We start from the raw sequence: 72,089 nt of genomic DNA, 5'->3' as shown, positions 1-72,089 counted from the left end.
AAAGGACTCCTTGAACTGAGCCTAAGTTACAACAGTGTTGGTATCACGGACTAGCATCCACCACCTTCTCGCCTCTTCTTGCAAGGTGAAGGTAGCTAGCAATACTTTATGTGCTTCAGAGCACGAGAACACGTCAAATAACTTTTTCTGTTTCAAGAACCCAGGCTTCAGCTTTTAAGGGTTGAAGGCCTCCCTGAAAGGATGGCGGTTTCATCTTACTAAATTTCTGTGTCAAAGCTATGATATCATCATTAACAGGTGGCTCTGGTTGTGCTGGAGGAGGTGGGGGCTGTTGGTTCTGTTGTTGTTCTAGTCTTGCTGTTAGTGGTTCCACCATTCTTTTCAACCTTGCCATTCTTGCCTCAAAGGATTCAGTTTCATTAGCAGTGCTTGCATTATCTATTTCACTACATGCAACATTATAATAATAAACATAGAAAGTTGCATACTTTAAACATTTAAACATAAGCAGTTATATGTTTCAACACATTAACACATATTCATGTCATGTCCACACACACTTTTTATGCTCATGTGATGCCCTAATTGCTTTTCTAGGACACCCTATAGCTCATTTGGACACGTGTGTACGGTACAACTCGTGGTTAAGTATCGCTCTGATACCACTCTGTCACGACCCAAACCCGCCCCCTATGGGTTTAGCACCGTAACCGGTCAGTAATCCGAGATTACAGAAGGCCTGCTTAACAGTAATACAGTAATACAGAGTACAGGGGCATGGCGGAAGCCAAAATAGTAAGTAAACAGTGTCCAATGAGCTATGACGGTCTGTATGCAAAAAGACTTTTCATACATATATATAATCAGTGCAAAACAATTTGTACAACATTTACAATCATCCAGGTCAGGGACTTAATCCCTATTAAGACAGTACAGTACAGTGCTATCAGTTTATACAACATTACAAAAACCAATACAGAGACAAACGGGGGAAATTAAAACACCCCTAAGCCATAGCTTGGCAAGCTCAGAACCTCGCAGTGAGGCACAGAGGTTGGCTTGACAAAATTGGAGCTTATCCCGACGCTTCTAGCAGCAGTCTGGTGCCTGCACACCTACATATATATATATATATATGAGCAGTGAGCTAAAGCCCAGTGAATAACATAACGCGTAAAGAGGTTAAGAATGAATGCCTTTTCGGTATTGAAAACAGTCAATTGATTCAGTATATCAGTCATTCAGTCATAACAGTCATATGTGGTACATCCAGTAGCAAAACAGTACAGTAGGTCTTATCAGACCGAACAGTCAGTTGATGGCCATCATATCAGTAAACAGCAGTGGTTCCAACCTGGGAACCAATAGAGATCTCTGTAACAGTAATAGTAACAGTAACAATAACAGTAATTGCTAAGGATGCCACAATACAGTTCACAATTAGGACATCATTCATTCAGTAACAGTATCATTTCAGAAAACAGTACGGTTCAATTATTCAGAAGATAATCATATTTGAACATATCTTTACACAGTTGTTACTCACAGAGTTCTGGGCTACAATTAAGCTAGAGCGCATCCTCAGATGCCAACCCTACACAGTTACAGAGTGAACACACACTAAGTTCACAGTTGGGAATAAAATAACTTAATCCCTATCTTGACTCGGTGTGGTTCTACATCTATACCCTCATTAAGATGCCTTAAACTAGGCCTAAGAATGCCTAGGATGAAATGAGGATACAAAGATGCACTTTAAAAGCATTTTTAGAATTTTCAGAAAACAGGGGTCCCACTCGAGCGTAGGTTACTCCGCTCGAGCGGACATGTAGACAAAGCGTAGAATTACCCGTTCGGGCGTACTGCAAAACAGTCAAAAGTGCTGGATGTGTGAAAATTCTGCTCGATTGGACGCTCAACATCCGCTCGAGTGTAAGACACAATGTCCCGCTCGAGCGTAAATTACCCTGCTCGAGCTCACTTAAAAATAGAACAAAATGCTGGAAGCACGATTCCCACGCTTGAGCGCCAATCACCCCGCTCGAGCGTGAGTTCAAAATTTGGAATTCCTAGATTTGAACCTCAAGCTCAAATTCAATTCCTTTGGGCCCATTTCCTGGAAAACACTTCAAAACTCATAGTCTAACATGATTCAAAGCTCAATTGTAAAAATCAAAGCCCAAAGGTAGTTCAAATAAATCCAATTTCAAACCAAAACTCAAGAACATAACTCAAACATGACATGCATGAGTTTAAACCAATTCAAAGCTTCAATTACATGCTCAAATGAGTCAATTCCTTCAAAACCAAGATGAGTTCATGGTCCAGTGCAAACATATGAACATGCAAGTGCCAAATTCCATGTATTCAACCTCAAAATGCTAGGATACAAGCATGCATGCATGGGATGAACTTCAATTTAACAATTTAAAGTTAATTCATGCCCTTAATTTCTAAACTTCCATAAACCATGCAACATATAACTTGATTACATGAACAAGAAGGTACAATCTCTACCTTAAGTCTTGAATCAAAGGCAAGGAGGCTCAATTATGCAATCTCTCTTCACTTCCTTCAATTCTCCAAACTAAAATTGATGAATTCAAGTTGAAAACACTGTTTTCCTCTCACTCTCTCACTCTAGTCGACTATGCTCTCAAAATGGCTGAGGAAGAGTTGCGTAGTGCAAGACTAAGTCTTAGACAAAGTTTGGTGTAGTGGCCCACTCAAATGTCAAAGTTATAATTAAAGCCAAAATATGTAATTTATCAATATTGATCCAATTTAATCGTACCAAATCAGTTTTCAAATTAACACACCCTAAAATCACATAAATTCTAATGATTAGAAAACATCAATCGATTACGGATTCGGCCGCCGATATGGTCTTCAATTCGCAACTTAAACATAGAACATGGACAAATAATTTAACAGTCAAACAGATAGAAATGCATTTAAACTATTACATTCAATCAATCAGTTCAGTATTTCAGTCAATTCAATTACTTATCACAATCAATCTCAGTTTTGCAGTAATCAGTGGTGAGGGTTATTACATTCACAGACAAAGAACTACCGCCAGAAGGCTCAGCACATAACAAACCCTTGTACATATCTGTTGAGTGCAGAGAAAAATGGGTGTCGGTGGTGTTGGTAGACATTGGCTCGGCTATCAACGTCTGTCTGTCTGTCTCGCATAGCTTACGCCATTGGCCTAAAACTGTTAGATTTCATACCTACAACCCAAGTGATTCAGGCATATGATAACACCAGTAGGAAAGTGATGGGTACAGTACAAATTCGAGTTCGGGTTGGCCCAGCTCAACAGGACGTCAAGTTTCATGTCCTAGATGTCCCGGCCACTTTCAACTTACTGCTTGGAAGACCCTGGCTACACCTTGTGAAGGCAGTCTTTTTTACTCTCCACCAGATGCTAAAATACCCTTATGGGAAGGGGGTAGCAATCGTTTTCGAGAATTCATCCAACCATCCGCTACCAGAAGCAACCACACCAGTGTTGGAAATTGACTATGGCGAGGAAGATGTCTTTCTATCTGGGTTTAGTTTGGCTGAGGTTTGGGCAGTGCAAACCATCTTAGCAGCAGATGAGGGTATGTATGTCAGAGCGTAGTCGGTATACCTCATGAACAAGCTTCAGCATATGCCCAGAATGGGATTAGGAAGAAGTGGCCGGAAGGGCATCACTGAATTGGCCGAAGTGCCGTACAACCCCCATACCTTTGGTTTAGGTTATACACATACCAAGGAAGATTGGGTGAGAAAGGAAAAAGAAATGGCCAGAAGAGCCAAAGCAAGACAGATTGGGAAGCACTACGAGCTGGTGCACGGACCTATCCAAGGAACCCTAAACGGACGCTTCGTCCGGGAGCGGGAATATTTCTTATTTTGTGGCTTTCCTGAGACATGGCTGAATTCAGAGAAGTGGCGCTTGCCCGGCTTCTAGATCTTCTTCGACCTTCAGTTATCAGGGAATGAAGTTACCGAAGAGCAGACTAACATAATGGCTGAGGCTGAACATTGCAAAGAGGATGAATCCGATAGCATAGAACTTGAGATGGGGGTAGCGTTGGCTTGTCTCCTCTCAGATCCTCAGATCACACCAGAGTGCGCGGGGGACGACTTCTCTGTCTCCATGATTGGGGATCAACTGGCTATGGGCCCTTCTTCTGGTATTCTGGACGCATCCATCACACTCTTCCTCGTTTGGCAGTATGAGGAGGGCTTTTTGACTAGCAGTTCTGGATCAAGTGGTGAACTGGAATCTGATTCCACAGAGTCTGTGGAGTCAGAATCAAATTCTAGTTCTTCTGAGTCTGAGTCCGGTATTCCTGGGGTTGGTAACCTGGATGTTGTTGTTCTGTCTAGGTCGTCTTTTTCATTTTCCTTTGAGTCTGTTGTAACCGAAGGATCAGACGAACTGGATGTTGTTAATGAGAATCGAACCGTGGTTTCTGAGTACTTTTTTGTGCCGCTCGTTTATTGCATTAATCAAGACTTTCAAAACTTTGATGAAAACGATGAGGAAGGAATTCCTCTGGTTTTAAAGTATTTGATCGATCGAGAGCAGAAGAGGTTTGTAAAACCTTTGGTTGATGAAATCACTACAATTAATGCGGGTACTAAGAAGGATCCGCGGTTGGTCCAGATCGAGTTCACGTTGTCTTCTGAGGAACGCGAGCGCTTAGTCGCTTTATTAAAAGATTTCAAAGATGTATCCGCATGGTCCTACGAAGACATGCCTGGAATCGATCCTGAGATTGTACAGCACTGGATCCTTCTTGACCTAGAGGCCTGACTTGTTAAGCTGAAGCTCTGAAGGATCCGCCCAGATTGCGCTTTAAAAATCAAGGATGAGGTCACCAAGCAGATTGATGTAGGGTTCCTGTTAGTATCTAAGTATCTTACTTGGTTGGCCAACATAGTTTTGGTGCCAAAGAAAGATTGCAGAATTCGGGTTTGTGTGGACTTTAGGGATTTGAACAAAGCCAGTCCAAAGGACGACTTTCCTCTGCCACATATCGACGAATTAGTAGACTTCACAGCAGGGCATGCGTTGTTCTCCTTCATGAATGGGTTTTTCGGGTGCAACCAGATCCTGATTGCACCCGAAGATAGGAAGAAGACTACTTTCACCAACCTATGGGGAACTTACTATTATAGGGTGATGCCGTTTGGACTTAAGAATGCTGGGGCCACTTATCAACGGGCTGCGACCACGATTCTGCATGACTTGATCCACAAAGAGGTTGAGGTGTATGTGGATGACATGATTGTCAAGTCCAAGGATAGATAGGGCCACTACACTGCCTTGAAGAAATTTTTCCAATAGATCAGAGAGTATCGGTTGCGACTGAATCCTTAGAAATGTACTTTTGGTGTCACAGCAGGTAGAGCTGCAAACGAATCGAATTGGGCCGAGCCGAGCTTTGCTGACCTTGAGCTCAACTCGTTTACTTATCGAGCTCGTTTACTGACCTGCTTGGCTCGATAAGGAACTAGGCTCGAGCTCAGCTCGGCTCGGCTCGATAATTTTTTTTAATATTATTTATATTATTTAAATATAAATATTTAAATAAAAAATATTGTTTATATTATTTAATATATAAAAAATGTATTTATATTATTATTTTTATATATATTTATATATTATTTAATATATTTATTATATAATTTAAATAAAGATAAACGAGCCAAGCTTAACGAGTCGAGCTTATGTGAGCTCGAGCTCGGCTTGTTTACTAAATGAGCCTAATATTTGAGCTCGGCTCATTTACTAAATGAGCCAAGCCGAGCCAAGCTGAGCCCTTAACGAGCCAAGCCGAACTTGTTCATGAACAATTCGGTTCGTTTGCAGCCCTAACAGCAGGGAAAATGCTGGGGTTCTTGATCACACAAAGGGGTATCGAAGTCGATTCTTCCAAGATTAAGGCCATCTTAGAAATGCCACCACCAAGGACTGAAAAGGCGGTGCGAGGCTTTCTGGGTAAAGTGTAATTCATAAGACAGTTTATTACAAAATTAGCCTTGACTTGTAAACCACTATTTGGTCTCCTGAAGAAAGGAAAGAAATTCCATTAGGACGACTAATGCCAAGCTGCTTTTGAGCAAATCAAGCAATATTTACAGAACCCACCCGTGTTGTTACCGCCAGAGCCGGGGAAACCGTTGATTCTGTACCTATCAGTAACCGAGACGACAATGGGTTGCATGCTTACGCAGAAATCTGAGGATAAAGTGGAAAAGGCTATCTATTACCTGAGCAAGAAAATGCTGGAATATGAGACCCGTTACACTCCGCTTGAGAAGGCTTGTTTGGCCTTGGTATGGGCTACCAGGAAGTTGAGGCACTACTTATTAGCTCACTCTATAATTCTGGTTTCGAGATTAGATCCTATCAAATCTCTTCGAGAAACCGGCACTTATGGGTAGGCTAGCTCATTGGTTGTTTCTTTTCTCTGAATTTGATCTGAAATACATGACGCGCAAGTCAGTGAAAGAGAGAGGGGTAGCGGAGTTCCTAGTCGATCACCCAATTGAGGGAGATGAAGCAATTGAATATCTGTTCCCAAATGAGGCCATTCTGCATGTCGAAGAAGAAACTTAGACTATGTACTTTGACGGAGCGTCAAACCAGTACGGGTATGGGATAGGGGTGTTGCTGATAGCACCTGACAATTCCCGCATACCCTTAGCTTTCAAACTCCGATTCAAGGTATCCAATAATGAAGCAGAGCATCAGGCATATATTGCTGGACTAGAAGCTGCCCTAGAACTAGGGGCAAAACGGTTGGACGCCATCGGAGACTCGAACCTAGTTGTATCTCAAGCAAAAGGAGATTGGAAGGTTAAAGAAGAAAGGATGAAAATCTATCACCAGGCCTTGGACGTTCTGATTCCTCGGTTTGAGAAGCTGAACTTCGCCCATCTGTTAAGAGAGAACAACAGGTTCGCCGATTCTTTAGCAACTCTATCTTCCATGATAGACATCCCTTTTGGAGTTCGGATGCGTTCGATAATTATTGAATAGAAATTTGTGTCGGCCTACGAGTTGATTGCCGTTGTTGATGAAGTACAAGATCACAACCCCTGGTATTATGATGTTTGGAACTTCTTAGAAAAGGAGGTTTATCCACCAGAGGCAAATGCCAAGGACAAGAGGGCAATATGAAGAATGGCTACTCAGTTTATCATATGCGGGGATAAATTGTACAAACGGGGTCGTCTGGGAATGCATAAACTGTGGGTTGATGCTGAGGCATCGAAGCACCTAATGGAGGCCATCCATGGGTGAGAGTGCGGATTGCACATAAGCGGAGTGATGCTAGCTCGGAAGATTCTTAGACAGGATAACTACTGGTCAACCATGGAGGAGGATTGTATCAGTTTTGTTTGGCGATACCACAAATGTCAGATCTAAGCAAACCGCATGAATATCTCGCCGTCAACGCTGTACAACATGACTTCTCTGTGGCCATTTTCAGTCTGGAAAATTGATGTTATTGGGGCAGTTACTCCGAAGGAGTCGAATGGGCATGAGAACATCTTTGTAGCAATAGACTACTTTACAAAGCGGATCGAGGCCCAATCCTATGCGGTGATAAAAGCATCACACGTAGCTAAGTTTATCAGGAACAACATTATCTATCGCAACAGAGTTCCGAATGAGATCATCTCTGATAACGGTTCCCATTTCAAGAAGGAAGTGATAGGCTTGTTAGAGAAGTACAACGTGGCTTTTCATAAGTCATCCACCTATCGGCTACAAACCAACGGAGCTATTGAGGCCGCCAACAAGAACATCAAACATATTTTGCAGAAGATGGTGGAAACTTACAGAGATTGGCCAGATAAGTTGCCATTTGCTCTTTGGGGCTACCGGACATCAATTCAACTTCTACAGGGGCAACTCTATATTCTTTGGTTTATGGGATGAAGGCTGTTCTACCGATCGAAGTTGAGGTTCTGCCATTACAAGTTATGGCTGAGTGCCAAATAGTAGAAGCAGATTGGCAGTAGAGCAGGTTCGAAGAACTTATGCTGTTTGACGAGAGAAGGCTAAAAGCACTGTATCACGTCCAAGGTTATCAACGAAGGATTGCTAGGGCTTTCAAAAAGAAGGTTATGTCTAGGAATCTGAAAGAAGGGGATTTGGTGCTCAAAGACAACCGAGCTCCCATCCACGACCCTAGGGGCAAGTTTAGACCAAATTGGACTGGTCCTTACATTATCAAGTCAATCTGGTCGGGTGGAGCTGTCGTTCTTATGGACCTGGATGGCCTTGAATTCTCCCAACCGATCAACATGGACAAGTTGAAGAAATATTATCTATGAGTGGCTCGCTAGGCTGAAAACCCGAAAGGGCGACCTAGGCAAAAGTTAGAGCACAAAAATTGGAAATAAAGAAAAACTGAGCTCACAAGGTTGAAAACCCAGAAAAGACGGCATTGGCAAAAGGAGAGTGTTAATACTCAAGTGAACTCAAACTGAACTACGTAAGGCTTGATTCCCATCTTCGGGATACATAGGCAACTTCATTATGAAGTCCAGCCATAAATACTTCCAAACCAACAGTGTCCATGTGATTGTCTTGGTCATCTGTGTCTTCTGTGTACCTGAGAGTTCGGTTGTGATCTTTACTATGAGGACTGATTACAGTGCACTGCGGTGCTATTCAGACAAGGGAAAACTTTCGTTACCGTGCAGTGCCCTTCAGACAAGGGTCAACTTTCCAGTTGCTGGATCCGGGGTTGTACATCTCAGTGATAGATCTTGGGTGTGTCCAGTCATGATCCATATCGAAAATGGTTTTGAAAAGTTTTAATAAAAGTTAATTTTGTTCAAATTAATCTTTTTACAACTTAGACCATTTTTGGACCATGATGGAGAACTTTCAGTACCCACAACCTTCAATTTTATTGATTTCAATACAGAGTTCTCCGACTTTTGATACAAAACTGAAGTTCCTTTTTATTACATTTAAAAAGAAAACTTGAAAGTACAGATTAAAGCAATAAATTTCGGGCATAGTCAAGTTAGGTGTTCTTGCGCCCCCTCCCAGAGCTTGTGGAAGCTTCAGATGTTAAAGTAGGTCCGGTTTGTGCCTCATTATCAAGCCAAGCTATGCACTCGTCAGAAAGGATGCAACTAAAATTGGGAGTGGGGGCTAGAAGCTCTCTTGTTCTCCATGCAGTGATGTGTCGAGCTAGATGTGAGCCTTTAATCAGATATGAAGTCAAGTATTCCACTCCCTCTTCTGGATAAGCCTAGATGTGTCTAAACTGACGCTGGAACTAGAAGGGAAAATAGAAAACATAGTGTGTTAGACCAATCAACTGAATGCCAGGCTGCCGAGCTATGCTGTAGCTCATCTTAGGCAGATCCATCCAAATGCAACGCCAAACGATGTTAACTGTAGATAGGCTGCACATCCATTTGCACCACCATCTCTCATCCGGGGCATCAACTAGTCGTTGCCGGAAGAAATAGCCACGTGCTGAATATGCTGGGTATGAGTCCACTACTTTCAACTTGTCCATCAGCCATATCTGGAGAGGGATGAAAAATAAGAAAGACTAAAGAATAGAGAGGTGTGCGTGGAGAGAAAAGTGAGAAAACGATTTTGAGAGAAAAAAAGTTGAGCCTGAAGGTCAATTGATGTGAGAAATACATATGTGAGAAGGGTGGGAAACATTACCTGTAAGAGCAATGGACTCTCTGTGAGCCTAGTTGTCTCCCGACGGTGGAAAGCATCCAAACCCATCAAGGTTTCGGCTAGTGTCATGCCAATGCAGCTCTTGCCCTCTTTCAAGCCTTGGGCAACCTCGATCAAACAAATCTGGACCCTCTAAAGACAGGGGCAAGCAAGAAATGAGAAACATGCACAAGCAGAGGGCATGTCTCCGAAAACTTTGCCAAAGATGATCGTCGTAGTCACCGGCATCAGAAAATCGATGAATCATGCTAGGGATGTCCAACTCCCCGTCGCAAATCAAAGACCGAACACCATGCAAAGTAAGCCCACACATCCGTCCTAAAGCTTGGATGTGGCCAAAACAGGACCGAGGCAAGATTTCCTCGTCACGCTGAGATTCCATCAAAGCTTGGAAATCTTCAAAAGCGGGACATATCTCTTGTCCGCCAAAGCTAAAAACGTGCGTAATCGGGTTCTAACACCTAGCCGCGGCATGGAGGAATGGAAAACGCAGCGGGGTGCGGCTCAGCGTGAATAGTGCATTTATTCCTAAACCACGGAAATTCAACTTTTTCAAGCCATCTAAAGTTGCGAGCCAATCGGAGAGTTTTTGGGCAAGAAATGCTTCTATTTTGGGCAAAAACTGAGTTAGAATGAGGGGATCACGAAGCTGGAACTTTTATAGAAGATAAGGCATTGAGTGAAGGACATATGGCAGCCATCTAGAGGCCCTAAAAAATTCTGGCCGACCGGCCAGTTCAAGAAGCCGACCAGCCACTTTAGTGGCCAACAGTGAGGAAAAGTGGCTGGCATAATTAAAAAGTGGCTGGCAGTCTATTTTTGTTCCCAACAAAGGGTTTTGGGTCTTCTTGTGTGGTGAAGAAGCTGAAAACCTGTGTTCAGTTCTTTCCTAGATGCGTCTGACTCTTTAGTTTAGTTAAGTTGCTTCAATTCAATTTGTTTACTGAGTTGTTGCCTTTTGCTTATTGAATTGAATTTGTTTCATTCATCAAGTTGTTGTTTTGCTTATCGAGTTGTTGTAATTTGTTTATTGAGTTGCAATTGCTTTGTTTGGCCTGTCGAGGCCTTATGTTGTTTATTGAGTTGTTTTGTTCTTTCAGTAGTTGGTCGGTTCACTACCTGATTAAGACAATGCAATTTGAGCGTGTAATTTTTTTAAAAAAATCAATCTCATTTTCATGCTGCGCGATGTTATGAGATGCTCAGAATATAAAATGTAACACTTTTTCAATCAAAAAGCTATTTTCATTTCATCATGGTTTCTTATTTTTTTTACAAAAGTACAAGTTTTAAAGAAAATAAACTGCCTAAGGCTGTACAATGTGCTAATACAACTAGCAAAAGAAAACTAAGCAAAAAGAATAGAAACCAAAGCAAAAACATCTGGATCAGTGCCACCCATCTCAAGATCGAGAGGCTCTCTTCGTCCTCTTCCTCGGTTGTGCAGTCTCAGAACTATCATCGTCGGCACCGCTGTCTAAATTGGAGCCAGAGCCGGAACTAGAACTGCCTCCACTTCCATCCTTGGAGCCCTTCTTAGGGTCGTCATCATCCTCGTGCATGACGGGTCCCCGATGTCTCCCTTGGCCGCGTGCTGCTGAAGGGGGTCTTGATGGTCCTGCCTCTGGCTCTGATGGTCCCGTCTGAAGAGGTGTGACCTGAAAAGGCAGTTTGAATATATCAGCCATCGTATGTATATCAGATGCAAGTATAATGTGCAAAGCAAGTATATGCAGGGATCAGATACGGTATGTACATATAGTGTGTCGTGTCAAATGTGAATCAGTGCAATGTACTGTTTAGTTTCGGTATATCAGCAGAAATATGATGACCAAAATGCAAGAAAACTGAAGGGTTACCGGAATGCCGTGAGAGTGCAGCATCATCTCTCTCTGGAAGACCATACCCTCAAGTGAGGCCATCGCCTCGAGAAACCCCTCAACGTTCCTATGTTTCTATACCTTTTCGAAACACCAGAATATGTCCCTACGTTTCTCTCTCTCCGAAACACCGGGATACGTCCCTATGTTTTCTCTTCTCATTCTGAAACACCAGGATACGTCCCTATGTTTCTCTCTCTTTCTGAAACACTGGGATACGTCCCTATGATTCTCTACCTCTCTGAAACATCGGGATATGTCCCTATACTTCTCCCTTTTGGTTCAGAGCATTTGGAATACGTTCCAATGCTTATACCTTTTCGAAACACCAGGATATGTCCCTACGTTTCTCTCTCTCCGAAACACCGGGATACATCCCTATGTTTCTCCTTCCTTCCAAAACACCGGGATACGTCCCTATGTTTCTATCCATTTTCGGAAACACCGGGATACGTCCCTATGTTTCTCCTTCGTTTCGAAACACCAGGATATGTCCCTATGTTTCTCCCTCTTTGGTTAAGAGCATTTGGAATACGTTCCAGTGTTTGAACCACTCTGAAACACTAGGATACGTCCCTATGTTTCTCTCTCTTTTCGAAACACTGGGATACGTCCCTATGTTTCTCCTTCGTTTCGAAACACCGGGATACGTCCCTATGTTTCTTGCATGATCATAAGTTATGCTCGGCTTTGTGCATTGTCTTGCATTTTGCCCCTGCCCTCGGGCGCATATCTTTGTCTACTGCTTGTATGCTTTGTCTAAGTCTTTGGCCTTGTCAAAAATGGGTCGTCTCTGGGCTTTGACATTCACTCCTGTCATTGTTATGACTTTCGAGTTCTGTCAAAGAGGGGCAACTGTAGACACCCCATTTTTGACCGTCCTCAAGACTTGGACGTCACCGCTTGAACACTCGGTGATCATTCATGTTTGTGTTCGTCTTGAGTTCCCGGAGGCCTCGGCTACGCGCCTTGCCTCAGAATCTCTCGACTCGACCGTTTTGTGTCTGGTCTTGCACCAAACACTTGTTTTTTTTGCTTTGGAGGGCAGGGAATGGCTTTTGGGATATCCCTACACTCCACCGGCCGTGGCTTGAGGCCACCGACTGTGTCTTGTTGCCATCGGCCAAATGTGATGGCCGGCCGGCCGATTTGACTGCCGGTCGACCACTTTAAGGGCCGGCTGGCCAAATGTGGTTTTCAACAGATATTTCTGTAGACAGCTGGCAGCTGTCATTCCAGGCCATACCCTAGCCCATGCCTGGACGTAGGACTTCTGAGAGAGCTGCAGATTGATATATCTATATCAATCAAGCTCTCTCAAAAGAAAAGAGAGATACAAAAGGAAGAGGAAGAGAGATAGAACTTGGAGCAAAAAATCTTTCTCTCTCTCTCTCTACATTTTCTGCCTCTCTCTCTAAGGTTTAGGGCTTGTTTGTGCTCAAAAGTGCATTTTCTTTGCACTTTTGCACACAAACACCTAGTTCTCTACTCCCTTTATTGAGCTGAGGTCCTTGAAAGTGATTTTTGGGGTAATTTGAAGCCTTTTCTTGGTCCAAAAGTTGCTGATTTGCTGTTGTGCTTCGAGGGTGAGCTTTTATCCCTTTTAAGCCTTGTTTTCATAGCTTGTTTTGCCATATTTGCAACTGTTTTTGAGCTTAACATATAACATAGAAAAGTCTTGTTTTTGAGTGCTCTAAATATTTTGTTAAGGGTGTTTTAAGCTTTGGGGTTGTTTGACCCATCTTAAGGCTTGTTTGGCCTTTGTTTTGTGCCATTTCGGTTGAGCTCCGGGACCATTGTATTTGGGCCTCCTCACCACTGAAATCTTGAGGGATTTCAGTGATGAGGATGGTGCCTTGAGGTCCTAGGAAGGAGAGGGCCACCCCCTCTCCTTGTTGTCCTTGAAAAGGGCCATTTTTGCCTATTGAGGGAGCATCTTGTTTAAGTGTATGTTGGCCATGCTTTAACTGATTTTTGTGCTCATTATGTCATAATATGCCTCTATTTTTAGTTGGTTTGGACACACCTTGCATGCCTTGCATACATGTCTTGTAATGCCACATTTTTGCCTTAACATGCTTTAGGTGTAAGACCCTTGTTCTAGCATGATTTAGGCTTAGCCTTGTGAAGCTTACATGCATATTTTGATGTGCTAAGGGACTATTTTAGGTCATTTGAGTCATTCATGTCTTGCTTTGTATAGCTACCATGCAATCCCTCTTGAATGCCTTAAGCTTTGCCCTCTCTAGCATGCATTACTTGCATTGTTTCAGTGGTTTGGAACCACTTATCATGTTATTTCAGTCCTTATAACATGCTTGTATCCTTGCCTTCAATGTCCTTTGATGCCTCTAAGAGGTGGTGTTGTATGCTCCATGTTTAAGCATTTGTGCATGCCTCCATGTGTAGATCATTTAGATGCCATCTAGGTCGTTTTTAGGACTTTCCTTAACATGATTTGGGACTGTTTTGGTCCACTTTGGTCATTTGCTTCATGTGTCATTTAACCGTAGTTTAAGTTCTTGGGCTTGGTTGCATGCCTTGCTTGCATTGGTAGTTGGATTTGGTATCATCTTAACATAATTTTCAGAGTTTGATGTGCATGCCATTTGTCCATGATTATCCTCTTTTAAGTGTGCTTAAAAGATGTTCTTTAATGCTTAAGCATTGGGCCATTTTTGCATGCATTGTTTGTGTGTGTATTCGCCTCCATTCCATAGCATTTTGGCTTCCTATTTAGACATGGCCGAGGCTTGTCCATATTATCACATTGCTACATGCTTGCATGCTTTGGTTGCATAATGTTTGCATGCTCATTACTTGCATTGTTGACACATGCTTAGCTCTATTGCATTTTGTTGCATGCTTCCCCCATGTTCATATAGCATACTAGTTTGCATGCCTAGGTTGCATGCCATCTAGCATGCATACCTTGTCCCTTGATCTAGTGATAGGGATTGGGCCTTGGTTTGTGTGTGTGCATTGCATTTGAAATCAAAATGCATACTTGGTCCCTTATGCCATCATGCATAGAAATGCGTGATTGGTGGCCCGAGAATCGAGGCCCATCCTCCTTTGAGTCATAAACATAATAAGGAGTGTGGTTGGTGTATACATTTGCTTGAAATACATTGCCATGCCTTGTCTGCCCTCTGCTGTTGTCAAACAGGTTTCAGCAGGAAGAATTGGCCGACCGGCAGTGTTGGGTGCCGACTGGCAAAACAGGTTTGGCCGAGAGCATAATTTTGTGGCCGGTGACCATTCTCCAAGGCCGGTGGAGTTCTCACTCAGCTGGTAGTGTCCCACAACACTCAGAGAAGCAACCTTGGGAGTTGTGCAATTTTCAGAGAAGCAGAACAGCCAAAGCAGAGGCAAACTTGTGCATGGCGTTGGATTTCCGAGCAAACCCGAGCACGCGTGCATTGGATCCTCTTCCCGAGGCCTTTACTGCTTTCTTAGCTTAGTTAATTTGCTTAATTAATTAGGTGGTCTGTAATAATTAATTAGCTTGTAGGTTAATTAATTTGTATTATTCTTTTGGTCCCTCCGAGCGAGGGTGAATTTGTAATAAGTGTGGGTGCGTGTGTGCTTGTCTTCCAACCCTCACTTCTTTCTCCCTTTTACTTACCTGCTTTGATGGTTAGTACTAGGACATGTTTACTTTAGCATACCTTATGCTATGCATGCGTGCATCATTCATTAGTCTTGCATGCACTAGGTTCGGCGTATCATACTAACTGCATAAGTATTTCAAATCTAACTTGAATACGTGCTACTTGTGCATTTTAACATGTCATTTATAGACTAGCCGAGCCTACTCTAGTGACATTCCGTATGCGTTGCATTAGGCATTTAAACATAGACTTGGATCATGCATGATTGCTAACATGTTCTTGTTTTGGCACGGAGTACTAGGTGAGCTCTTTATGCTTTAGCATCTCATATGAGTGTGAACGTTAACATAATAGCATGACTACCATGAGGCTAGATGCTTATGTGATATAAACTGCTTAAATGCCCATGGGTGAAGGTTGGATTGTTTGAGTTGGGATAACTCGTTGAAATCCGTATTTTAGCCTACTTGTGAGTAGCAAATTCCAAAGCGTTTTTCCAAACAAACGGATATGCAATGTTTTGTTCCAATTTAGGCAATTTGGTCTATACTTGTTTACTGCGCGCATACCATAGTAATTCTAGGCTAATAAATGGAATCAGAGCATATAATGTTTTCAAAACAAGATATCATGGTTAGTAGAGGCCGATCTTTGATCGGGCGAGCGGGGGTGCTCATAGCTGACCTTCCCTAATCGTACCCAAGTTCCCAAGCCGAGGTAACTTTGGTGATGACGGACACGTTGCCTTTGGCACCGAGTCAGGGTTTCCTAAATTCTCCCAAAATAAAATATTTAGTTGGCGACGCTGTATCTGGCAAAGCAATCCATGTTTGGCACTTTTTTTCAAAAATCTATTTCTCAAAACGATTTGCCAGATTTGGACTTTTTGGTTCAGATTAAGAACCGTGACAATTGGAGAGTCCTGAACTGCAGTAGACCCGCAAAAACGAACAGAACGGGGGGACTCGTCCTCCCGGGGCGTTCGGGGACGTCTACAAGAGCAAAGATTAGATTTTGTATGTGCAGTGTACAGTATACAGAAATGCAAAGCAGAAAGCATAACAGAAAATGTAAAGCTGAGCAATAAAGCATACCTCCCAAGCTTTCCAGTAGCCACCTACTATGTTCCCACTCCTACGGGAGGTCGAGCTCATATAACAGTTGAGGGTAGCAAGGCCGGTGCCCCTCCAATCATAGTGCCGCACCTGAGACAGGTCCACTAAGTCACTCAGCAAATATAACCCCACTGTGTTCGCTCTATCGACGAACAGGGTAGTGCCGAAGAGGAACATGAGAAAGCCTCGAGCGTACTGCTCTGTCTCCTCGACCGTCGTAGGCTTTCTCTCTCTGAAATGGTCAGCGAACCAGGTATACCGAACCAAACCCGATAATTGGTAGATGGGTAGGTGTGCTCTCAGTAGATGAGCCCAAGCTGTCTCCCACTCACCCATATCAGAGTCATATGGGATTGGCTGGCCTTCTACCTTAAGGCCTGTCAGCATTGCAAAGTCATACGGGGTCATCATCATGTCCCCGGTGGTAAAGAAATGAAAGGAATTGGTGATGTCCCACCATCTCTCTACCAATGAGACTAAGACAGTCCTACTCGCAAAGAGACGTGAGAGCCCTGTGCAGAACAGGCCAAACCCCGCCTTGTCAATAATCTACTGGACGCCATCAGGGAGCTCCAAGTACTACTCCCTTGTCGTAGTGGACCCGTACCCACGGGTGAAACGGGAGTCAACCTGTGTGAATGAGCATAAATACAGTGTGTGAATATGTTCAGAATGAGCAGAAATACAGTGTGTGAATATGTTCAGAATGAGCAAAAATACAGTGTGTGAATATGTTCAGAATGAGCAGGAATACAGTATGTATGTGTGTTCGGAATAAGCAGATAAAATACAGTGCAAAAAGTGCGAGCTATGCAAGAAATGTAAAACACATTGCAAAAAATGTAAAAGTGCAGTATGTACCTCTGGGACATCGTAGGACAAATGAGACCCCAGCTCCCGAAGAAGTAGGTCTGCAGGTGCATGCTGTGCAAAGCTAGTAAAATGATGGACTGTACCAAGTGGCAGTACATGTACCTCGGGATGGTACGTCGCTGGGTCAAATGGCCGAACTTTGGACGGTAGCAGAATGTGCTCGAGCTCCCCCTCCATCCTAGGAGAACCTTCGTTGTGTGGTGCGCCGTCTGCTATTTGGAAAGAAAGTAAAAATAGGTGAAAATGAGCAAAATGGGGCGAAAATGCAAAAATTCAACAAAAAATCAACTCTCAGAAGAAAAAAGTCAAAGAAAGTCAAAGCTCGGGAAAAGGGTGCCAAACTCAAGTCAAAGTTGAGGGAAACAAACCTCAAATGGTGAAAATGGTGGAAAAGGCTTCGAAAACAACTTTTGTTCGGTTCAAAACGAAGAGAATCGAAAGTTTTTCGCGAATCAACTTCGAGGGGGCCGTTGGAAAACGCGTGAAAAGTATAGATCTGAGAGGAAAAAGGGTCTAGGGTTGAAGAACAAGGGATTTTGGCAATGGGTGTGTGAGGAAAAGTGTTTGGGAGTTGGGTTTTTAAAGATCTCTATGTGAAAAGCTGAAACTGCCCCGATTTTCCTCAACTGTCTGACCGGCCAGTTTTTCTGGCTGACCGGCCACTTAACTGGCTGGCACCTTTGGCAAGTGGTCGGCAAGCTTCCAGGGTGGTTGGCAAGTTCCCAGTGTAATCTCTATGTGTTTTCAGACTATTTTGAGTCCTTGGTTCCCAAGAAAGTGCAAGAAGAGCCCACTTTTTAGCTCAAAATGTTTCTACGGAAGTTTCAACTCATATCTTCGATGCGTGACTCATCGTCGGCCGGCATGAACGAGGTGTATCCTTTTAAAGTGCGTTGTAACTCCTCCGAGAGGTAAACCGGAGGTTGCAGCTGAATCGGTCTCTTTCAGATGTGCATTCCTTTATTCGATGTTTCTATACTGCATAGAATATGCATGTTATGTTGTATTGCATTGCGCATGCCCTTACATTTGTATAGAAATTGCCCGTACCTGTTGCATTGTGCATGCTTTCGGTGTTGTCTAGAATATGCTCCATGTTTCATTGCATAAGATATGCTTTTGTTTCGTTCCTCGCATGATGTGCATGAAATATGCCTTGCTAAGCATTGTGTCATACTGTCAATCTCGCATAGAACATGCATTCTTATTGCATTGCATTGTACCTGTGAAGTTTCTTTCTTACGTAGGCACGATATTGTATATATGGTTCATTCAGGGGAATTCCAAGTAAAACTATTCCTCTCTTTCAACTCTTCGCTTGGTTAGAAGTACTTGGGTACGCCTGATGCTTACACCGCTCATGCCATTGGTTAGAGACATTCGGGTACGCCCGATGTCTACACTGGCATCTCGTTGGTTAGAAACAGTCAGGTACGCCTGATGTTTGCACCGACACCCTTCGGTGTTTCCACCACAACCTTTCTCTTCTTGTGTTTGGCACGCATGTGGATTCCTTTTTCCTCTCGCGTTTGGTACGGGTTTGGATGTCTTTCTCCTCTCGCATTTGGCACACGTTTGGATGCCTTTCTCCTCCCACATTTGGCACGTGTTTGGATGTCGCTCTCTTTTCGCGTTTGGCGCGTGTTTGGATGCCCGCGCTTTCTTGCGCACTCTTTCTCTTCTCGTGTGTGGCGCACATTTGGATGCTCGCACAGTTTTGTGCACTGCCCTTTCTTGCGCAGTCCTTCTCCCTTTCGCGTGTGATACTCTACGAGGTGTTTCCTTTCCCTCTCGCGTGTGATACGCTACGAGGTGCTTTTTTTTCCCTCTCGCGTGTGATACGCTAAGAGATGTTTCGTTTGAGACTTCGAGTGTTCCCTGTGGTTGCTCTTTATCCTTCCTACGTGAGCCGTAGTTAAGATTATAATTTTCTTACATCTTTTCCGCATGAGATGTGGTTTTGTTTGTGTTTACTTGCTTATGTACGAGTTTGCTGTAGCATTTCTTTGCATAATGTTTGCAACTAGATGTTTTATTACAACTTTCTTTGCATGATCATAAGTTATGTTTTGCATTCTGCATGCCATTTGCATTTTGCCCTTGCCTACGGGCGCATCTTTTTGTTATCCTGCCTGTTTGTCTAAGTCTTCGGCCTTGTCAAAAATGGGTCGTCTCTGGGCTTTGACATTCAATCCCATCATTTCATGACTTTCGAGTTCTGTCAAAGAGGGGCAACTGTAGACACCCCACTTTTAACCGACTTTAAGACTCAGATATCATCGTTTGTGCGTGCGATGATTGTGCATGTTTGTGCTCATTTTGAGTGCCCGAAGGTCTCGGCCGAGCACCTTGTCTTCGAGTTTCTAAGCTCTCTGTGTTTTGGCCTTGTTTTTGGGCCAAACCTTGGTGCCTCTTGTCTAGAGGGGAGAAGGGCCCTACTGGCCACTTTTGGCATTTGCCGGCCACTTTTTCTCCTTGCCGCCACTTGAAGTGGTCGGTCAGCTAGTTGAAGTGGTCGGCGGCCAATTTTCTCATTTTTTTGATATTTTTAGATCTTTTGAGCCAGTTGTTGAGCATTGAGGCTCATCTTCATACACGTGTGTGGAGGGATTGAGACCAAGCTTTGGCTTGACTCTCTATATAAGGGGAGGTCCTTCCCTCTGTTTTGAGGTTCAGAAATTTTGAAGCAAAATTTTACTCTCTCTCTAGAATTTTCTCTATCTCTCTCTATATTGTGCTCTATTGTGCTTGAAAGTGAGTGTTCTTCACATATTTGAATACAACCCCTTTAGCCAAACATCTTGACCTTTGAGCTGAGATTCCTTAAAACTTGTTTGGACCTCCTAAAGCTAGTTTTGGCTCAGAAGTTGGTTGTTTTGTTGTTGTGCTTCAAAGGTAATCACATACCCTCTTTAAGCTCATTTTTGTATGTTGGTTTGGCCACCCTTGCATGCTGTTTTTGGCCTAGCTTTCAACTACAAAAACCTCTATTTTTAAGTGTTTAAAATGGTGGCTTGAAGTTTCTTTAGAGTTGGGGGTGGTCTACCCTCATTTATTGCTTATTTTCTAAGCTTTTGTACCATTTTTTAAGGCTATTCAAACTATCTCTTTTTGGCCTTTTAGAGGAATTTCAGTGGTAGCAAGTTGGTTTTGAGGGCTAAAATGGGAGGGGGTGGTCCCCCCTCCTCTTGTCTTGTTTGCATGTGTTGATGGCTTAATAGGTGAGCATGATTTTCTCCCTTTCTGGGACTCCATTTGAGCATGTTTTTTAGCTTATTTGAACATGTTATAACTCTATTTTTGGCTGGTTAGAGCACCCTTCATTTGCTTCTTACACTTGTAGTGTAATCCTACTTGTTAGCCTAGCATGACTCATGAGTTAGCCTATTATCCTAACATGTATTGGCTCTACTCCAGCATGTCTTTGGCCATGTTTTAGCATGATTTTACTCTGTTTTGAGTGGTCTTGGTCATATGAGGCTTGCCTTGCATGGTTGTAGTGTAAAGGGCCCTGGCTAGCTTTGAGTTTTGAGACCTTTAACATGTTGTGTATGTGATGTTTGCATGTTTTGGCATTATTTAGCATGTAATTTCAGTGTATATAGTGTAGTCACACTCTCACATGCTTCACTCTTTCATGGCTTTTGAGAGTTGTGCCTTAAGCCTTGTTTATGAGCCAATACATGATCATGATTTTCTTGCATTTCATGCTATCATCTCAGTACATTTTAGCCTTTGTTTTGACATATTTGAGGTCTGTCCAGAGTTGGTTTGGTCCTTTGAGTTTGATATGACATGCCTCTTGTGTAATGCTCTTTACTAGCTTTGAGTTTCAAAGTTCTTAACATGCTTTGCTTGAGTGGTTTGCATGCCGTAGTATCATTTCACACTTGATCTCAGTGCATATAATGTAGTCACTCTCTCACATATTCCACACTTTCATTGCTCTTGAGAGGTGTGCACTGTGCCTTGCTTATGGGCTAACATGTGCGCATGTTCTCTTAGTCTTTTGGGCTTCCATCTTAGCATGTTTAGACCATTATTTTGGCATATTGGAGGTCTATTTAGGGCTGGTTTGGTCCTTTGAGTTTGGTATTGCATGGTTCTAGTGTAAAGCTCTTCGCTAGTTTTGATGCTTAAGTCTCCGATATGTTGTACATGAATTGTTTGCATGTTAGAGTCTTGTTTTTCATGCCACTTCAGCACTGAATTTCTGCCACCTTCCTCTTTTCTTCATTTTTCCATTTGATTTGAGAGTTGGTTGGCCTTGAGATTGTGTTTGAGCTTGGGATTGAGGCTTGTGCTTAAATGACTTTAACCCTCTTTTGGGGGTTCCTCCTAGTCAAAGGCATGGTCACTCCTATGCTTTAAACCATTCTTTTGGTTGACCTCCTCTCCTTAGGGGACTTCCACATTGGACTTAACCGATTAAGAAATGGTTTGGTAATATAAAATGTGTAAACAAAAATTGAGCAAAGTAAAACATGCCAAGATAACATATGTGTGTTGCATTGCATGTGTTTGGATCGGACATTAATCCAAACACGAGAAATATGGGACGTTTCATACTTAGAGTGATGAAACGTGTCACATTTATTGGTCGCCAAAACCCTTGATCATGCATGATGGGGTGGGGGCTCTTTGTGTATTGTTTGTGCATTCATCAACATGGTACAAGCTTGGTCCTTGGCCACCATGCATTGAAAATTCTTGGTTGGTGGCTCGTGAGCTGAGTGCCACACTCCTTTGAGCTTGAAACATGATGAGGAGAGTGGCAGTGCCTACATTTCCTTGCAAATACATTGATGTGCCTCTGTTGTTCTCTGTTGCAGCAAAACCAGAAGCCTGGAGAAGCAACTAGCCGACTGGCCAGTTGCACTAGCTGACCGGCCAGTTAGAGTGGCTGGCAACCCCCTTTTGTGGCTGGCAGTCCACCAAGATGATCCTGTTTTGGAGCAAAAACAGTGTGGAGTTTGGTTCAATGTTCAGAAACCGAGGTGAGTTTAAAGGCAAAGCAATGGGTTTCTGAGCGGACGCCAACCGAGCATGCATGTCTCCCTCGCCTGCGAGGCCATCTTCTCTTTATTGCTTTATTAGTTAGTTGATTCTAATTATTTCAATGTGTTGTAATTAATTAGCTTAGAAAATTAATTAATTTAATTGCTTTAATTAGCTTAGATTAACTAGTTATTCGATCTAATTGATGTTGTAATATTTAATTAGCTAAGTCAGTTAAATTAGTTAATTTGTAATAAGTAGCTTAATTAGCGTAGCTAGTTAACTCATTCGGACCCTTCGTCGAGAGGGCAAATGTTGTAATAAGGGTGAGTGCGTGTGTGCATGTTTTGCAACCCCACGTCTTTCTCCCATTTATTTATCCGCTTTCGGTGATTAGATTAGGGCATATCTCAATTAGCATACCTCATGCTTGCATGTTTGCATCATTCATTTGTCATGCATGCACCGGCTTCGACGCATTATTCAAACTACATCGTATTTCAATACCTATTTGAATACATGTATCAAATTGTTGCATTCATATGCCATCTTAGATAGCCGAGCCTATTTAGTTGCATTATTGCATTTATTGCATTAGGCACTTAACATAGTCAGGATCATGTATATTTCTAACTAGTTTTCTGTTTTGACTTGGAGTACACTGTAAGTGTTTATACTTTAGCATCCTTGCACGAGTGTGAGTGTTGCTATAATAGCATGCTTGCCATTTGGCTATGTGCTTATATGCTAAACTGTATGAATGCCTGTGGATGAAAGTTTTATTACTTGAATTGGAACAATTCATCAAAATGTGAGTTTTAAACCCACTTTGTGAAGTGACAAATCATCATGTTTTAAGCCCACTTGAGGGTGGCAAATCCGCACTTTAACTTATTTGCAAGTAGCACTTTCAAACTATTTTCGAAAACAAACATGAAATGTTTTGTTCCAATTCTTGCGATTTAGTCTATACTTGTATGCTGCGCGTATCACATAGTAAAGATAGATAATAATCGGATAAGAACACATGAGGTTTATAAAACAACATATCATGCTTAGTAGAGGCCGATCCTTTGATCGGGCGATGGAGAGTGCTTATTTCAGGACCTTCCCCTCTCGTACCCAAGTTCTCGAGCCGAGGCAACTTTGGTGATGACGAACACGTGGCTTGTGGTACGAGTCAGGGTTTCTTAAATTTTTCAAAAAAAAATATTTAGGTGGCGACTCTATAATCTGGCAAATCAGTCCATGTTTGGCGCTTTTTGATTAAAATCGATTTTCCAAAACGATTTGCCGGATTTGGACTCTGGTGATTTATTAGTCTTACATTACATTTTGTGAGATTAAATTTAGAACCGTGACAAGAGTTCGAACTGTAGTAGGTAGAACCCATTTCGTGCCCTCTCCGAAAAGGGAGCACGCGGAGGAAGTTCGAGTAGTCCACAGGTTACCGGAAGGACGGTTGTCGACGGTAAAGGGCTGCCAACGGTGGAAACAGTTGCCATAAAAGGGAGAGTTGGGCGTTCAAAGAACAGGAATATAATTGGTATTAAGGTGGAGGTTCTAAGAAAAGATGAAAGGGTTTTAATTATGTGAGTGACGGTTTCAAAGTAAATACGTTAAGATATTAAGCAGCCTTTTTTTAAAAAAAATCTTTCTCATCTGTTCTAAAGTGAACGATTTATTTCTTGCAACCTGGCATGCTTGACTCACAGTAGCAACCATGGACCCCGAGAATATAAGCTTTAAGGACATGCCAATCTATAACTTGATGGGGTTAAAAAAAAATAAATAAATAAAAAACAAAGAAGTCAGGATTTGACAATTGTAACAACATAATAAAAAATTTTAAATTTTAAATTTTGTCAATTTAAATCTTAAACTTTTGATTTATTTTCAATTTGAACCATTAATTTATTTTTATTAAGCAAAATCAACGAGAAAAACATATTTTAGTCTTTAAACTACATGTAGATGTATATAAAATGTTTGAAATATCCTTCTCGTTGAGCTTAATGATTAAAATATTATTTTTTTTGTCTGTTTTACTTAACAGAAACAAGTTAATGGTTTAGATTGAAAACAAATCAAAAGTTTAAAGTTTAAATTGATAAAATTAAAAATTTAAGATTTATTTTATTACAAAAGTCAAATCGTGGAATTTTTTTTTTTAAATTACCCTCAGTTGATTAATTGGAAATGCTGAAATTCTTCGGAAGCTTTAACTGTGAAACAAAACAAATCAGCGTCATGTGTCCTTTAGTAGGATCTTACCAAAAGAGCAGCAAATAACATTTTTTTTGTTTTAATTCGAAGGAACTAGAAGGGGACTAACGCCACGTTGGGGAATAGACTTTTTTTTAATAATTTTTTAATTTTTTATTTATAATATGATATATATAAAAATAAAAAAATAAAAATCAAATATGTTTGAGATAACTTTTTAGTTTTTTATAAAAATATGTGCAAAAAATAAAGAGAAAATGAAATCTTTAACTTTTTGATATAAGTTATTGAGTTTTTAATTTTTTTAATAATTATTTCACTTTTAAACTAAAAATATTAGCAAATAAGACCTAAGCGCTAAGCCCTAACAAAAGTGACCCAGAGAGGTCAACTAACAACAGGCCCCCCCATATGTGAGGGGCTTATCTAGAACAACAGGGCTCATCTTGAACAATTTCTATACTATCTGTCTGCGCATTAATTTCCTTTCTTGCACATATGCTTGATTGATTACAGTTACATCTTCTCCTTAAGGCTCTGCACTCATTCACTGTTTCCTTGAAAAGAAGGAGAGTGGATTGGGCCCTTTCTTGAAGGGCGTAAGCTTTCTCTGAGTCTGTTTTAATCTCTGTTTGGTTGTATCCTTCTTCATGAATGATAGTGAGGCCTCTGCAAATGTCCTAAATTTATGTGCAAGGCTACTGTAAAATCCCTAAATAACATTTTAATAATATATAAACTCTATTATCCTTCACAAAAAACTCAACATGACAAAATAACAAAAACAAAGCCCACATCTCTGTAACCACTATTTTCAGTATCATGCACATCTTTGCACATACTACACCAATTTCCAAGCCACAAAATTTGGATGGACAAAATTATCCATAAAATTTTTCCCAAGCGGCTGTCTAAAAAATAAAAATAAAAACCAAACAGTAGAAGGCGTTTAGAGCTCTAAATCACTTCCCAAGAAAAAGAAACACCTAAGCTATCCTAAACAGTATGCTGCAATGACTTGATTTCAAATATCCTAAACTTAGACCATGTTTGGTAACACAATAAAATAATTAAAAATGAATACATTATGGAGTAATTTTGTGATCAAGTCCATTGTGAATGTTCTTCCAAATATCTCCCATACATCTCCGAATCAAATGAGCCACCCTCCCAATGTCAAACCATGTTAGCAATTACCACCCTTCCATAAGTCTTCCAATTATATAATTGTTTGTGTTTATTTCATTTCAAATTAAAAATCACCATAAAAATTTGTAATTTTAAATATGTTAATGTGGCAGATAAGTGATTTTCTTCACAAAGTGCTCACGAAATAAATATCTATTAAATTTATGTAATAAACAAAAACTAAATCTGGGATTTTTTTTATGTATTAGATATGGAATGAAATTCATATCCATGATTTTGATTTATTTTTTTGTTTAACCAGAATTATGTGTCATTTTGGAAACCAAAATAAAAAGTCACGTTTTTGTCAAAAGGTCAAAAAACGCAAGTGGCAAAAACGCAACAAAATTGGTTTGGGAAGTTATAAAAACGCAAGTGTGAAATTACAAATTGAGACCTATGACAAAAAAAAAAAATAATAATTTTTTTTATGTTAGATAAGGATATTTTGGTCATTTTAATTTGATCTGACACCATAAACAAATATTAAACTAAAAAGCTAAAAGTCAACTTTTTACTAATTTCCCAAATCACTTTCTAAAAAGCTAAAAAACTTAATAAAAAGTCAAAAATAACCTTTTTATCAATTTCTCAAAACACTCCACATGTCAAACGCAAGTATTTTTTACCTTATTCTAGGAACGTAAATCTAAAAAGTGACACCCCTAATTATATAATTCAATTAACGGAATGAACCGATAAAAGTTAAAACTAAATCGACCATATAAGAAACAAACCCATGAACAACTAGGCTACCCGTCATGGTTATACACGGTTGCCCTTCGCCGACAACTGCATACAACAAAATCATGGAAAAGATCAAAGCAAAAACCAAGAAAAAAAACACATACACACACACACAAAGTTGCGTATTATCATCCATCTTACTCTGAAAGTGGTTCAAGATATAGGTGGGTGTACATTACAAAAATACATGTATATGCATTACATTGTGAATTCAAAGTAGGATATATATGTATTACATTGTGAATTCAAAAATACATATATACGTATTACTAGTGTGTATTTATTTGTTTATCCCTTAGCCTCTAGGGGAGATGTGTGCCCGTAGTGGATTCTTCATCACAATAGTGAATTCTTGTTTCTCTGATAAATCCACATCTCTATCATTTCCATCCGCAGCCGTCCATTCAAAATACCAAACCAAATTGGCCACAAAATATTCCAAGTGAAGCAGAGCCAAACCACTCGCCGGACAAATCCTCCTCCCGGCCCCAAATGGCATCATCTTGATCTCCTTGCTCCCTGTTACATCGAACACCACCGTCGCTTCCCCTTCCCCTCCTCCATTGCCACCGCTATTTGTCAAGAACCTCTCAGGCTTGAACTCCATGGGCTCATCCCATACCTTCGGATCCCACCCCATCTCCGCCACCATGAAATTTACCATCGTACCCTTGGGCACTTGATAGCCTTCCAACTCCACATCTTTAGTCACCGTGTGAGGCAGCACTAAGTGCCCCGGTGGATGACGCCTCAACCCTTCTAATACCACAGCTTTTAAGTATGACATCCTATGTAGATCCTCCTCATTTATTACGAGGAGGATTTCCTTTTCTTTTTTCTCTCTTCCTCCGGGCAGGGGCGGTGGCAGGCCCACTACCCCAATAATCTCTTCGTACAACTTGGACTGAACCCGAGGGTACTTTACCAGGTTAGCCATGATCCACTGCAAAACAGTCGATGTAGTATCAGTGCCCGCGTTGAGAAACTCGCTGCATAGGGTCACCATCTCACCATTGTTGAGCTTTCTCTTCTCGTCGGGCAGTTCAAGATCCACCAACGTATCCACATATGCCACCACGCTCGCGTCTTCTTCTTGGTTCCCTTGTCGTCGTTGTTTCACAACGTCGACTCGGGCTTCTATAAGAGGAATCAGCACTTCCTCTTGATCCCGGCGCATCCGCAAGAGCTCATTCCAGTGGTTGCGAAACACAATCTTCCCTAATTTGGGCAAATAGTTGAGTATATTGAAGCGACTAGACCTCAATAGCATCGCGCGCTGCACCGTTTCGATTTGTGTAATTTGCTTCTCATCAAGCCTATCACCAAAACACATGAGTACTAACAAGCAAAACATAGCGTACTGGAAATGATCCACCACCTTCACCGCTTTCGCCGAGGAGTCCTCAGCGGAATTCAGAAGGCGGTGGATCAAAATTCCAAGAACCCATTGGCGGGCATGGGTATACGATTTGACGCGGGAGGGGTGGAGGATCTCGGAGGTGAGGTTGCGGCGGAGGAGGCGCCAGGTGGGGCCGTAGGCGGCGGAGCTGATATTGTGTTGGTTGCTGCTGACAATCCTGTCGGTGCCGATGGCCTTGGGGCGATCTGAGAAGTGGGCACCGTTTTGAATAAGGGCATGGTGGGCGATGGAGTGGCTGCTGACGAAGATGGCGGGACGAGGCCCTATCCGGAGGGTGATGATGGGGCCGTACTTGCCCCGGAGGTCTCGGACAATTTGTTCAATATCCGATAATGACTTGCGAAGCCATAGGAAGTTTCCAATCACCGGCACAGTAGCGGGGCCCGGAGGGAGGTTCTTGTTGGATGAGGAAGAAGATGGGGAGAGGATTAGATTGAAGAGAGATTTGATGAGAGCAGAGATGCATAGGGTAGTTATGATGATGAACCAGATCCCCATCTCTCTTTTTTCCTTTATTTTTTTTCTTCCCCTTTTCCCTGTGTTTGTGTGTGTGTGGAGTGGAGAAGTGAGGTGAATTTATTCAAACCGACAAAAAAAAGAGGGGGTGAATTTGACCTATTTTGCTCTATATTTCTTGCTCGCTATGGTAAGGGGTGTGAATACGAATTAAAAAAATTACCTAATTTATTATTTGGATTACGTAGTTGATTGGTATGGAAGGAAACAATTTCTTTTGACGTTGGCAATTCAAATAGAATAAATGAATATAATTTTGATTTTAGTAAAAATCGAAAAATAAGGAAACATTATAAATAAATGATATTTGGGAAAAGCAATAGCAGGAGGTTTATGAAAAAAATAAAGAATAATGTTTGGGAGCCACAATTTGTGTGGCTCAAATGGCTCAAAACTGCCAAAACGACGTCGTTTTGGCATGTTTTGTGCTCAAAACGACGTCGTTTTGGCAGTTTTGAGCCATTTGAGCCACAAAAATTGTGGCCCTCTACCATTGCCCAAAAATAAATCAGACTGTTCTTTTCGTCAACAAGAGTCTAATGAGGGGTTTTGACTAAATTTTTTTTATACCTAATATTATAATAGGTCATAATCAAAGATCACGACTCAAACATATAAAAAAATTTTAAACAATAAATTGTTTGTCAATTTTATATATGCAAATAAAAGTAAAATATGCATTTTAAAAATTAATTTATTATATTAATTTTTCCGTTAGTTGACTTAACGGTTGATTAACATAAGGATTAAATTGTAATGAAAGTTTAAATCTTAAGGAAGGGATGTAATTTCTAGAATGTGAAGAGGGTAGTTGTATTAAAGACAAATTTCAAGGGGCGCCAATATAATTTACTCACGATATTATTGTAATGACTATAGTTGCGAAAGTTTTAGAATTTTTAATTTATTAGCAAATTACTTGTGTTTGAAGTTGTTTGGGAAGTAGATTAGTTTTTTGACTTTTTAGTTTTTTTGATTATTTTAGCCTGGAGTTAAAAAGTCTGGTTTGGGAAGGACTTTTAGCTTTTTTGACTTTTTTGTGAGAAAAAGAATGTAATGATTATGGGTTAGGTGTAATATTTTGTCTTATTAGACTAAAAAGTTTATTTTGTTTTTTGTGATTAAAATAACTAAAAAAGTCCCAACCAAAGCTTTCCAAATGAAGCCTCATAACACAATTTACAATAATTAAAATCAATTATTCTCATACAATTAACCTATCTCTCCCCTTCCGCTCTTAATTTATACGCAATCACAATCTATTTTAGATGAGTAAAAAAATATATTGTAAAGAAAATCTAACAAGTCAGAAATTAACAAAATCATTATCATATTTTAAAAGAGAAGAAGCCATTTCTCTTAGCAATGAAAGGATAACATACTATCTATCTATATTATATATTAAGTCAAATAGCCTTTTTAATCAAGAGTCTTTGGAGTGCTTTAATCCTTCATAATAAATTTTTGAATTTTTTACAATTAAAAATAAATTTAAGGGTATGTTTGGTTTGTATTTGGGGGATGAGTTTTAGAAAAAAATTTCTAAAAAATTGTTTGGTTTGAGTTTTTCTCAAAAAAATTTCAAAATTACTTTCTCTCTCTTACACATCAATCAATCAATTTTTCTCTCTCATCTCTCATTCTCAATCACTTTTTCTCCCACACACATTTACTCAAATTCTCTCAAAATATCAAATCATCCCAAACTCCAAAAAAAACAACTCTCCCAAAATATACAACCAAACAAACCAAAAAAATTTCTAAACTCTTTCTCTCAATTTTTTTTTCAAAAATAACTCTCCCAAAAACAAAACAAACAAGCCCTAAAAATTCTATTGGCTAACTCATTAAACTAAACATTTTTCAAAATATAAATAATTTCATAATTTATGACTTTCAAGAGGAACGATAAATAAAAGGAGGGGGGAGGAAACTTCTTTTCTAGGGCGAATTATATTAACAGTTCCTATAGTTTAGATCTCGTGTCACTTTGATCCCTGACTTTTCAATTGTGACACATTTGATTATGAATTTTGAATCTTATTCCAAATAAGGACAATTGAAGATACTATCGCTTAATTTCAAGAGTAAAGCAGTTAATTTGATAAATATAAACTAATTTGACAAAAATAAATGTCAAAAAAATATCTTGAATTTTTAAAAATTATTTTTACCCACCAAAGACAAAATTATATAAAATTGATAAATCTTTTATGCATTTATTTATTTTACCAAATTAATTTTTATCATGTGTTTGGATGATGATTATGTAATATGTTGTTGTTAGGCTTTTAATGTGTAATCAATTATTTAGGGTGCGTTCGGTAACATTTACGTTTTCAGTTTATATTTACAAAAATTTTATAAACTAGTTTTTGATTATTTTTTGTTTATTTTTAGAAAAATATAAATTACAAACGCGTTTGATAATTGATAAAATGTTTAAAAAAATTTAAAAATATAAAAAAGAGTAAGAAATGGCAAGTGGCGGCGGAAGACGGCGGTGAAAAGTGGTAACGGTGGGTGGTGGGTAGCTGGTGGTGGTAGGTAGGTGGTAGTGGTGGGTGGGTGGGTGACGGTAGTGGGTGGTAGCGAGTGGGTGGTGGTGGTGGTGGTAGGTGGTGGGTGGTAGTGGCAGGTGGGTGGCGGATGGTGGTGGTGGTGGTGGGTAGGTAGCCGGTAGTGGTGATGGGTGACGGTGGCGGGTGGTAGCGAGTGGGTGGTGGTGGCAGGTGGGTGGCGGATGGCGGATGGCGGGTGGTGGTGGGTGGGTGGCGGGTGAGTGGGTGACGGTGGCGAGTGGTGGGTGGTAGCGAGTGGGTGGTGTGGCGGGTGGTGGCGGCAGGTGGGTGGCAGGTGGTGGTGGTGGTGGGTGAGCGGGTGGCGATGGCTAGTAGTCGGTGGTAGCTAGTGGGTGGTGGTGGTGGTGGTGGTGGTGGGTAGTGGGTGGTGGTGGCATGTGGGTGGCGGGTGGGTGACGGGTGATGGTGATGAGTGGTGTAGCGGGTGGTGGCGGCAGGTGGGTAGCAGGTGGTGGTGGTGGTGGGTGGGTGGGTGACGATGGTTGGTGGTCGGTGGTAGCTAGTGGGTGGTGGTGGTGGTGGTGGTGGTGGGTAGTGGGTGGTGCTGGCAGGTGGGTGGCGAGTGGGTGGGTGGTGGTGGTGGTGGTGTATGGTGGTGGCGGGTGGGTGGCAGGTGGGTGGTAGTGGTGGGTGGCAGGTGATGGATGGTGGTGGTAGGTGGGTGGTAAGTGGTGGTGGCAAGTAAGTGGCGGGTGGTGGATGGTAGCGGGTGGATGGCAGGTGGGTGGTGGTAGTGGGTGGTGGTGGCAGGTGGGTGGTGGGTGGTGGTGGAGGAAGACGGTGATGGAAAATGGTGGCGGGTGGTGGCTAGTGTTGGGTGGTAAAAAAAAAAAAAAAAAACAGAAAACTCAAAATGGAAACACATTTTTTGTGTTTTCAGTTTTTGGCTAAATTTATAAACTGAGACCACTGATTTATAAATTAAAAATTTTACCAAACAAGTTTTTATTTGAGTTTTTAAAATTTTTGTAAATATAAACAGAAAACTAAAAACGTAAGTGTTACCAAACGGCACCTTAATATATGAAATGTTTTTAGTTTTGAATTTTTTGATTTAGTCTTCGTGTAGGAAGAGCAAAAATAGCCTAACTTTTTGATTTTTTTTTGGCTATTTTAGGTTAACTTTTTTAGCCTTGTTTGGTTTTTATTTTTGGCCTTTTTGACTTTTGTGAGAGAAAAAGTGTAATAATTATGGTTTAGATGTAACATTTTATCTTATTGACTTATGTAGCCAATTTTGTCTTTTGTACTTTTTTAGCCAAAAATCCATTGCCAAACATAACTTTAAAGGATTATTTTAACAATGATATAAAAGTTGTCGCCATATTTGAGATTTGGAAAGATAGAAACTAATTTAATGAAAATAAAAATAAGCATTCATTACATGATCATCGTCCAAACACATAATAAAAATTAATTTGGCAACAAATAAATAAATAAATGTGTAAAATATTTATCAATTTTATATAATTTTATCTTTGGTAAGTAGAAATAATTTTAAAAAAATCAAAAATATATTTTTAACATTTATTTTTATCAAATTAGTTTATAGTTTATCAAATTGACGACTTTAACCTTGAAATTAAATAATGGTATCTTTAATTGTCCTTATTTAAAATAAAATTTAAAATTTAAGATTAAATGTATCATAATTAAAAAATCAAAAATCAAAATAACATAAACTCCAAATTATAAGGACGATTAGTGTGATTTGCCCCCTTTTCTAATCTCCATTATCTAACCTCTATTACCAATTTCGAAAACCAAACATTAAATTCATCTTTCCTATTCCATCTCTTTAACATATTCTTTTTCCAAAAAAAACCTTACATCCAGGTCGCTGCAATATTTTACTTACATAAGGTAATTTATAAGATTTGATATATTTTTTTTTAAGAAATTACATTCCAGTGAAGTAATAGAGAAATAATTCTATTTTATTGGTGGTGCAAGTCTCATGTTTGTATATGATGAAAGTCCATTCATATGTTTGGTGTAAGTTGTAGCATAAATATTCTCATATGTAGTACAATTATTTTGTGACTATCCCATCTATTTATAATTTGACAATTCATTTTTAATGTTGAAAGCATACATAGTTTAGGATTAATCTTCTATATCTATACTATATATTAATCAAAATATATTTTTCGTCCGAAAAACTCTACAAGCATTAAAATTAATCTAAATTTTTTATTTTAAAAAATAAATGTTAAGAAATGCACATAGTATAGAAATTTTAGCCCATCTAAATATTTATAATTTAAAATTTAAAAATTTTAATATAAAACGTTAAAAAAAAAAAAAAAAGAAGCGATATCTAGCTTGTTAACCCATATATGATTTGAGATTTAAAAATATTTAAAAGGAAATTTCAAATGTAAAATTAGTCTTATATAACTTCAAAATTTTAAATCATACATTTTTTTTGGTGACAAACGTAATAAATTGAATAAGTTATAATTATTAGATTGACCTAATTTTTTGTGTGAATGAATCATAAGAAATGTCTAACAAAATGAACGGTTTAAATTTTTAAAACAAGATTGTATTGGGCCTCGTAGACCCAAATAATACCTTTCAGTCCAAATTTAGAGTGAAGGGGATCCTCCTCATTCATAAATATACATATTTCTTACCCCATTTCCAAGTACAGAGACAAGGACCTAGACTACCAACAACAAATGAAATTCACCAAAATGTTGTCATCCAATAGCAAGAAACAAGAACTAGACTACCGACAACAAATGAAATTTAGGAAAATGTTGTCATCCAATAGCTATTTTAAAACCAAAATGACAGTTAGATATGCAAAAGAGTGGCATAACGTGAATGAAAAATTCCTTGCTTAATCATTGCTGCAATCTTGATGCAGTTTTAGTTTTAAAACAATGTGGGTTTCTTAGAGAGAGAGAGAGAGAGAGAGAGAGAGAGAGAGAGAGAGAGAATGAGAATGCGTCAAGAACTTAAAAGTCAATCATTTTGTTTGGATATTTTTGTTAAGAAGAGTAAAAATGACATAATTAAATTAATTAACATCTAATGAATTGAACAATTTAAAGATGCTACAGGGAAGAAAAGTCAGCAAAGGCGGGTCTCAAGTGTAATGCTAAAACTGATGAAAACTGGATTTTGATATGCTCAAAACAGAGGAGCCTGTGGTCTGTCTTTGTTCCATCATGGATGGCTTTGCCTTCAACAACACAATCATGGATGAATAGCACTAATATCCCTAATTTTGGTCACGACATCCCTGGTAAGATCACAACACTCATGACCCCAAAATCAAAACTTCCCCTAAAAAAATAAAGAAGGAAAGAAAGAAAATAATCACTGTTATTTTGTTCCTGTTAATTTTCAGCAGCAGCAGAGAGGGACATGAGTTGTTACCTGCCACTCCACATAGCCATACTCCAAGGCCTAGCATTTTTTTTGAAAATGACCCCAATACAGCACTGGCTTTGACTGACTACTTTGGCAATACAGCACTTCATGCAGTTGCTGTGCTTGGCAATATTATTGAAGCCAAGTTGGTTGTGGAGAAAAACCAAGACTTGCCTAACATCTGGAACAATGATGGCTCTCTGCCTCCCCACTTGGCTGCCATTCATGGTCAGAGGAAGATGACTCTGTTCTTGCTGTCTGTCACCAGAGATGACGAGGAATCGAAGCCTTATGAAGGCGAACCAGGAGCCACGGTCATGCGTTCTGCCATAAATGTTGGATTCTATGGTGAGTATTATTAGCAATACTTACCCTTCGTTTGTTTTGCGGAACACATCTAAAAATGTCTCAGAGTATATAGGTTTTGGTTTTATTTTGTTTTATTTTATTTTTCTTCTTCTTCTATCTCTCTCTCCATATATTTGGTTGCGACATTCAAAGTCATGTGTTGGTGATGTGTGGTGGGGGTGAGGCTTGGCTGGGCCTAGGCTTAGAGTTTGAAGCTCGATTTATTGGACCAACACATTGGGCCGCTGGCCAGCCCAATCCATGAGCTCGTTAAAAAAAATACAAAAAATCTAAATAATAGGTCTTAAATCTTAACCCGTTTGGCTAAACTTGCAAAACCAATATCCATTGGCTCGTGATTGGCAGCCTATCAATTTGGTCTGTAAGCCTGTCGGAGCCAAACACATTGGGTTAGACTTAAGCTTAAGGTTTTGACCTGTAGGACAGTTCAGCCTGAGCTAGTAAAAAAGGTCCATTGGGTTTAGTTTACGGGCAGGCTTGGCCATCATTTTCTCCGCTGTGCTCGATCTCATGCCAACCCTTAGTGGTGGTGGTAGTGTGATGGCATTAATAAGACTTTGGGTTGAATTTTTCTTTTACTTCTTAAAAGTAGAAAATATTTTCTCCCAAACAAACAAAAAGGGTAGTTGAATTAAATTGCAACTCACATGAGCTGAGCATGACTTTGTGATTATTGTCTGTGATCTCCATGAAATAGTCATTTGATCAAAAAATTAAGAACATGAAATCAATATTTTGATTAATGTATTATGCTATTTGTTCTGAAACACAATTTGTAAGTATGTCTCTACTACATTTAGAATGAATTGAAATCATATGCAAATTTTATGTTCATAATTATTTGTTTTGTTTCTATACAAGTAGTATTATTATTGATTAATATAGGATTAGTATAATTGATGTGCTATTAGATCTGGCTTTGGATCTTCTTGGCCGCAACCCTAAGCTAGCATGGAAAGCTTTTTCTCCTCTAGAAGTGATGGCTCAAGAGCATTCTGCTTTCCCAAGCGGTACATGCTTCAAAATCTGGAAGTGCTTCAGCTATACTTGTTAGTTTCTTCACCCATCTCTCTCTCTCTCTCTCCCTTCCTTTTTTCTTTAATTTTTATTCATTTATTTTTCTAGTGGGAGGTAGCAATGGTAATTGTTATTGGACAAAATCAGGTTGGATTATTATCCTCCATCACAATGAAAGTTCTCCATCACATAATTCAATGGTTATTTAATTTGGAATAATGATAAATTCGCTTTTGAAATTTATGGTCATTGAATATGTAATGGAGAGAATCAAAGGTTCCAAATCTTCATTAAATTAAGGCTAATTTATTTGATCAAAAAATATTTTCTAGCTATTGATACATTAAGAAACGAGAATCAACAAAAAAACATAACTTATTTGGATTGAAATATTTTCTACTTTTCAAAAGTGAAATATTTTCTCAAACAAAATCTTATCAATACCACTATACTTTGTATACTAACAACACCACTTCATTACCATCCCACACTATAACCAAGACCACCATCTTTACCACTTTACCACCTCGAGCCCAACCTATCACTACCAACACTACCACCATCATCACCGTAACCATGACCTTCAATATCACCCAACCACCACCTTACCACTGCTATTAAGACTATCACCCCATCACTGCCAATGCCACTGCCACCACCACTACGAACATGACTAGGGCCAGCACAAATGCAAAGCCATTGCCTTGGGCCCCAAATAATGGCACCCAACTTGAAGAAGACCCCATTTTTCTTTCACTGACGAGAGGTGGACTTGGAATAGGTGTTGTGCCTTCTGCTATAGTATGGTTGTTGTGAAGCCCATCGAGGCATGTTCTAAATCTATTTTTATGATCCAAATCATTTATATTATAAGGTTCGTCAAGTAAATTATATATATATATATATATATATATAAAGATTAATTCGACATCTGTAACCCCATAACAAGGCCACATTTGTTTTAAACAAAAACAAACAATTGGTATAATTTTGATAATTTTTTAAACATAATTAAGGTTGATCATAGCGTTACATATGTCCAGTTACCCAAAATTTTTTTATGAATAATATGCTTAATAAATCATATAATATGAATAATTCAAATTATCATAAAAAACTCCGGATATACTCTCAACGGGCCTCACAACATGTGTTGTGCCACAAGGCACCACACCAACCCCAATCCCAGCATAAGATTCAATCCATATAATATGTATGTGACATAATTAACTGAAAGGCTCAATCCATATAAAATGCATGTGACATAATTAATTGAAAGGCCTTCCGATCAGCACAGTGTAATTTTTTAAAACTAGAGCTTTGATTCTTCTGATTTTGCTATCAAAATTTTTAATTGCTATATTTGTTCTTAGTCAAGTCAACAATTTTTCTTTTTTATAGTGTCAGTCACTTCTCAAACTACTAATTTCTTCTTTTCTCTCTTTTAATTTTAAAATGTTAAAATTGTTAAACGGTGATAATCTTAAAAAATATTAATCTTGAAGGTCTTTCTTGAAGCATATGGATTTTCAAACATCAACATTTATTCTTTGAATTAAAAATTCTAAGAGAATTTATACAAATAGTAGGTTAGAAAAATACACTAATTGACAATTGAATTATATTATATATACTAGCGTAATCCCTGTGCGATACATAGTTAATGTTGTGCCTAGGACTCAAAAACAAACACAAAACAAGTAACCAAACAAGAACCACACAAGTTTTACGTGGTTTGACAAATAGCCTATGTCCACAAGGGCGAATTTCACTAATTTGAAGAAAACAAACAAATACAACAATGAGAGAGGAAGAGACTCTTAAACCCAACTCACACTCACTCACACTTTTCATCTGGAGCTTCTTTACTTGTTTCCTTTGATATCTGTAAGAGTTTAATCATGCATTGGGTAGGTCATATCAAAAGGATTTGTTTAATTTGTTTTATTCACAAAATTGAAAGATGTTCTTCAGTGGATTCTAGATAATTTGGGTTTGAAACTTTGGTAGATTCCTAAGTGGCTCATCATCGTGGATTCGACATTGGTGTTGTGGATCTAACATTGGGCAAGACAATTCCAAGATGAAGATGGGGCTGGAAGAGGTACATAGGGGTCGATTTGATTCGGGCTTGGATTCGCTAAGTAATTGAGAATACATTTATGTAATTCCTGTAGAGGGTTAGAAATTAAACCCCAAATTAAGTGTGGACCCAAGTGCTGAGGTTGCCCCACCAAGGCGACCAGGAATGACTAAAAGAGTATGGGCTAAAGCCCAAGGAAAATGGGCCAACAGTGGGCCGAAGCAAGTTCGACCAGTCTTGGGTCCAAACAGACTCCATGAAGGAAAATGCTTAAGTGAAGTTGCAGAGGCAACACATGCAGCAGTCAAGTTGCAGAGGCAACACATGCAACGGTCAAGTTGTAGAGGCAACACTTGCGACGGTCAAGGTGTAGAGGCACTTTGCCTCAGCGCTGCCATTCATAATATTGTCGGTTCCGCCGTCATCTGAAGTTGCTGAGGGAAAGAGAAAGCTGACGTAACTGAGTTGTAGAGGCGACATTTGCAGCGCCCAAGTTACGGAGGCACTTTGTCTCAGCGCCGCCATTTCAAGTATTATTGATACTGCCGCCATTCCAAGTATTGTTAGTGTTGTAGCCATCTGGAGTTGCCAAGGGAGGGCGAAAACCGAAGCAACTAAGTTATAGAGGTAGTACTTGCAGCACCCAAGTTGTGGAGGCATTTTGTCGACGCCACCATCTCTAATGTTGTCAGTTCTTCCCTTTAGACTTGCCGCGGGAAATGACTGCAGCAGCAACTATAACCGCTACAACTAACGTACGAAGGGAACATCCTGCCAAGGTGATAGTAGCCTTTGGGAGAAGCTCCCCTTCTGCAAGTTAAGGCTAATGCTTGGTGCTAATAATAGACCTCAAGGCATTGCCAGCCTAGGGCTGATAGGAGGCTCCAAAGTTCATTGACTTGGCGCTGATAGCGGGCCCCATGACTTACTGGTTGTAGGTAATAGTAGGCCTAGAGATACCAATTTACCGTGGCGATCCCGCAAAGATGGAAGCAGGGTAGCCCATGTATAAGGAACTCCCTTTCCATTACCCAGGTCATGGACCTGCCTTAGTCACACAGGCAGGGCTAAGGAAGCTCCCTTGGGCTTGGAACTAAAGCACAACATGGTTGATAGCAGGCTTGGTTGTGGCCTTCGTCCTGGAAAGTTGAGGAGTTTGTGGTTAGGTGGCTAAAGGTGGAGGTTTCGCTAAGGTGAACACGAATATAGCCAATAGTAGGCTAATGGAGTCCTGAGAATGCATGTACTGGCCAAATAGAACTGAGAAGGCAAATGTAGCGGCAAACACGCCCGGCACAACTGCACTTGCTGAGGCTCAAAAGGGGAGTTGCAGCACCAAACACTCCCGTTGCAACTACACTTGCTGAGGCTCAAAAAGCTAGTTGCGGAGGCAAACAGAAAGTACACAATGTGTGCAAGGGGACACGTGGTACCTTTAGCCTGGTGGCTCAAGGCAGAATATTCTGTGTGATCCTTAGGGATACCTGTCTTCTTTCTATTTGGCCACTTGGTGTCCTCTTAATACCAAGGAAAAGCTTATAAATAGAACCCATTTCCTAGCCCAAAGGAGAGGAATTTTGGGAACTTGGGGGAGAAGTTGCCCATTTATGCACTGCCATTCATTTTTGCTTGAGCTGCCTGCTTCACCCTCACCCAGCTACTCACTCTCCAGTCTTTCTACCTTTGTTGGACCATAACATAGTTTTGCCTCTCTAATTATCTTCCTAACCTCGATCCCTACAATTCCTTTATGTCTTCTTAGTGGATTGTTTTGTGGCTTTTACCCGTGATTTTTTTTTAATCACAATTGGAGACGCCCCAATTGTGGTTTTTCCACGTAAAATCATTGTGTCGATTTGCCTTTGATTATTTGATTGGGATTGTTATTGTGGACTCGCCTTTTTCGGCGCCCCACCTTTCGGAAAGCATTTGAAAAGAAGGCCTCACAGTTCGGACTCCCGCAGTTCTGAATCTAATCTCACAAAGTGCAATGTGAAACTGATAATCATCAAAGAGTCCAAATCCGGCAAAAATTGGACTGCTTTCCCAGATACAGAGTCGCCACCTAAATATTTTGTTTTGGAGAAATTTAAGAAACCTTGACTCATGCCAAAGGCCACGTGTCCGTCATCACCAAAGTTGCCTCGACTCAAGAACTTGGGTACAAGAGGGGAAGGTTCTGAAATGAGCACCATCACTCGCCCGATCAAAGATCGGCCTCTACTAATCATGATATGTTCTTTAATAAACATTATGTGATCTTGTTCTGATTATTAAACTAGGTTTACTATGTGATGCGCACAAGCAAGTATAGACTAAATCGCAAGAATTGGAACATTTCAAGTCATGTCTGTTTTGCGAAAATGGTTTGAATCTGCCACCCTCAAGTGTGGTTAAAGATGCGGATTTGCCACCAAACACAGTGGGCTTAAAACATGATTTTGCCACGACAAAGTGGGCTTAAAACACGCATTAATTCATTGAATTATTCCAATTCAAACAACAAGCCTTCATCCACAGGCATTCATGCAGTTTAGCATTTAAGCACATAGCCTTATAGCAAGCATGCTAAACATGGCAACATGGCAATCACACTCATGCAAGTATGCTAAAGCATAAAACTCACCGAGTACTCCAAGCCAAAACAGAAACTAGTTAGAAATATGCATGATCCTAACTATACAAGATGTCTAATGCAACACATGCAATATGCAATTAATAGGCTCAGCTACTAATATGGTGTAGACACCCCATATTAGACCGACCTTAAGACTCAGACGTCACCAACTGAGCGCTCGGTGATGACGCATATTGTGCTCGTTCTGAGGATTCAAAGTCTCGGCTGAGAGCCTTGCCTCCGGGCTTTGGAACCCTTTTGTGCTTTGCCCTGGTTTGCGAACCAGGTCCCGTTTTCTCCGTTTTCTCTTCCCGAAGGGAGGGAGAGGTCTCGTAGACCATCTCTCTGTGGCCGTAGGCCACGTTTCGTGGTCGTAGGCCATTTTTCCCGTTTAGAGACCAGTTTCTAGTTGTTCGGAGTCGTCGGCCGTGTGCCTCGGTTCGGGACCGCTTAACTACCTCCGTTTGCTCCGGTTTTTGGCACACACCTTGTTTCCTCTCCTTAAAGGGACACTGTGGCCTGAGAGACCACCTTCGTGGTCGCACGTCACTTTTCTATCTCCTCCAGCCAGTTTTCTTGTCGGGAAGCTGGTCTCCCTCACTTTTGGACCATAATTTCTGGTCTCCCATACCACCATTGTGTTGTACTCATTTGGGAGGCCACCAATATGGGTAGGCCGACCAGCTTTTCTTTCTGACCCTTTTGAACCTTGCTAGAAAGCTGGTTTTCCTCTTTCTTAGGCCACAATTTTTGGTCTCCCACCATACCACTGTGTTGCATTCACCTGGGAGGCCACCTTTCTGGGTAGGCTGACCAGCTTTTCTTCTTGACCTTTTTGAACCCTGGTCAGTCGACCATCTGCTTTTTGCCCTTCCTGAGTGCAACACAGCTGTGCCAGTTGGGAAGCATTTGACCCATCCTCCGGGATTTAGCCTCTTTGCTTGTCTTCTTAAAGAAGTTTTGGCCCTTTTGGCTTAGCTTCTAGGAGAAGCTTGACCTTTTGTCAAGCTTCTTGAGGAAGCTTGACCCCTTTTGTCAAGCTTCCTCAAGAAGCTTGACCCTTTTGGTTTAGCTTCTTTTAGAAGCTTGGTCCCTTTGCTTGAAGCTTCTCTAAGAAGCCTTGGACCTCTTCCTCTATAAAACAAACTCTCCTCTCCACTTGCAAGGGTGGAAGAGTTTTTGGTCTCAAGATAGATATACTTCTGCTCATATCTCTACATCCCAAGCTCCAAACTCTATTGTTCTTGCACCCATTGCACGACACCTCCAAGCACAACACCTCCACTACCATCCTAAGTGCCTTGGAGCTGTTTTTCAGAGGTTGAGGGCTCACTTTCTTGGTCCAGAGCTTGCTGCATTGCTGTGCTACAAGGGTAAGTCTCTATTTTCCCCATTTTGACATTGTTTTGCTTCATATCTTAGCCCTATTTGCAAGCATTTTTGGGTTTCGACATAAACGGAAAAAAGTTTTATTTTGATCTTATAAACAGGTTTACTTAAGGTCATTTTTTTGTTGGGGGTCATCTACCCCCTTCCATGCTTCATTTCCTTATATTTTGAGCTATGCATTTGAGCATTTGCATTGGCCTTGTGTAGACACCCCATTTTTGACCGTCCTCAAGACTTGGACGTCACCGTTTGAATACTCGGTGATTATCCATGTTTGTGTTCGTTTGGAGTTCCCGGAGGTCTCGGCTCGCGCGCCTTGCCTCAGGATCCCTGAACTCGACCGTTTAGTGTCTGGTTTTGCACCAAACACTTGCATCTTGCCCTTGAGAGGCAGGGTGGGGCTTGTAGACCATCCCCACCCACCACCGGCAGTGGCTAGAGGCCACCGGCTGGTTTTTGTCTCCACCGGCAATATAGTTTGCCGGCCGGCACTTTTTGTTGCATGCTAATTAGCCCATGATTTCAATGCTTATGTTGCATGCTAATTAGCCCATGCTATTCCCTTTTCAAATGTGTTTGAGGGTTGTTCAACTTGTGCCCAAGTGTTGGCCTTTCAACATGTGTATGTGTGCATGTGTATTTGGTCCCTCATTTTAGCATTATGGCTACTGTTTTAGGCTTATTTAGAGTTGCCTAATTCATGTTTAAGTCCATCTTTGTATCCATTTGCATTGCCATATGTATGCTTGTATGCTTGCATAAATGTATCGCCATGCCATGTTGCATCCTTAGCTTGCATGCCTAGGTTGCATTGCATTTTACATGCATGCCTTGTTCCTTGACTTAGTGATAGGAATTGGGCCTTGTTTGGTTTGATTTGGTTTGCATGCATTTGAAATCAAAGTTGCATACTTAGTTCTTTGGGCCATCATGCATGGAAATGCGTGATTGGTGGTCCGAGAATCGGGGCACATCCTCCTTTGAGTCATTAACATGATAAGGAATGTGATAGGTGCATAAATTGCTTGAATTGCATTGCCATGCAAGATTTTGCCCTCTGCTGCTGTGAGTTGCAAGTTCTGCAGGAATTTATTGCCGGCCGGCAGTATTTAGTGCCGACCGGCAGTAAATCGATGGCCGGTGGATCTATTTTGTGCCAGTGACTAAATGCTACTGCCGGTGGAAGTTCTGCTCAGCCGATGATATCCCCCAGTGTCCTGAGAGGCATCCCTGAGACTTTGGCAGTTTTCAGAGGAGCAAAGCAGGGAAAACAGAAGCAAACTATGCATGGCAGTGTGATTCCGAGCCAGTCCCGAGCATGTGTTGCATCTGGCCCTCGCCCCGAGGCGGTTTACTGTTTTTCTTTAGCTTAATTTAATTTGTTAATTAAATTAATTAATTTGTAATTATTAATTAGCTTGTGTAGTTAATTAATTTGTAATATTTATTTGGTCCCTCCGAGCGAGGGCAAATCTGTAATAAGTGTGTGTGGGTGGTGTGTATGTCTTCCAACCTCACTTCTTTCTTCCCTTTTATTTACCTGCTTACGATGGTAGATTAGGGCACGTTTAATTTAGCATGCCTTATGCTATGCATGTGCGCATCCATGCATTTGTATTGCATGCATTAGGCTCGGTACATCACGCCAACTGCATTTGTACTTCAAATTCTAAACTGAATATGTGATAGTTGTGCATTCTCACATGTCATGTTTAGGATAGCCGAGCCTATTCTAGCAACACTTTGTATGCGATGCATTAGGCACTTAACATGGACTTGGATCATGCATGTTTGCTAACGAGTTCTTTGTTTTGGCACGGAGTACGATGTAAGTATTTCCGCTTTAGCATATCGCATGAGTGTGAATGTTGCCATGACAGCATGCTTAACATGTGGCTAGATGCTTATGTGTTATAAACTGCTTAGATTCCTGTGGGTGAAGGTTGGATTGTTTGAGTTGGAAGAACTCATTGAAATCCGTGTTTTAGCCTACTTGCGAGTAGCAAATCCAAAACATTTTCCAAAACAAACGGATATGCAATGCTTACTTCCAAATTAGACAATCTAGTCTATACTTGTTTGCTGCGCGCATAACATAGTAACTCTAGGCTAATGAATGGGATAAGAACACATAAAGTTTTCAAAAACGGATATCACGGTTAGTAGAGGCCGGTCTTCGGACCGGGCGAAAGGGGGTGCTCATAGCTGACCTTCCCCGATCGTACCCAAGCTCCCGAGCCGAGACAACTCTGATGATGACGGACATGTGGCCTTCGGCACCGAGTCAGGGTTTCCTAAATTTCCCCATAAAAAAATATTTAGGTGGCGACTCTGTATCTGGCAAAGCAGTCCATGTTTGGCACTACTTTTTCAAAAATCTGTTTCTCAAAACGATTTGCCAGATTTGGACTCTTTGGTTCAGATTAAGAACCGTGACACAAATCGAGTCCGAACTGTAGCGAGGGCCCCACGCGGGCGCGTCTACAGTTTCTGGTGACTCTGCTGGGGAGTTTAGAGAGCTTGACTCGAACTCATGATATCCTGTTTTGATTACACTTATGTGTTTCTTTGCATTGCATGTGCATTGGTGCGCCTAAGAACATAGTGTTTGCCATCTGCCATTCCTGAACGGTTTGCTGGAGGCTTGTCTTGTCTTGTCAAGACATGTCCGTAAGGCTGACCGGCTATGGGCTCTGACAGCATGGGAACACAAACCCCGGTTTACCGGGGCACCCCTTTTGACCATTCGACCTAGTACATGTTCGGATCCATAGTGACCATCCCAAGAATAGGACAGGTTGCTTACCCGATGTTAGGTTGTTTGAAAACCGCTGTGTGCGTAGTGAAACCCTAGTTCCTGACAAAATAGGACAGGGAAACCCTACCCCAACATAGGGGTGATTGAGCTCTCTTTACTTGCTATGTGCTTTTAGAGTGTTGCTCTACAGGAACGCACATGTCAGTTTGCAAGTTTGAGTATCAAACCTGGGGACACCAGTATCAGTATCAGTTGTGAGAATCAGTTATCCGCGGGTATCGGTTCAGTTTTCGGGAACAGTAATTTCTGGGAACAGTGATCAGCAGTAGGGTACAGTTGTCTGGCTACACCCGTGTTTGATCAGTTTGGGTTGAAATGCTGTCTGTTTTTCCTTTCAGTTCAGAAAGTTGCAGAGTTGATACAGAATAGCCAGTGTCTCCCCTTGCTGAGGCAGGATTTATGGCGGCACAAAATTCAGAAGAAGTTGTGGTTATGACGGCTGTATTAGAGCAGGGGACCGCTCCGCAGAGTGAGGCCAGCATCAGTATGTCACACCCGCCCAGGTCGCCCGTTGTGCATCCGGTTTGGGCTCCCCAGTTATATCAGGCTCGTGAGCCCACCACCTTTGAATTGATGGGAATGATAGGGGACCTCCAGAGGACCGTGGCCGATCTGGCCTATGGAATGTCGGCTTCACCGCCAGCGGCGCCATATGCCGAGAATTTCGTACCACAAGAGCCCCCGCTACTGGGGCGGATCGTGATAGAGCTCAGTCAGCCAGAGGTGGCTTCCAGTTACAGCCACGACATGCCAGCACCGACCCAGACCCTTGATCAGGCTGAGGCCAGAGGAAAAGACAAGGCAAAGGTAGATGCCGATCCTATCGAACAACTGCTGTGGGCAGTCGAGGCTCTGAAAGTCAGAGGGATGAACAAGCAACAAACATCTGCGATAGTGACCAAAGCTGTAGATGATGCTTTCCCCGCTCCAATTAAAGGTAGTTCAAGTCAGGCAGAAAACCGGGATGGGCCCCGTCATGCCCAGACGATTCCTGTCGTTCCCAACCCTGCACCGGGAAAGGGTCAAAAAGCCAAAGCAGCGCCAGCCGACCCCTTCGCCAGCGCATCTGGCAAGAATCCTCAAACCTCAAAGTACCTGCCCCGAGGGCGCAGGGTCTTTCACGACCTCCACATGCCTTTGTCTAGGGCATTGCTAATATTGGCGAAGAATGGGCATCTTAAGCCTTTGGAGCCCCGGCCACCCCCGAAGAATCTCCCCGCCACTCATGATGCTACCTTGTACTGTGCGTACCACCAACAGTCCGGCCACAGTACCGATGGATGTTCTCGCCTTCGTCATGAAGTGCAGGATTTGATCGATAACAAGGTTATCCTACCACCCACCTCAGGCAAGCCCGTCACCACTCAGTTGTTGGATTTCGAGGGCTCAGATACTGCGAGTATGTAAAGTGGACCGCCTGCGGGCGACATTTGGTATATTTTGGATGAAGCGTCTGGCACGCATTTTTGAGCATCGGTGAAACCGAGTTTTGTAAATCCTGGCTTGGATATCGAGTCAGTATTTTGTTTTGAGTCTGTCTCTTTGTCTTGAGTCAGTCTTTTTTGCTTAAGGGTCTGTCTGGTTGTATCGAGTCAGTCCCTGTTGTATATAATACCAGGTGATTCTGGGGTTGTTGCCTCGAACACCGTTTTGTTCTGTAATTACCTGTTTTGGTTTTTGAGTCTGTTCCTGTCGAGGGGCCAGTTGCACCAACAGATCCGGATGAAACAGCTGTTGCTATCTCAACTTCATGCTTGCTTTCAGCATAAGTGCCAGAGAATTTGATTGGGCTGACTGTACATCTCGCCTGCTCTCCTGCGCGCCAAACTCATTGCATTAACCTAAGTTTTCCAAAAAACAAACTTTTTGAACACTGCAGTGATAAAAACGAAGAGGAAGGAATTCCTCGGGTTTTGCAAAATTTTGATCATTTTGAGAGAAAGAGAGGCGTGCTAAGCCTTTTAATGAGTGAAATCATGCTTGTCGGCGTGAGTACTGAGAAGGATCCTGGTTTGATCCAGATTGGTTCCACACTATCTTTGGCGCGAGCGATTTGTCGCTTTCTTAAAAACTTTCAAAAGCAAATATTTTACGCGGCCCTGTGAAGACTTGTGTGGAATCGCTCTTGAGATTGCGCAGCCTAGGATCGCTCTCAGCCTCAAGATTCAACCCGTTTGTTTTCCGACTTTGAACCCGTTCAGAACGTTCAGAAAGTTCAATGGACAAACGCCATGAAAGGTCTGTATGGCCAGTTTCGAGACATCCCTCGAGCAAGAGGCACCAAAGCCAAATCAGAAGGAGTGGATCTCGCCGGAAGAAGCTCGTGGAGCAACCTTGATAGATTCTCCACAAATCATTGCAACAGCCGTTCTCCTAGACACAGAGAGGCTTCAATTTCAAAAACCATTTGGCATGGACTTGCTACACTTTTACCCTTTGAGAGGCTCGCTGGGTCGAAAACCCAGAAGGGCGACCCAAGCAAAAGTTAGAGCAAGAGAAAAATACAGAAAAGCAAAAAATACAAAAAAGACAAAAAAAAAGAAGAAAAGAAAAGAAATGAAAAAAAAGAAGAGAGAAAAAAGGAAGAGCAAAAAAAAAGAATGAAAAAGAAATAGAAAATGAAAAGAAGCTCGCAAGGTCGAAAACCCGCATCGGGCGCCTTGGCAAAAGTGAGAGCCAAACAAAGTGAAGGTTAAAATACCTGAGTGTACCTTAACCGGAACTACGTGAGGCTTGATTCCCATGTTTGCCATACGTAGGCAACTTCATCATGAAGTCCAGCCCCCAACGCTTTCATAGCGTCTCAGTCCATGCAATGGTTTCGATTTCATCCCAAAGTCCAGTCGCCAACGCTTCCAAGGCGACTGTGTCCATATATTTGTTGTGACCGTCTTCGTCATTGCTGTGTCCAAGAGCTCGACCACCGCCAATGAAGACTGTTTACAGATTGCTGCGGCACCATCCCAAACAAGGGGCACCTTTCCGTTGCCACGAGCCGTCGTGAGACGCCATTCAAACCAGGGGCAACTTTCCGTTGCCTCCCACCCCCTTCAAACCAGGGGCAATTTTTCATTGCCTCCGATCCGAGGTTGCGCATCTCGAAGAGTAAGTTCCATGCTTGTTGAGCATCAGCTGTTTGAAAAATAGTTTTTGAAAATTTTTACTGAGGCTGACTATTTTCTCGAAAACTATTTCATTTTCCAAAACCAGACCATTGTCTTGGACCCAAAAAGGAAAATTTTTAGTGCTTACAGCTTGACTTGCACGGTTTTCAAATCAAGCATCGAACAAGTACGTTAATCCGACTCTCATTTTGATCAAGACCGTTTTAGTAGAAAGCAAAAACGAAAAAATGGTTAAAATGATGAACTAGGGGCACAGTTGAGCCAGGCGTTCTGTCTTTCCCCCGTCATCGACGTACTTGCCAGAAGAGCGCTCTACCCGTCAGAAGAAATGGCCGTGAGCTAACGGTGTTGAGCATGAACCCACGCCTTCTTATTCATCCATTAATCACCCCGGGGAGGGACAAAAAATGAGAGAATGAAGAATAGAGAGGTGTAAGTTGAGAGAAAAGTGAGGAAAAGGGTTTTGAGAGAAAATCCGAGCTCGAGAGCCGAGTGATGTGAGAATCACAAACAGAAGGGGGCGGGAAACAAAACCCAGATTGAACTGGCTCCTCGCGATCCGAGGTCCCCATCTTCGCTAACGCGTCTGTATGTCGTGTCTTTGGTTTTGTTTACCTCAACCTTTGTTTTAGGTCTTTTCCGAGCGTGTCTCGTTGTGTTAGGTCGTGTACCTTTATATTTGAGTCCTCCCTGCTGTGTTCAGTTATAGGCTCGACATCCCGGTTTGAAAAACCCTCATTCGATTTCAAAAATCATTTATGCTCAGAATGCTGTGCCATTCTCTACATTTGAACGTGTTTCGACTCCAACCGGTTCCACCTTTGAGGACCGTCCTGTCAGAATGGGCTGTTTGTTTGAGAATTGCCGTGTGCAGAATGAAACGAATGCTGTGTTATGGGCTGTATGCAGATTAATCCCCAACAGAGTAAGGGCCGTGTATCCGGAATCAGGCAGTGGGTTGCTTGGGTTATTTTGCTGTTGGCTGTTTAGTTATCTGGTCATTACAGTGCGAGTGTTCAATTTTCAGATAACCAATCAATTTCATTTACATTGAGGTGTAACATGATGAGATGCGATGCAATGCATGAAATGTGTAAATGTAAACACTTTTTCAGATAAAAAGTCCGTTTCATTTCATTATCTTTTCAAATGTACAAATTTTGGAAACAAAAATCTGCCTGCGGCAGTACAAGGTAATCTATCTACCAACAAAAAAAGCAAAAGTACAAGAAAGAAGAAAAGATAGCAAAAATCCGCATCTGTATCGAGCACTCCAAGGGCCGTCAGTCTGTCCTGGTCCTCTTCCTGGACGAGGGTCCAGGAGCATCATCAGCGTCGTCATCGGAGCCCGAGCTAGAACCGCCTCCGGTCTCCTCCTCCGATGACTCGGACTCCGCCTTGGCCTCCGCCTCTGACTCCTCGTCATCATCATCGTCCGGGACTGGAGCTCGCGAGCTACTCCCGACGTGAGTACGCCCTCCCCTGGTACGGGGAAATATCCTGCCCCCCTCATCTCTCCCTCGAGCAGGGACAGAAGGCCCAGCTGGAGCACCTCCTGCCATGGGAATCTGGAAAGGAGGCTGAAAAAAAGTACACAAAAGGGAAATGCATCAGTATACTGTAGACAGTTTATCAGTGCAGAATGCAATGCAGAGTACAGTATGTGTATGCCGTGAGCAGTTTAACAGTGCAGAAATGCAGTATATGAGTGCAGTATGAGAATGCCGTGAGCAATTTATCAGTACAGAGTACGGTGCAGAATGCAGTGTATGCAGTGTGTCAGATACTGTGAGATCAGTGGATCAGGTGTCATGCCGTGCATCAGATTATGCGAATCAGTGTATAAATGGTTTGAGGCCAGTGTCAGAAGGACATACCGGTATGCTGTAGAGGGCTAGGAGATCAAATGTCCGCTGAAGCATCCCCATCATCGAGGCATTCATCGCCAACGACTGACGGGTGTACTTAGAAGAAGCCTGCAAAAGTATCAGATGCATCAATATTCTGTGGAATATCAAGTAAGCTGAAATGAATAACTGTACAAAAAAATGCAGTAATACATACCGGTGGTAAGTCGGGGACGTCGATGAACTCGTGACCAGCTGGTGGAGGGGCGAAGGGGATCTGATAGGTCGACCCACCCTGCCCCTGGAAAGTCAGTACAGCGGGCAGGGTAGGCCAGCCAACTCCCCATCCTCCCTGCACTCCGCCCCTGCCACGGACCCGGGCCCTCCTCGCAGCCCCTACTCCAACCCCTGCTCCGGCCCCAGCCGCCGATGCCACAGACCTGGCCCCCTCTGCTCGACGACCACTCAGAGGCCGCATCAGGTACGTCTGTACGTACTCCCGGTAGTCTCCGGTGCCTCGGAAGCGGGTCGCCTCCCAACCGATGGAGTAATTATCCAGCTGCTCAGTGGTGAGCCTCTCGGTCTCCCTCATGTCTACAGGAGGGGGAACCGGGACTATCTGCTCAGGTAACCCTAGGGTCTGGCGTAGAAAACGCTCCCCCAGGTACCAAGCCCTACAGACCGGACCCTCAAGAAAAATCCGGAAACGCGAGGTCTCCTCCGCACCAGGGAACCGATCCCGCATCGCCGCCGGCAAGGGAGCCCATGGCCGCCATGTGATCTGAAAGTGACACACAGTTTGTTATCTACTGTTTTGAAATATACAGTGGAAAAGCGAAGCTTAAATGAACTGTAAGTAAAACATACCTCGGCAGGGGTAATGGTGTCGAAGTATCGGCGGAAGAAGCTGAATGTCTCCCGTGGTCGCCGGGTGCATCTCCCGTCGAAGCGACTTGAAAAGGGGACGGCTAGGGGAGTCTCCGCAACTGGCACAGGAGTAAGCCTAGGGAAGTAGGCGTAAACCCACAACTGCAAGATAAATACCAGTGCATTTATCATTTGAAGCAGAATGCAGAATAAAGCAGAAATGGCAGAGCCGTGTATTGTGCAGTGTATTGTGTGCAGTGTACAGTGTGAGCAGTGTACAGTCAGTGTAAAGCAGAATGTATGTGTGTGCCGTGTGTACAGTATACAGCAAGTGTAAAACAGACTACAGTGTGTGCAGTGTACAGAGTACAGAAAGTACGAGACAGAAATGAAAAAAGCGGAGAAGAAATGTACCTCCCAAGCCCGCCAGTAACCTCCGAGTAGCTGGCCGCTGCCGCGCGAAGCCGAGCTCATATATCCATAAAGGGTGGCCAGAGCAGCGCCGCCCCAGTCATAGTGCAGAATGTCCCGGACGTCCACCAGTGCGCTGAGAAGACAGAGAGGCACGGTGTTCGCCCGATCGGCGAAGATGGTAGTCCCAAACAGGAACATGAGGAAGCCGCGAGCATACCTCTCCACGTCCTCCGGGGTCATCTCCGCCTCTTCCTCCAATGCGGGCTGGACCCGAAACTGGACCTCAAACCAGGAATATCGAACGAAACCTGGGCGAGCTAGGGGTGGCGCCTCCCCCAGTAGATGGACCTGAGCTGCGGTCCACTCATCCATCGCGATGTCAAATGGGATCGGATCACCCCCCACCCCGATGCCTGTGAGCATCGAGAAATCATGAGGGGTCATCGTCATATCCCCTGCAGCAGAGAAATGAAAAGAATCGGTGGTGTCCCACCATCTCTCCGCCAGAGCAGCGAGGAGAGGTCTGCATGTGGAGAGCCTAGAGAGTCCTCGGCAGAAGGCGCCGAAACCCGCTCGATCCACGATACGTCGGACCGCGCTAGGGAGCTCATCATACCACTCCCGAGCACCAGTATTCCCATACCCGTGAATGGTATGGGAACCCTCCTGTAAACAGAAAATAGCAATTGCAAGACAACATTCAAAATGCAGTTTTGAAAGAACAGATATAGCATGTATGCAAGTTTGTCAGATTCAGGCAAATGCCGGGTGCCGGTGTGCTTAGAGTGAAATAATATGTGTGATGTGTCAGCATGTTTGGGTGTTTCAGAACAGATATAGCATGCATGCAGGTTTGACAGATTCAGACAAATACTGGGTGCCAGTGTGTATGCAGTGAAAAACAGTGAGTGCAGTGTGTTTGAGTGATTCGGGGCTAGTGCGGTGTGTGTGCATGTGTCAGTCTCAAGCAGATGTCAGTTGTATGTATGATTACAGTCAACTACAGTCTACGATATATCAGATTCAAGCAGTTAAAGGGTACAACTAACTATGACAGTTTTGTATCCTACATTGCGGAAAGTAAAGCGAAAGAAAGAGAGTTACCTCGGAAGTGCCGAATGAAAGGTGGGAGGTAGGCTCGCGCAGTAGTAGCTCAGGAGCCACATGCCTCTCGAAGCTCCGGAACTGACGCAGGCCGTCGGGGGGCAGAACATGGATCGCCGGCCGGTAGGTCGCCGGGTCGAACGGGCGCTCGCTCAGTGGTAAGAGCTCGACCCCGGGATCCATCTCGTGGTCCGGGGGAGTCCTGCCACATGGAATATCGTCCGCCATATCAGAAATGATGAGAAAATGGCCGGAGGAAGGAAAACCGGGCCGGAATACGAAGAGTCAACCGAAAAGTCGACTCCCGAGAGGGTCGGGAATGGCCGGAAAGGCCGGAATGTGAAAAGGCACGGAAATGAAGAGGAAAACAAGGGGAACAAACCCCGAAAAAGCGGGAACGCCAAACGAGGCACCGAAACAAAAATGTGATCGGTTGAAAATGTCCGAAACGCGAAGGAAATCGCGAATCCGACGACGAAACGGGCGTAGAACGCGAAGAAACGGGCGAAAAGGGAGAGAGAAACACTCTAGAGAGAGAGGGCAAGAGATTTCGACGGTAGGGAAGTGAGGAATAGGGTTTTGAAACCCTATTTTAAAACACCCAAGGTGAAAAGTCAAAATTGCCCCGCATCAGCAACTGTTTGCCGGTCGGCAATGTTTTGTGCCGGCCGGCACTTTTTTGTGCCGATGGACTTATTTTGATGCCGGCGGCCAGCCGGTGGCCTCCCCTTTCGGCCGGTGGGGTTCCCACAGCCTTGTTTAGGCCATATGAGAAGTTTTTGGTCTTCATAGCTCAAGAAAGTGCAAGAAAGTGCATTCCTGATGCTCAACCGGCCTCCGTTTTGACTTCGGACTGCATCTGCCGTGCGTAGCACTCCAACCCATGCAGGGTGTATCCTTTTCGTATCCTTTTGACTTTTACAAGGTCCAAAAGTTGCCCCATGTGTATCGCATATCAGTCGCACTGTTTTTTGCATTTCAAATCATCGCACTGTTTTGTGCATTTCAAATCGTCGCACTGTTTTGTGCATTACATTTCAAGCCTCGCGCTGTTCTGCGCATCGCACTGTTTTGTGTATTTCAAGCCTCGCGCTGTTCTGCGCATTGCACTGTTTTGTGCATTTCAAACCTCGCGCTGTTCTGCGCATCGCACTGTTTTGTGCATTTCAAATTTCGCGCTATTTTGCGCATCTCATTGCATTTTGCATGCATTCCATCGCACTGTCCTGTGCACTCGCGTTGCCTAACACATTGCGCTATTTTGCGCATCATACCGTCGTGCAATACCCCGGTCTGGCGAGACCTTAAACACGCACGGTCTGGCGAGACCTTAAACACGCACGGTCTAGGAGACCTTAAATCCTTGGAAGGTGCAAGACCTTTAATGCATTGGTGTGCACACTATTGCTTTGTACATGTCTTAAGCCGCGTGTTGTCGCGCATTCCATGCAACATGCATTTCTTGCATCATGTGCATCCCAAAAAACAAAAAAATCATAGTGCATTGTCATGCATTTGCATTGTAGCCTGCATGCATTCATTGCATCACCTTCCGCCTATGGCTTGCGCCTTTCCAGGTTGAGCTTGGTCTGGTATGTGCCCTTACTTTTCATGTTAAAACACAGTTCTGCATGTGTATCGCGCCGATTCCACGCTGATATGTTGGTTGAGGGTTGCGGCACCTTTTCTGTGTTACACATGGCTTGTATGTGTACATGCCTTTCCTAGGCAAGATTTGGTTTGGCCCGCGTGCCATATTCATGTATTACATTGTAGTGTAATTTTTGCATCCGGCATTAGGATCGTAGTCCTTTCTCCAGCGGGTCGTTTCCCCACTTATGTCAATTCCACCCAATACTTGTTCTTGCGTCTGTCTACAATGCTCATAGTTCAGTTGACCATTCTATGGTAGACAGATTTGTTATCTCCATCAATCTATTTGACATAGGTGTGGTTTCGAACCGCTCGTGATTGGATCACGATTCAAATGCTTTGCATGTAGCTTGCATTGTTTCAATTACGTTGCATCTTCATTTGCATTATTTATACATTGTTTTGTATATATTGCATTTCGTTTTGCATCCACATTTGCATTGTCATGCATGTTGCTAACGATATTGTACCTGTTAAGTTTGTTTTCTTTTCAGGCACGATATTGTATGTACGGTTCATTTGAGGCTGGTGTAACCAGACGAGCCGCACATGTATTGTATCTCCGAGTGAGACGTATTGAGAATTCCATAATTCTCTTACATCCTTTCTGCATTGTAGTGTAGTTTGGTATGCTAGCTTAAAACTGTCGCATGTTTGCTTCATTACAGCTTTATTTGCATGATCATAAGTTATGCTCGGCTTCGTGCATTGTCTTGCATTTTGCCCCTGCCTTCGGGCGCATATCTTGTTTGTCTTGCATGTTTGTCTAAGTCTTCAGCTTTGTCAAAAATGGGTCGTCTCTGGGCTTTGACATTCACTCCCGTCATTGTTATGACTTTCGAGTTCTGTCAAAGAGGGGCAACTGTAGACACCCCATTTTTGACTGTCCTCAAGACTTGGACGTCACCGTTTGAATACTCGGTGATTATCCATGTTTGTGTTCGTTTGGAGTTCCCGGAGGTCTCGGTTCGCGCGCCTTGCCTCAGGATCCCCGAACTCGACCGTTTAGTGTCTGGTTTTGCACCAAACACTTGCATCTTGCCCTTGAGAGGCAGGGTGGGGCTTGTAGACCATCCCCACCCACCACCGGCAGTGGCTAGAGGCCACCGGCTGGTTTTTGTCTCCACCGGCAATATAGTTTGCCGGCCGGCACTTTTTGTTGCCAGTCAGCACTATTTTGTGCCGGTCGGCACTCTTTTTGGCCAAGATGGCATTTTTGGCCGGCCGATTGCTGTTCATCTGCTTTTGCAGATATTTTTAGACAGCTGTCTTGCTTTTGCTCCCCTCCATACACGTGTATGGAGGGATCTCCCTCTTATGAAGCTTGTCTTGTAAGCTTTACAAGACAAGAAGCTTCTATATAGAGGAGGTCTCTCTCTTGTTGCAAGGGTTAGAGATTTTAGACATTGGAGGGAGAGAAAAATACAGACCAAGCTCTGGTTTTAGGGTTAGGATTAGATACACATCCTATCTCTCTCTTTTTCCCTCTTGTGTGTGTAAAATAGTGTTTAGTTCATACTATTGCACACAAACACCTAGTGTTTCACCTTTGTCTAGCAACTGAGGTTCTAAGGGACTGGTTTTGAAGTTTTGGTGTTGGATCCAAGCTAAAGGAGGCCATTGGAGCACCATTTGTGAAGGGATCATCAAGGGTAAGAAACTTACACCTTTATTCCCCATTTTTGCATTGATTTTCTACCTATCTTAGAGCTGTTTTTGTGCTTATTGTATAACGTAAAAAAGTTCTATTTTTAGGCCCTCTTTATTGTTTATTAAGAGTGTTTTGTTGTTTGAGGGTGGTTGACCCCCCTTAGGCCTTGAAAGGCCTCATTTTGGGCCATTTTGTGCTAGGTCCGGGATTTTGGTGTTGGGGTCTCTTCACCACTGAAATCTTGAGGGATTTCAGTGGTGAAGGTGATGCCTTGAAGTCCTAAGAAGGAGAGGGCCACCCCCTCTCCTTGTTGTCCTTGAAAAGGGCACGTTTTGGCCTCTTGAGAGAGCCTATGCTTGAGTGTGTGTTGAGCATGTCTAGGCTATTTTTCATGCTTATATATCCATAATATAACATGATTTTAAGTTGGTTTTGGTACTCCATGCATGCTTAGCATAGTTGCCTTGTAATGCCTTGTTTATGCCTTAACATGTCTTAGGTTGTTAGCCTTTGTTGGAGCATGTTTTAGGCTTAGTCTTGTGAAGATTTTGTGCATGTTTTGCCATGTTCTAGGTCTGTCCTAGGTTGCTTGGGTCGAATTTGGCATGCATCATATAGCTCCTTTGTATTTGGGCTTGTTAGCCTTGAGTATGTGCATGTGTAGCATGACATCCTTGCATTGTTTTGGTGATTTGGGGTCCCCCCACATGTTATTTCAGTCCCATTTCCATGCTTGTTTGATTGCCTTGCATGCCTCGTTGATGCTTTGAAAGCATGTGTTGTATGCTCCATGTTTTGACCATTTGTGCATGCCTTTGTTTTTGGGTCATTTAGATGCCATCTAAGTGGTCCTTAGGCCTTGTATTGATGCCCCAAAACTCTGTTTTTGTCGATAAGCTCATGCCATGTTTGGTCTTGTCAAGTGTAGTTCAATGCTCCTTTGATTTGCTTTGAACACTTAGACTATTTATTGCATGTTTGGTTTGACTTGTTGCTTGATTTGGCATCATTTTATAACATGATTTCAATGCTTATGTTGCATGCTAATTAGCCCATGCTATTCCCTTTTCAAATGTGTTTGAGGGTTGTTTAACTTGTGTCCAAGTGTTGGCCTTTCAACATGTGTATGTGTGCATGTGTATTTGGTCCCTCATTTTAGCATTATGGCTACTGTTTTAGGCTTATTTAGAGTTGCCTAATTCATGTTTAAGTCCATCTTTGTATCCATTTGCATTGCCATGCATAAATGTATCGCCATGCCATGTTGCATCCTTAGCTTGCATGCCTAGGTTGCATTGCATTTTACATGCATGCCTTGTTCCTTGACTTAGTGATAGGAATTGGGCCTTGTTTGGTTTGATTTGGTTTGCATGCATTTGAAATCAAAGTTGCATACTTGGTTCTTTGGGCCATCATGCATGGAAATGCGTGATTGGTGGTCCGAGAATCGGGACACATCCTCCTTTGAGTCATTAACATGATAAGGAATGTGATAGGTGCATAAATTGCTTGAATTGCATTGCCATGCAAGATTTTGCCCTCTGCTGCTGTGAGTTGCAGGTTCTGCAGGAATTTATTGCCGGCCGGCAGTATTTAGTGCCGACCGGCAGTAAATCGATGGCTGGTGGATCTATTTTGTGCCGGTGACTAAATGCTACTGCCGGTGGAAGTTCTGCTCAGCCGATGATATCCCCCAGTGTCCTGAGAGGCATCCCTGAGACTTTGGCAGTTTTCAGAGGAGCAAAGCAGGGAAAACAGAGGCAAACTATGCATGGCAGTGCGATTCCAAGCCAGTCCCGAGCATGTGTTGCATCTGGCCCTCGCCCCGAGGCGGTTTACTGTTTTTCTTTAGCTTAATTTAATTTGTTAATTAAATTAATTAATTTGTAATTATTAATTAGCTTGCGTAGTTAATTAATCTGTAATATTTATTTGGTCCCTCCGAGCGAGGGCAAATCTGTAATAAGTGTGTGTGGGTGGTGTGTATGTCTTCCAACCTCACTTCTTTCTTCCCTTTTATTTACCTGCTTACGATGGTAGATTAGGGCACATTTAATTTAGCATGCCTTATGCTATGCATGTGCGCATCCATGCATTTGTATTGCATGCATTAGGCTCGGTACATCACGCTAACTGCATTTGTACTTCAAATTCTAAACTGAATATGTGATAGTTGTGCATTCTCACATGTCATGTTTAGGATAGCCGAGCCTATTCTAGCAACACTTTGTATGCGATGCATTAGGCACTTAACATGGACTTGGATCATGCATGTTTGCTAACGAGTTCTTTGTTTTGGCACGGAGTACGATGTAAGTATTTCCGCTTTAGCCTATCGCATGAGTGTGAATGTTGCCATGACAGCATGCTTAACATGTGGCTAGATGCTTATGTGTTATAAACTGCTTGGATGCCTGTGGGTGAAGGTTGGATTGTTTGAGTTGGAAGAACTCATTGAAATCCGTGTTTTAGCCTACTTACGAGTAGCAAATCCAAAACATTTTCCAAAACAAACGGATATGCAATGCTTACTTCCAAATTAGACAATCTAGTCTATACTTGTTTGCTGCGCGCATAACATAGTAACTCTAGGCTAATGAATGGGATAAGAACACATAAAGTTTTCAAAAACGGATATCACGGTTAGTAGAGGCCAGTCTTCGGACCGGGCGAAAGGGGGTGCTCATAGCTGACCTTCCCCGATCGTACCCAAGCTCCTGAGCCGAGACAACTCCAGTGATGACGGACATGTGGCCTTCGGCACCGAGTCAGGGTTTCCTAAATTTCCCCATAAAAAAATATTTAGGTGGCGACTCTGTATCTGGCAAAGCAGTCCATGTTTGGCACTACTTTTTCAAAAATTTGTTTCTCAAAACGATTTGCCAGATTTGGACTCTTTGGTTCAGATTAAGAACCGTGACACAAATCGAGTCCGAACTGTAGCGAGGGCCCCACGCGGGCGCGTCTACACCTTGGTTTGGCCTTTTAGCCACTGAAATCCAGTGAATTTTCAGTGGCTAACATGTGTCTTTGAGCTTCAAAATCATAGAGGGGTGACCCTCTCACCCCTTGTTCTCTTTACTAGACCAAACATGGCATGAGCTTCAAAATCATAGAGGGGTGACCCTCTCACCACTGTCTTTGGCCATTCCCCCACTGTTTCAGACCTGCCTAGGGTCTGTTTGGGGTTGGTTTTTCCATTGGTGCATTGCTTTGTGTACCTCTAGTGTAACCCACTTCACTAGTTTCGGTACCTGGGCCATCTAGCTTGCATTGTGTGACATACTTGCATGTTTTGGGACCATATTTTATGCCATTTCAGAGCTATATCATGTGCCATCTTATGCCATATTTCATTCCTTGCCATGCCTTGTTAGAGTCGCATGTTGTGCCTCAGGATCGGTCCTTTGCATTCGTGCATGTTCGCGTGTATTTCGGTTGTCTCATCTTCATCGTATGGCCACTGATTTGGGCACGGCTGAGGCCTCTCCATTTTGGTATAAGTCCATCGTGCATTGTGTATGCCATGTTACAATGTGTTGTGCATGTTATGTTGTTTTAGGCATTGTGTATGCTAGCTCATTTCCTTGTATTGCGTATGCTAGGTTGTTAGTTGCATTATGTATGCCATATGGTTCATAGCATTGTGTATGCTAGTAGCATGTTTGCATCTCATTCTTGCATGTTTGCATGATTAGGTCGCATTGCATTAGGATTGCATGCTAGTTGCGTTTGTGCATGTCATGCCATCCTTATTTGTTGCATTGTGTTTGGAGTAAGATTTAGTCCAAACACGGGAAACGAGGGATGTTTCGTACTCCAAGTAACGAAACGTGCCTCGATTCTCGGTCGCCGGCACTCTTGATCATCCATGATGGAGTTGTTGGTTTTAGTTGCTTATATGTGCATTCATGTCCCATTGAGTCGTGCAATTTGACTCCTCGGCCATCATGCATCGAGATGCGTGATTGGTGGCACGAGGATCGAGGACTACACTTCCTAGAGCTCATGCAATGACGGGGAGAGTGGTCGTGCACACATTTGTTGAAAATACCTTGCCATGCCTCTCTCTTGCTTTGTTGCAGAAAAACCAGAATCCAGGGGGCAGAAAGTGGTCGGCCGACCAGGTTTTCTGGTAGGCCGACCACCTTTTTTGGTTTCCACCACAAAGGGTGGTCGGTAGGTGTTTCCCAAGCCAATATCTGGTCGGCAGCCTTCCTAGGGTGGAGTTTCAGCCTCTTGGAGCCTTGTGCAAATTTCTAAAATCAGTTACAAATAAAGGTGAGACGAGGCATCACGATGGAATTTCTTGGCGAGGCGACTCGAGCATGCATGCATCCTTCGTCACCCAAAACAGAGCCGAGGCAGTCATATTCATGTAGTTTACATGCTTACTTAGCTAGTTTGTTAATTAGTTAATGCTGTGTAATAATTAGCTATAGCTGTTATTTATTCGGACTGCATTATTTCTTCGGACCCTCCAAGGAGGGCAATTTTGTAATAAGTGTGCGTGTGTGTGATGTATGTCTTCTAACCCCACGTCTTTCTCCCTTTTATTTATCAGCTTATGATGGTTAGATTAGGGCATGTTTCAATTAGCATACTTATGCTCGCATGTTTGCATTCATTCATCTGTCCTGCATGCACCAGGCTCGGCGCATCATACTAACTGAATTGTATTTCAATTCCGAGTTGAATACTTGTTAGTTGTAGCATTTCACATGCCATCTTTAGAATAGTCGAGCCTATTGTAGTTGCATTCCTGCATGTGTTGCATTAGGCATTTTAGCATAGTTAGGATCATGCATGGATTTCTAACATAGCTTCTGTTTTGGCTTAGAGTACTCGGTAAGTGTTTATGCTTTAGCATCCTTGCATGTGTGTGAGTGACTGCCATGATAGCATGCTTACCATGAGGCTTTGTGCTTATGTGATATACCTGCCTGAATGCCTGTGGGTGAAGGTTGGATTATCTGAATTGGAATAATGCATTGATTGTGAGTTTTAAGCCCACTTGAGAGTCGCAAACCATCACGTTTTCTAAGCCCACCCGAGGGTGGCAAATCCACGTCTTAGCCTACTTGCGGGTAGCACCATCAAACCATTTTCAAAATAAGCAAACATGAGATGTGTTGTTCCAATTCAGGCGATCCAGTCTATACTTGTATGCTGTGTGCATCATGTAGTAAATTTAGGCTAATAACCAGAATAAGAATACATAATGTTTTCAAAACTTGATATCATGGTTAGTAGAGGCCGATCTTTGATCGGGCGAGTGGGGGTGCTCACGAAGTGACCTTCCCCAATCGTACCCAAGTACCCGAGTCGAGGCAACTTTGGTGATGACGGACACGTGGCCTTAGGCAAACGAGTCAGGATTTCTTAAATTCCCCAAAATAAAATATTTAGGTGGCGACTCTGTATCTGGCAAAGCAGTCCATGTTTGGCACTTCTTTCTAAAAATTTGTTTTTCAAAATGATTTGCCAGATTTGGACTCTTTGATGATTCATCGGTCTTGCATTGTACTCCGCGAGATTAGATACAGGACCATGACATTGAGTCCAAACTGTAGTGAGCCCCAAATGAACAAAACGGGATTCCTTCCCGGGACGTTCGGGGACGTCTACATATGGCATATGAATCGGTTTGAACAACATGTTGTTAAACACATATTCAAAGAAGATATTGAAATTGCAATGCAGTTTGAATGATGCACCGAGCCTTGGTGTATGCAAGACAAATGAATGGATGCAAACATGCAAGTATAAGGTATGCTAATTGAAAATGTCCCTAATCTAACCATCAAAAGCGATTAAATAAAAGAGAGAAAGACGTGAGGTTGGAAGACATACATACACGCATGCACAGTTATTACAACATTAAGCCCTCGTGAAGGAGGGTCCGAATGAATAAGCTAAGCAATTAGCTATGCTAATTAAGCTAACTATTACAACACTTGAAATGAATTAACTAACTATAAGCTAATTAGTTATTACAAACCGGAATCGAAGAACTAGTTACACTCTAACTAATTACAACACTTGCATGAATTAGCTACCCCTAATCAGCTAAGCAAAGAAACTAAATGGCCTCGGGGGTAAGGGACATATGCATGCTCGGTTGGTTTCCTCTCGAAAATGCCACTACCTCACTGCTGTAAGGCTCTGTTTGCACTCTTGAACACCAAAGAAGCTACCAACTTCCAGAACACCTTTGCTCTACTTTTCCATCACATTGGGCAACTTTCCTCATTGGTGGCCGGTCGATTGCCATTGGTGGCCGGTTGGCTACTGTTGGTGGCCGTCAGCCACTGCTGGTGGCTGGTCGGTTACCCCTTTCCTGAACTTCCTTTTTTGCTGCAACAGAGAGCAAACAGAGACAAGACAGTGTATTCTCAAGGAGTGTTTGTACTGTTACCCTCCTTATCATCACACAAGCTCAAATGAGTGTAACTCTTGGTCCTCAAACCATCAACTAAGCAATTTCCATGCATGATGGCTAAGGAACCAAGCTCGTACAAGTTTAATGAGTGCAAAACAAGACTAAAAAAGGCCACCACCCTATCATGCATGATCAAGGGTGATGGTGACCAAAGAAAGTGGCACATTTCATCACTTTGAGTATGAAATGTCCCATTTTCCTCGTGTTTGAATTAACGTCCGATTCGAACACATGCAATGCAACACAAAGATGCTTATCTTGCTTTTTTTACTTGTTCATTTTTGTTTACTCATTTTACATTACCAATCCATTCTTTAATCGGTTAATTCCAAAAGTAAGTGTCCTCTAATGGGAAGATGGCCCAAACCATATGTTCCTTTGGGTATGAAAGAGGCATTACACTGTTGGTAATGAACCCCCTAAGGGATTAAACCATTAGGTGCAACACCTCAATTCCACACTTAGGCAAACAAGTGGTTTGAAACCACTTTCAAAACAAACAAAAGAGTGAAGAATGGAGGGAGATTGCAGAGATTTCAGTGCTAAAATGGAGTGCAAAACAACTCTAAAACATGCTTTTAACTCAAAACAATGGTGCTCAAAGCATTAAAACATTAAGTTAATGAAGGAAATTGCACTACAACCATGCAATACAAGCCTTAACTGAATTAACCAGCCCAAAATAGAGCCAAAACATGTTAAAATAGTGGCAAAACACATGCTGGACAAAAGCTAAAGTAAGCTAGAAAAACATGCTAACTTATGAAGCTAACTAGGCATTCAAACAAGACATGAGGAGGGGAGGCTAACCTCTCCAATTTTGGACTTCAAAAGTTGATTTTTACCACTAAAAATCCTTTGAGATTTAGTGGTTAAAAGGTCCAAAAAAGTTGTTTTGAAAGTGAGGAAAAAAAGCACACAAAGCTTAATAAGCTAAGGAGCCAAAAGGGTGGACAACCCCCTAACTCAAAAAAGGCTCAAACCACCATTTTTATACCTCAAAAATAGAGTTTTGTACACTTCAAAAGCAGCCATAAAAAAGATAGGAAAATAAATATGCACAATAAGCTTAAATAAGGTAAGTACTCTACCTTTGAAGCAAAGCACAATTTAGGCACAAATCTAAGCTCAAACCTCCTTCCAAAGCCCAAACAAGACTCCAAGGGACCTCAGCTCAATGGTGGTCAAGTTTGGTTAATGGTTGGTGTGCAAAAGTGCAAAAAAAACTAACTACAAAGCACAAAATATTAAGTGAGAGAGAGAAAGCTAGAGAGAGAAATTTTTGGTCTAAAATCTTCTAACCCTCCAAAATGGTTGTCAGCCACCACTGGTAGCCGACAGGCACAAGCCATGGTTGACAGATCCCAGGGTTGGCTGACAGGTGACCCTTTCTTCCAGGCTAGAGGTAACAAGCTCTAGTCCAAAAACATGCACAAAACAGATAAGGTTTAGAGGCTCAAAGACAAGGCGTTCCACCGAGGACTTCGGGCACTCAAAACAAACACAAACAAGTACAATCATCGAGTGCACAAACGATGATGTCTAAGTCCTGAGGACTGTCAAAAATGGGATGTCTACAGTTGCCCCTCTTTGACAGAACTCGGAAGTCATGAAATGATGTGAGTAAATGTTAAGGCCAAAGACGACCTATTTTTGACAAGGCCGAAGACTTGGACAAACAAACAAATAGAACAAATAACGGTTGCGCCCGCAGGCTACCTACGTATCCCTTTGCAAGGAATCAAACCAGCGTAGTTCTGAGGTAAAATGCAAGTGATATGCACAATGCAAGAATATAACTTATGATCATGCAATGAGGCTGTAGTGAAACATCTAGATGCAAATGTTATGCAAAGAAATGCTACAGTTAAACTGAAACAAGGTACAACAAACTCAAACATAAGCAGAAGTAAGTAAACATGAACCAAACCACATTTCATGTAGAAAGGATGTAAGAAAATTATGCAAACTTAACTACGCATTACGTAGGAAAGGCAAAGAATAACATAACCGTCGGGCACACCCGAGGTGTCAAACTAGATCCTAACGCGTTGCATACGGAAGGAGAGAACGGTTGGTGTGAACACCGGGGCGTGCCCGACTGTTCTGAACCAAAGGGAACGGTGATAAATATCGGAACGTGTCCAAATATTTGTAACCAAAACAAGGAGTGGTGGTAAACACTAGAACACATCCAAATGCTTCTAACCAAAACAGGGAGTGGTGGTCAATATTGGAACACGTCCAAATGCTTTTAACTAAAACAGGGAGTGGTAGTAAATATCGGAACACGTCCAAATGCTTCTAATCAAAACAGGGAGTGGTGATAAACATCGGAACACGTCCAAATGCTTCTAAGCAAAACAGGGAGTGGTGATAAACATCGGAACACGTCCAAATGCTTTAACTAAAACAAGGTGTGGTGGTCAACATCGGAACACGTCCAACTGCTTTTAACCAAAACATGGTAAAACGAAGGACAAGAATGATCTCACCTGGAACTCCTCTGAATAAACCGTACATACATTATCGTGCCTGCATAAGAAAGAAACTTAATAAGCATAATATAGTAAGAGTGCATGTTCTATGCAAGACAAACAACCATGACACAATGCTAGAGGCATGTTTTATGCAAAACATACAAGAAACAAAATAGAAGCATATTCTACGTGGCGTGAGCCAGAGCATGTTCCATGCAACATTAGGATGCATATTCTATGCAACAGTATAGGATGCATGTTCTATGCAGTGATCAATAGTAGAAAATGCATGTTCAATGCAAGATTAACAGCATGTTCTATGCAAAACACCAAATGCATGCTCTATGCGAATGGGAAACAAAAGCATGCTCTATGCAAATGCGAGAAGTGCACATTCTATGCAAGATCTCATGTGAAAGGCACGTTCCATGCAACAACAAAGAGATACACATTCTATGCAATGACAAAAGTGTGCTTGACAAAACCAACTTAGTTGCAACTTCAGATTTAAGTCTCAGAAGAGTTGCAAAATGATACACCTCGTTCATGTTGAGTATCACATACCGAAGATACAGTTTAGAACTTCCGCAGAGGCAATTTGAGCTTAAAAGTGAACTTTTCTTGCACTTTCTCGAGAATCAAGGACACAAAACAGCAGCAAAACTCAAAAGAGGAGCACTGGAAGACTGTCGGCCACCAGAGGGAAGTGTCGGCCACTCTGGACTCGCCTTTTTCTGCACCCCTGCCTTTCAGAAAAGGGTTTGAAAAGAAGGCCTCACAGTTCGAACTCCTACGGTTTTGAATCCAGTCTTACAAAGTGCAATGTGAAACTGATAAACACCAAAGAGTCCAAATCTGGCAAACCTTTTGGAAAATCAATTTTCAATCAATTAATACCAAAATTGGACTGTTTTGCCAGATTATAGAGTCGCCACCTAAATATTTTATTTTTGCAAAATTTAGGAAACCCTGACTCGTGCCAAAGGCCATGTGTACATCACCAAAGTTGCCTCGGCTCGGGAACTTAGGTATGAGAGGGGAAGGTCTTGAAATGAGCACCCTCGCTCGCCCGATCAAAGATCGGCCTCTACTAATCATGATATGCTTTTTTATAAACATTATGTGCCCTTATTCTGGTTATTAGCTAACATTACTATGTGATGCACATAAGCAAGTATAGACTAGTTTGCTCAAATTAGAACAATTCAACTCATGTTTGTTTGCGAAAATGGTTTGAATTTGCCACCCTCAAGTGGGCTTAAAAATGCAGATTTGCCACCAAACACAATGGGCATAAAACAGGATTTGCCACAACAAAGTGGGATTAAAACATACATTTATTGACTTATTCCTATTCAAACAACAAGCCTTCATCCACAGCCATTCATGCAGTTTAGCACATAGCCTCATGGCAAGCAGGCGAAACATGGCAATATGGCAATCGCACTCACGCAAGTATGCTAAAGCATAAAAACTCACCGAGTACTCCAAGCCAAAACAAAAACTAGCTATGCTAAGCTAATCAAAGCAATTAAATGGTCTTGAGGGCAAGGGACGCATGCATGCTTGGTTGGTTTCCTCTCAAAAATTCACCGCCTTGCCATTGCAGCCTCTGTTTGCACATGGCTAACCACTGAAAATTATGCCAACTCCCAGAACACTTATGATCCCCTTCAGGAGTACACAGAGCAACCTTCTTCATTGATGGCCGGTCAGCTACCAATGGTGGCTGTCGGCTACCATTGGTGGCTGGTCGGCTGCTGTTGGTGGCCGGTTGGCCATCCCTTCCCTAAACTTCCTTTTTGCTGCAATAGAGAGCAAACAAAGGCAAAATAGTATATTCTCAAGGAGTGTGTGTACTGCTACCCTCCTTATCATAACACAAGTTCAAAGGAGTGCAACTCTCGGCCCTCAACCATCAACCAAACATTTTCCATGCATGATGGCTAAGGAACCAAGTTGTACAAGTTTAATGAGTGCAAAACAAGACTCAACAAAGCCACAACCCTATCATGCATGATGAAGGGTGATGGTGACCAAGGAAAGTGACACGTTTCATCACTTTGAGTATGAAACATCCCATTTTCCTCGTGTTTAAATTAACGTTCGATCTGAACACATGCAATGCAACACAAAAGGTGCTTAATCTTGCCTCTTTTACTTGCCATGTTTTGTTTACTCATTTTAGATTACCAATCCATTCTTTAATTGATTAGTCCAAAAGTGAGTGTCCTCTAATGGAAGAGGTGTCAACCAAGGGATGATTTAAGGCAAGAGAGAGGTCATGCCTTTGGTTAGTAGAAACTACCAAAAGAGGATTAAAACCATTAAGCACGAACCTCGATCTCAAGCTTAAACACAACCCGAAGGTTAACCAACCCTCAAAGAAAATGAAAAAGTGAAGAAGTGAGGGAGGTTGCAGATATTTAGGTGCTGGAATTAGGCATGAAAAAGCATGGAAACATGCGACCAAGGCACACAAATGATGCTCAAAGCTTAGGAACAATAAGCTAGTGAAGGAAATTGCACCACAACCATACAATACAAAGCTCAAATGACTTAGCCAGCTCAAAACAGAGTTAAAATCAATCAAAATAGTAGCAAAAACATGCTGAGATCAAGTTACAAAATGCTAGAAAAACAAGCTCACATGTAAGGCAACTAGGCATGCAACAAGGCAAGAAGGAGGGCAGGCTAACCCCTCCAATTTTGGATCTCAAAACAAAGTTTTTGTCATTGAAATAACTCTGATTTTCAGTGGCTAAAAGGCCTAAAAATTTTGATTTGAATGTGAGAAAAGATGGCACAAAAAGCTTCACAAGCAAAGAGACAAGAAAGGTAGACCACTCCCTAACTCCAAAAGGCCTTAAACCATCATTTTTGAACCATACAAACAGAGTTTTTTGGGAGTTCAAAACCAGCTCAAAAACAGTGTAAAAAGATGGCAAAACAAGTATGGAAATTAAGCTTAAGTGAGGTAAGTGCAATACCTTTGAAGCAAAATGCAATTCAGCCACAAACCCAAGCTCAAATCCCCTTCCAAGGCTCAAACAAAGCTCAAAGAGACCTCAGCCCAAAGGTAAGAGTGTTTGGCTAAGGGTTGATATGCATAAGTGTAGAGAAAACTAACTACAAGGCACAAAATAAGAAGAGAGAGAGAGAATTCTAGAGAGAATGAAAGAGAGAGAATTTTGATCCAAAATTTTCTAACCTCTCTAAATAGGGGAGAGCACCCCCTATATATATAGAAAACCAAGCCTTAAGCTTGAAATCATCCTACCATACACGTGTATGGAGATTCACGTCAGTGAGCAACAGCTGGCACAACTAGCAAACAAATATCTGAAAAAGGAAAAAAATAGCCGTCGGCCAACACTGGTAGCCGACCGGCCACTAATGTGGCCGATCGACCATCAACATACTCGACCGGCCACCACTGATGGCTGATAGGCACAAGTGATAGCCAATAGGCTGTGGGGCTGGCCGACAGACCACCCTCTCCTCCAGACTTGAAACAACAAGCTCTTAGTCTACAGCCAAGCACAAAACAGCAAGGTTCAAAGGCTTCAAAGACAAAGCACTCGGCCAGGAACTTTGGGCACTCAAAGCGAACACGGGCATACAAAATCATTGAGTGTTCAAACAACGACGTGTAAGTCTTAAAGACGGTCAAAAATGGGGTGTCTGCAGTTGCCCCTCTTTGACAGAACTCGGAAGTCATGAAATGACGGGAGTGAATGTCAAAGACCAAAGACGACCCATTTTTGACAAGGCCAAAGACTTGGACAAATAAACAAGAAAAACAAAGAACGATTATGCCCGCAGGCTGCCTACATATCTCTTTGCAAGGAATCAAACCAGTGTAGTTCTGGGGCAAGATGCAAATGATATGCACAATGCGAGAATATAACTTATGATCATGCAATGAGGCTGTAACGAAACATTTAGATGCAAGTATCATGCAAAGAAATCCTACATTTGAACAAACCGAAACATGGTACATCAAACTTAAACATGAACAGAAGTAAGTAAACATGAACCAAACCACATTTCATGCAGAAAGGATGTAAGAAAATTATGAAAGCTTAACTACACATCACGCTGGAAAGGCAAAGAAACAACACAAACGTCAAACGCACCCGAGGCATCAAACAAGATTCTAACGCGTCGCACGCGGAAGGAGAGAAGGGTGTGAACACAGGAACACACCTGAATGTTCTAAATCGAAGACGTCCTAACATGTTGCACGCGAGAGGAGAAAAGGGGTGGTGTAAACACCGGGCGTACCCAAATGTTTCTAACCAAAAGCATCCTAACGCGTCGCACATGAGAGGAGAAAGGGGGTGGTGTAAACACCGGGCGTACTCGAATGTTTCTAACAAAAAGCATCCTAGCGCGTTGCACGTGAAAGGAGAAAGGGGGTGGTGTAAACATCGGGTGTACCCAAATGTTTCTAACCAAAAGCATCCTAACGCGTCGCACGCGAAAGGAGAAAGGGGGTGGTGTAAACACCGGGTGTACCCGAATGTTTCTAATCAAAAACATCCTAACGTGTCGCACGCGAGAGGAGAAAGGGGGTGGTGTAAACACCGGGTGTTCCTGAATGTTTCTAACCAAAAGCACCCTAACGTGTTGCATGCAAAAGGAGAAAGGGGGTGTTGTAAACACCGGGCGTACTAGAATATTTCTAACCAAAAGCATCCTAACGCATCGCATGCCAAAGGAAAAGAGGGGTGGTGTAAACACCGGGCATACCCGAATGTTTCTAACCAAAAGCATCCTAACGCGTTGCACGTGAGAGGAGAAAGGGGGTGGTGTAAACACCGGGCATACCCGAATGTTTCTAACCAAAAGCATCCTAATGCGTCGTACGCAAGAGGAGAAGAGGGGTGGTGTAAACACCGGGCGTACCCGAATGTTTCTAACCAAAAGCATCCTAACGCGTGGCACGCAAAAGGAGAAGAGGGATGGTGTAAACACCGGGCGTACCTGAATGTTTCTAACCAAAAGTAGGGTGTAAATCAGAGGACCAAGATGATTTCACCTGGAATTCCTCTGAATGAACTGTACATATAATATCGTGCCTGATTGCACTAGATTTGAATGAACCGTACATATAATATCGTGCCTGTATAAGAAAGAAACTCAACTAGCATAATAGAGCAAGAGTGCATGTTCTATGCAAGACGAATGACGATGACACAATGTTAAGGACATGTTTCATGCACAACATGCAAGGAACAAAACAGAAGCATATTCTATGCAACGAAAACTAGAGCATGTTCTATGCAACACAAAATGCATATTCCATGCATTAATAGCAAACGCATGTTCTATGCAACATGTATGAACATTTGCTATGTGAATGTAAGAGCATGTACGATGCAATACACTGCAACATGCATATTCTATGCAAAATAACAACAATGCGTATCTCATGCAAAGCATGTTACACACTGAAGTACAGAATGCATGTTTAATGCACAATTAAAAGCACGCTCTATGCTAAAGTACAAAATGCATGAAGCACGCCTTACATATGCAATGAAAATGTTCTAATGTGACAGGTTCAAAAAGGCAACTCTCCGATCTACCTCTCAGAAGGGTTGGAATATACAAAAAGGATACAAAAAGGATACACTTCGTCCAATCAGAGGCAAACGATGATCACCAAGAACACAGTTTCAAGCCTCAACAAAGAGGATTCGAGCTTGATAGTAATTTCTCCTTGCACTTCTCGGGAAACAGGGACCAACACAGTAGGAAAACACCAAAATAGGAGCACTAGGAACTGAAAGGCCACCAGGGAGGGGTGCCGGCCACCCATCGGCCACCCCTAAGCACTATCGGCCACAAATTGGTCTTGTCGACCACCAGTGGTGGCCAGTTGGCCACCAATGGTGGCTGTTGGCCACCGATGGCAGATTCGAGGCAGAATGGGTATTTCACCTCGGGTCTTTAAATGTACACACCTATGCTTCATTTCCCCACAACCTTTAGTCCGAAAATCTCTCCTCCTCCTCTCTAGACCTTCCTCCTCTTTAGATTCGAGCATTGTTCACATTTTCTAACACCCCATAAACATTTTCTTCGCTAAACCCTCGTAGTCTACACCGTTTTGAACCGATTGAAAGTCAATTTCGGTGCTTCTTTCTTCATTTTCACCACTTGAGGTTTGTTTCCCTTGAGTTTCTCTTGGATTCAGTGCCTTTTCCCAGGCTTTGACTTTTTCTCCCATTTTCTCTCTAAGAGTTGACGTTTGTTGACTTTTGGCATTCTCCACCTATTTTCTCAATTTTCAACCATTTTCTCATATTCTTTCGTGATGGCGGACGACATCCCATGTGACAGAGCTTCTCTGGAGATAGAGGTGGATCCAGAGCTTGAGCCATTATTACTCAGTGTTCGACCTTATGACCCGGCGACGTATCATCCTGAGATACACGTGGTACCACCTGATAGCATTCGTCAGTTTAGAGGGTTTGCACGAGGCGCACCAGAGGACCTCTTACTGCGCGAGTCGGAGTCTCATTTGTCTTATGGCACCTCCAAGGTATATACTGTATTCTCACATTTTTCCAATGTACCTTACATTGCTTGCTTAAATCACACTCTTTCACTGTATTACTTACATTGCCTTTTATCTGCTTGTCCTGATCACAGGGGGATTCACACGCCATTAGAGGATACAGGACCACCACCGCGAGGCAATGGTACATGGAGCTCACCAACGATGTTCGCTGCATCATTGATAAGGCCGGCTTTAGCTCGTTCTGCATGGGACTCTCACGTCTCATAGCGAGTAGGCCTTTATTGGGTGCCTTGTTAAAGCGACTCCTTTCACTTCTCTACCACAGGGGAGATGACGATGACTCCCTTCGACTTCTCTATGCTCACTGGCATAGAGGTGGGGGGTCATCCGATTCCTTACGATACTGATATGGGCAAGTGGGAGGCTACCTGGATTTATCTGCTAGGGGCACCTCCACCTATCTCTCGATCATGGATGGTCCATTACATCTGGTTTGCAAATCAATTCAGAAGGACAACACCAGCGACCCGAGAGGAGACAGAGCAATATGCTCGAGGTTTCTTGATGTTCCTCTTTGGCACTACCTTGTTTGCCAACTGGGCAAACACTGTCGGGCCTTATGAGCGCCTTGGTGGACTTGTCCCGTGTCTGATTCTACGACTGGGGCTGCTTGGGCCTGGCCACCTTATACGGATACATGAGCTCAACCTCCTGCAGGAGTGGACAATTGATTGGAGGCTACTGGAGGGCCTGGGAGATATGCTTTACTTTTCTGTTTTGCATTTCTTATCGTGCTTTCTTTTTTGCACTTTCTATACATTGCCCATATTGTACACTGCACACACATTCTACTTTCTGCATCTTCTCTATATTCTACATTCTCTGCACATTACATTTGTTGGATATGGCACACATACAGTCTGCTTTCTACTTTGTCTGTATTTATCTATTGTACACTCACTGTTGCCCTTTTGCTTTCCGTAGCTATGGGTGTACGCCTATTTTCCGACACTTTCCCTAGAGCTGGAGGTAGAGATGCCTCCTTTCGTACCATACTCTCACCGGTATGACAGGAGATGCCAGCAGAGGACCCAAGAGTCCTTCCAATTCTTCCATCGATACTTCGACACTGTGACCGCGGCTGAGGTAACTCAAGATTCACTATTATTTCCATTTTCCCTTGATTCTGATTCGTATCGCAATATCTGATGACAATTAACAATCTGTGCACTCTCTATTTACAAATCACTTGGTAGCCCTGGGCGATGATGCCTGAGGGAGTTAAGGATCAGTTTGCTGGTGCTCGAGAGGCTTCTCGCTTCCGGCTCCTGCTCGAGGGCCCGGTTTATCGGTCATGGTTCTTAGGGGAGTGATTTTTATGCCAGACCATCGGCTTGCCCCAGCCGGTAGTTCCTATGCCACGTTTGACATTTATAAGAGCCAT

At 42.3% G+C, this 72,089-nt stretch overlaps 1 protein-coding gene and 1 long non-coding RNA gene across 2 annotated transcripts; both read right to left on the bottom strand.

Moving 5' to 3' along the window:
* Window positions 1-26,484: 26,484 nt before the first annotated feature.
* On the bottom strand, window positions 26,485-28,587 carry LOC114269942 (cytochrome P450 89A2). The gene has a single exon (XM_082903116.1). It carries the CDS (start codon window positions 28,251-28,253, stop codon window positions 26,631-26,633), a length of 1,623 nt encoding a protein of 540 aa, XP_082759242.1. The 5' UTR covers window positions 28,254-28,587; the 3' UTR covers window positions 26,485-26,630.
* A 5,232-nt stretch (window positions 28,588-33,819) lies between these two features.
* Window positions 33,820-34,365, bottom strand: LOC145806366 (uncharacterized). Its single transcript, XR_014349385.1, has 2 exons — window positions 34,244-34,365; window positions 33,820-34,150 (listed from the first exon to the last, which is right to left on the bottom strand). It is a non-coding gene; the product is annotated as an uncharacterized LOC145806366 (long non-coding RNA).
* Window positions 34,366-72,089: the final 37,724 nt, after the last annotated feature.

This window comes from Camellia sinensis, chromosome 13 (assembly GCF_055761805.1).
Source record: "Camellia sinensis isolate YWXY chromosome 13, ASM5576180v1, whole genome shotgun sequence".
NCBI lineage: Eukaryota > Viridiplantae > Streptophyta > Magnoliopsida > Ericales > Theaceae > Camellia > Camellia sinensis.
This window is presented reverse-complemented; position numbering and strand designations above follow the sequence as displayed.

Bases quoted from the DNA above. Each gene is read 5' to 3' on its own strand.
- LOC114269942 (XM_082903116.1), bottom strand. From the start codon at position 28,253: ATGGGGATCTGGTTCATCATCATAACTACCCTATGCATCTCTGCTCTC.